The following is a 70,831-nucleotide window of genomic DNA, read 5'->3' on the forward strand; positions in this document are numbered from 1 at the left end:
ATGGAGCACCCAGCACTGTTTTGCAGATAGAATTTGTTCTAAATAGGTTGTGTTCATTACTTTTCACACTTAATTTGGTATTGCCTGGTCACTGTCATGAATGGGAGCATCCCTGCTCATGCTAGAATTTTTATCCTCTTCATTGTTAACCCAGAGAATGCTGAACCACCATTTCCCAAACAACCAGAGATTTCAGGCCATTCTCGCTTTTTCTGTCCCCATGATAAAGCATTTGCCACCTTCTGAGATACCCTGATCTCACTTAAGTCAAGGAGAATGTAAAGACAGCCTTCATGCTTAAGCTGGATGTTTATCATTTCATAGGATTAAAAGTAATAATCATGATGATACCAGAAGCAATGTGGTTATTCCGGGAAAGAGCTTATCCTTTAAATATAGAAACTGATGCTTTCATTTTGTCCTCAGCTCCTTCACTGAGCACTTATCTTATCTTACTCTAAAACCAGACCTTCCTAATCACATTTCCTTTCATCAAGTTCTGCTTGCATTGCTAAATACTGCCCCATCAAACTGAATTTAAATTGCAATGTTTCCCAAAACTTTAGAAGCACGACCATTTGCCTGCTAACTTCTGGCTATTTGTTCCCATTAAGTCAGATCGTGTGACACTATATCCCTTACAACTCTATACATAATCCATACATTCTACTGAATCAAAAATACCACTGGTTGGAAGACCCATCGCGTCTTATATCACTAACAAACACAAGCCCTTGCCAATCAACTATTGCCAGACTTTCTTACTACTTATAGTTTTTATTTAAAGGAGCTCTTCTAGACAAGGGTTTAGCAAACCATAGCCTATGGGTGAAACCCAACCTGCTGCCTGTTTCTGAAAATAAAATTTTATTGGAACACAGCCAGGCTCACCCACGAACCTCTTGTCTAAGGCCACCTGTGCAGCACCAGGACAAGAGAGACCTCAAAGCTGGTCTCCTGTTCTAGACTCATTTAGACATATTTCTTTACAAATTCTATTTCCCATTTTACACAGAGGATTGATGTCAATGAACTAAATTGTTTGTTCACACACGTGAAAGAAAACATGGAATTGTGGTCATTTCTCTAACAAGTATTTGCTTCACCAAATTCAAATTTTGCCCTGCTGATTTTTTTTCTGGGCCCTTTACATTTCCCTGTCAAATCACAGTGTACTCTTTTTGAAGATATGCTAACGAGGATCAGCGATATGGGCTGGGACCCACTGAGCAGTTACTCTGCCAGCCTCAACTGGATCACTCTTGGGTCAACAGTCATCTGACAGCTGCCAGATGGCCTCACTTACGTGTCTGACAGTTGGTGCTGTCCACTGGGGGCCCTGAACTTTCCTCCAACATCTCCTCTCGTCCCTTTCACACTTGACTGGGATTCTTCACGTGACGGTGGGCGTGTCACACTGGAGCAAGCCCCAGTATGAAACTGCTTGTCAAGCCTCTGCCTGCCTCTACTTTTCTGATGGCCCAATGGGTAAAGCAACTCATTGGTTAAGTCCAGAGTCAATGAGAGGGTACTTCATAAGGGTGTTGCTAACTGGGAAGTGAGATTTATTTGGGTCATAAATGTAATAATCTACTATAAAATCTGTTCCCCCTCCAAACACACAAAAAATAAAAATCCTACCCTTCTGCTCGTTGGGTAGGAAAATGATTAGAAAAAGAAATTCCAGCAAGGGGGGTTGAGTCTCTTTGGACACCTTGTGTTGGGATGGGGAGCATGAACGTAAGACCTCACCGTCGGTTCAAAGCAGAAGTAAACTAAAGCAGTAGGGAATTTTCCTAGGCCAGTGGTTCTCCAGGTACCTAAACCAGCAGCATCAGTGTCACATAGGAAACTTTCAGAAATGAATCTGTGTTTTCAACAAGACTTCTGGGTGATTCCTATGCAATCTGAAGTTTGAGAATCACTATTTCAGTAGCTCGCAGTCAGGGGCAATTTTGCTCCCTGTGCGGGGTGCGGGGTGGGGGACACATTTGGCAGTGTCTGGAGACATTTTTGTCAGAACTGGAAAGTAGGTGCTACCAGCATCTAGTGGGCAGAGGGCCAGGACAACGCACAAAATAATAATTCACCCACCCCAACCCCAAAGCATTATCCGGTCCAAAGTGTCAACAGGGCTTAGATGGAGAAACCTTGCACTGTGCTACAAGGCAGAGGAAACCCCTTTACAGGAGTGGCCACGCACCTGGCATGGACTAAATAAGTCCATCTTATCTAATGCAAGGATTATCATCTGTTTAGCACCCTCATAGCAGAACAGATCTCTAACTCCCTTTGTCCAGTCTGATCCACTTTCTGTCTGAGCAACAGATCTTTTGGGCCTTCAAATCAGATCAGTCCTAGGGGGTTGATTCAGGTATCCTTCCACGGTAAAGCAATGAAACAGGACACAATGCTTATCTTCAGGCCCAAACAAAATAAACTAAAAGGATATAAATGGCACAGTTAATATATGCATTGAAGTTTCAGAACTGGCTTTTATGCTGGCCCAATTCTGCTATCTCAGAAGCTCAACAGGATATTTTCATCAAGCAAATTTTTTTTCTTAGGACTCTTTCTACTCAGGTGGGGCAAATGAGTCCCCACTGTCTTCCATCATCACATCGAGCTCTCTAATAGAGAGCCCAAAGGTTAGGATATAGAGAAGTGAGATCAAACCCGTCTAGTTCTAATCTATGTTTCCTATACAAGATTGCATTGTCTGAGGATAGAATTTCTCTCCATTAGAGTTTAACGTTAGAGGGAAGCAGCAATACTACAATCAGATTGGGGCAGGCTTATTTCATATTAATAAACCTCTCCTCTTATGTCTCATAGTGTGCCCTGTTCTACTATGATAGCTCTGTAAACTTGTCTGGCACCTATTTAACATAATGCTACCAGGAACGGACATGCTGGTGAAGTTTATTTATATTACTTTCTCATGTCAATTGCATTTAAGTCCCTGGAAGTTTGCATTTACATAAAGAATGCAGTACATTCCTGGGAAGATGATTGTTTTTTCTGCAAAAATAAAACCAAAACACAATATAATCAACATGATAGGCAGCTTATTGAATACCTCACTTCACTTCGGGGTATCATCTGGGATTTTAGAGTGAATTGTATCCAGAGGTTGCCAGTGGCAATTCATGAGGGAGTCATAGAGTTCTTCACTTTTCACCATAAACTCCTTGTTTAATTCCTCAATATTCAAGTGAAGGTTTGGATCTGCAGAAATCAATAACACACAAAAGAAAGTCGAGTTTTAAAGGATACCTCTTAGAGATGGCTCAATGTGAGACATTTCAAAAAAAAAAAAGCATTAACAGGAAAGTATTACAGTTATTAAAAGTTAAATTTTTACAATTGTATGTTTCATTTCAGTAGGGTCTGAAACCAGAAATTTTAGCTAAAAATAATAGCAGGACTTCCAGACTCAATAAACATAACCTCTAGATAGTGGGAAAGATGGAGATGGTGGTAGAGATGGAGAAAGATTCAAGAGATGGTTTAGAGGTGATGTGGACAGTACTCAGAGAAGGATTCAAACTGTGGAGAAAGGAGGGTCAAGGATGTGCTGAAACACCTGTACAAATGCAGTGCCAATCCTGAGCCGCGATCAGGGACTCTATGACAGGGCTTTAAAAGGATACACATGTTGCTTTATCTGCTCAGTAATGAAACCACGCAAGTGAATATATTTTCTGTAAAAATTAACTCAGAAACAGAAGGGAACTTGGTCATCCTTTATGCAACCTGGGGTCCTATGATGCAGAGATGGTATTGCTATCAGGAAGGCATTAGACCTAGATTTTCATTCGAAAAGCTAGGTTGCCAGCTTTCTAGAGGTTTCCAATGCTTTCAAAGTCAATGACTTTTTAAACATAATCCTATTTCCCCTCTGTCTTTGCTCTGAATATAGCTAAAGAAGTTCTTTCTATGTAGAGCTGTGTTCCATGTTTCTTGATGAGTGAATAATGATACAGCTTTCACAATGTGACTGTGCGATTGTGAAAACCTTGTGTCTGATGCTCCTTTTATCTACCTTGTCAACAGATGAGTAAAACATACAGAATAAAGATGAATAATAGGGGGAACAAATGTTAAAATAAATTTAGTTTGAAATGCTAGTGATCAATGAAAGGGAGGGATAAGGGGTATGGTATGTGTAGTGTTTCTTTTTTTGTTTTCGCTTTCTTTTTCTGAATTGATGCAAATGTTCCAAGAAATGGTCATGATGATGAATACGCAACTATGTGATGATATTGTCAATTACTGATTATATATGTAGAACGGAATGATCAAAATAGGAATGTTTGCATTTATTTGTTTTTTTTTTGGTATTTAAAAAAATAAAATCAAAAAATTATATTAAAAAAGTTCTTTCTGTTTTCCTCTGAAATTCTTGCAAACCTTAGCTCCATGGGGACCATAACATGTTTCCCAATACTTACATGAGTTCATGCTACTCATTTCTACTTGATGCCCATATATCCTTCTAAAACTGAGGTCAGATAGCCTCTGGGCATTACATAAGTTTCACGAACTACTTGTCTACTTCTCTTCCTGGGAGTCAATTCTTTAGATCCTACTATCCTTTGGGACCCATCTTTTCTTTGAGCACTTCTGGTCATAAAATTAGATGTTTCTACTTTTTTCCCCCACAAACTTTCTGAAATTTTCTTTCCTGAAGGCATGTCCCACATTCATTTTCTTCACTGTTAAAGGATGTTGTTTGTCAAAGGGTCGTTGACTCTGAATGTTGGGGGGTGGGCTAAGGGGGCTGAGGGGATGGAAGGTAGTATCAGGACCACATGATGGTAAGCGCCCTCTTTTCTGTGGCCTAGAAAACAGGCACAGTGTGGCCAGCCAGAAGCTCCGGATTAGATGGTCTAGGCCTTCCAATAATGTGGCTCACCAGTATACCAGAAGCCAATAAAAAACAAACTAATCGCATTTTCCCTGTTGGCCCTCTAGACCTGTGCTACCCAGCACAGCAGCCATTGACCACATGTGCCTTCTGAACACCTGAAACGCGACTAGTCCTAATTGAGACATCATGTAACGTAAAATGCACATCAGATTTCCAAGACGTGGTAATAAAAAAAAAAGTAAACATTAATTTTTCTAAATCGATTACATGTTGAAATGATAATATTTTGGCTCTATTAAGTTTCATAAAATGTATTAGAATTAATTTCACCTGTTTCTTTTAATTCAGCTACTAGAAAATTTTCAACTACCTGTAAGGGTGAATTTGTGGCTTCCATTACATTACAGATCTATGATTAGCAACACTTGAATGGTCATCACAAGCCAGGCACTGTTAAAACACGCCAAAGCTGTTTAACAATATCAGTCTCCTATGGGGTAGGTTCCATCATCATCTCCATTTTACAGGTGGGGAAAACTGCACCCTGGGAGACTGTGTAGGTTTAATAGGCAGTTACATCGCCAGTAAATGGACTTTGCAAATCACCCCTTCCCCACCAGTCTGTATCTAGCAAGCACATTCTGATTGTATGTTTTCCTACGTCATTTTTAGAGAATGTCTGCATGACTGATGAGGGCAGGAAGAACCCACTTATACTTTAGCCAGAAGGAAATCCCCTTAGTGTTGAAATAGGTGTCCTTTATTCAGACTGAAGTCAAGGTACTACTAAAACCAGAACTGCCCGAAAGCATTTAAATATTTCTCTTAAACATCAATTTCACTTCATTTACATATTGGGCAACTACTACCCTATGAGACTCTAGATCAGTGTCTGGGGCTGCAAAGACTGATAACAGGGTCTCTTCTAACAAAGACCACTAGTGGATGGGTTTGTCTGGGACAGGGCATGTTGGAGGTGCTGGGATAGGAAGGCAGAGAGACACCAGCCAGAGAATTGTGTGATAAGAAACAGACACTGTTCTCTGTGTTTCTCCTCTATTTCCCTTTCCCATAAATTAAAAATATTAAAAAGAGCAAAATATTTTCTACTCTTCCTCAAACAAGACATTGAGAAAGAGGGTTCTCTTCTGTGCGGACAAACTTGGTTCTTTTCTAAACAGGTCAAGAACTACAGGAAGTGCCACCAACCCGGCACTGCAAAGGCCTCTCCATTTGCTCAGAAACTAACAACCCTGTAGGATGCTAGGAAGCCAAGGCCACAGAAATCACCTGGTCCTTTTCCCCTTGAAACACAAACTCAAAGCATAGTTAACTCTGAAGTCTACACATATGGACGAAAGAGACCTTGAAAATAAATTATTCTCTTCTTATTAGCTGTTTCCATAGAAGGAATTTCCAAAGATAGGACAAATTGCTGAAGAGAACAGCTTTAGCAATCTATGTTAGATATTTTCCAGTTGGACATCTCAGTTTCTAGCAAGTTGACTGAATGTGCAAATTGGAAATGAGGTGAAGTTTTGTTTTCGACCACCCCAGCACGAGGTTTACTTTACCTTCTAGGGGGTCTTCAACATGGTTTTCAGGCAGAGCTGTGGTTCCCTAAAACAAATAGCAATATTTTAAGAAAAAAATAAGTTTACCAGTAAAAGTTTAATATTACCAAATACTCTTTCAAAAATCTGGCTCTCAAAATAACACTGACCTCCTTTTAATTCAAATTTGCCATGAATTTTGATTAGAAGAATTTTTTTTTTCTTTAACATGGGCAGGCACCGGGAATCGAACCCGGGTCCTCTGGCATGGCAGGCAAGCATTCCTGCCTGCTGAGCCACCGTGGCCCACCCTGATTAGAAGAATTTTTAAATGATATAACACTCTAGTTACAAAATGGGTGAGTTGAGTCGACAGAAGATAAGTCACAAAATGGGAGCAAGGTGGACGAAGACCTCCCGGTCCCTGCAGCTTCCGAGAACAGTCAGTCTAGGGAGCCGAGCTAGGAGCCCAAGCCCTGGGACCCTGGGCATCCAGACTCCATAGGCCCTCAACTAGGTACCCAACTCTTCACACAGAGCACTGTTCCTCCTTCCGGATGACAATGTGCAAAGCCTCCATGAGCACATTTTTCTCAGGGCCTGGTACTCATACCCCCAGACCTGTGGCTCAGTTAAGGATCAGGAAGTAGGAAACTTAGGAAAATGCAGAACAAAACCATTGATCTTGTTCTTACATGATGAGAAAAGTAACTTCTAGAAGCACTCCAGGGATAAATCTTGGTTGGTAAACCCAGATTCAGTAGGCTTTGCTGGGGCAGTAGAGGCTTTATGATGCTTTCTCCAAACACCTGGTGGGAATCTGTCCTTGTTAAGGATGCACAGCTGGCTCCAGGAACCATCCCTTCCAGGAAGGCCTGAGAACTTAATTAAGCCTCCCCTGCTAATGAGAACAAGATTATGTTGGGAGTCAAAACTCCGTACTCTTTTTCAATCTATCTAGAAGGATGCCTGCTCTATACTCTGAAATATGTCCTGGTTTGGAAAATAAATTACATGGTTACTATAGATTTAATCACACCACCTGTATTTCTTTTGTTTAGAAACCGCTAGGCCAACCAGAATCTGTGCTTACATGAGGCCTTGCCTAAACTGCCCAGTCTGGGTGGCATCACATGTGTGTGTTGTGGTAGATGTGGTGCCTACATTACAGGGTGAGGAGAGCAGATACTGTGCTGAGATGGGGTGTTCTCTCAGGTGTGAGTTCATGCTGCTGGTTTTCCTTAAAGGGGGGCACAGCCACCAACGGCTTTCCCCTGCTAAGGTAGTTTGGGAAAGTTCTGTTGAGGGACCCCCAAGACCTGAAGCTCATTTTGAAGATGCCCACTTCCTATAATAGTAAACAAGTCACAATGTCAAAATTAAAACAGGGGGCCTAACCCCTTAGATCGAGGTGATAGGGGCTCAGGACAAGAGCATTCCACAGTGGAGGGAGAGGTAAAGAAAGCTATGGCATCCCGTAGAGGACACGCTTTATAGGAAGACAAAAATGAGGACACATGACTGAAACAGGCCACCCAGGGCTTCATCATGCAATTTTGTTGTCAATTTCCCAACTGGGAACAAAGTCATATTCACGGCCCATTGTGGGAGCCACAGCCACATATATGGCATTTTCATAGTTCTTGCATGAAAAAATGCTTGTTATAGTAATAATTTGACAAGAGAGTGGGATAAGATTCCCAGAATGTGCTAACAAAAATGGAGAGAAGGAGTGAAGGGATGGTAGGGAGAGTCAAAGGATGTTAATATCTGATTTTTTTTCAGGAGTGCAAAGAAATCAAATACATCCATTTCTGAAGTTGATAAAATACTCTTACATATACCCCTGTATTTAAAGATATGAAGTTAACCATTAGAAGACCGACAGACTCACAAGCAAAAAAAAAAAAGGAAGGGGTAAAAGCAAAAATCCAAAACCTCAGGCAATAAAGCAAAAGATGGAAAATAAAAACAAAGGGTCTGATGCAATATCTAGCCTATCTCTTAAGAGATACCCCAAACTGGTTTAAAATGGAAAGAAAAAGAGAAGACAAGAAACCCAACTACATATTTCATATAAGTGGCACACCTAATATAGGCTTAAAAATTTGAAAATGAAAGTTGGCAAAAAAAAGAAAGTCAAGGGTCTAGATGTTAAATCCAACTTTGGCGTTAAGGCAAAGATAATCACATAAAGCTGTCACTGTGCACATCTAGGAAACAAACTGGGGAAAAGAAGCCATAATATTTTGATGGCAAAGTACTAATTTCCCAAATATATAAATATCTTACACAGTCCAGCAAAAGGGGCACAACCCAATAGAAAAAAGTAGGCAAAGAACATCCACAAAATTACAGGCAGATAGCCAATAAGCATTTTAAAAGGTATTTGCCTTCAATAATAGTCAAATGCCTTTTCTCACCTATCAGACGGGGGCTGTTCATAGAGCGAAGATCACAGAGAAGCCAGCAAATCCACAACAGTGATGAAAAAGTATAACCTCATGCAAGCTTTTTCGTGAGTAATTTGGCAAGAGCTGTTTAAAATTTTAAATGTTAGAACCTTTAATCCAGCACTTCCAATTCCAGAAATTTATGCTTAGCAAAAACGTATTCAGACAAATGCTTAAGAATAAGTCAAAAGAAGTTTGTTAAAGCACTGGAACCATTTAAAATGGGATAATCAGTCAATATGGGATAAGCTCAATTGCAGCTTATTGAAAATATTTAAAGAACACTCTCTTGATGCAACCTGCAAAGCAGAAGGAGCAAACCAGTATGTGCCATATAGTCTAGTCTTGTCCTAAACACCCTCAGCTCACCAAAGAGAAACAAAGACTAGCCATACTGATTCAGCAACAGCATAGGGGAAAATTCCAGGGGACACAGTCCCACTTTAAGAGTGCTTTCTCCCAGGTGGGGAGGGATCGGGAAGAGGCAACGGGCAGGGGGCGGGGGAAGCTTCCCCTTATTTTATGCCAATTAAGAAAATGCATTATCTTAATAATCCAAATGTAAAAAAATTGTTTTAAAGTGTGTCACTGTTCACTGCTACAGCAAAACAAAACAAAACACCTGGCTTCCTGTTTAAGGTAAATACTTCATCAGCCTATAATTTTGCTCTTGGAAGAGAGTGAGAATTTACATTTGTTTGCAAAGTAAAATTTCTTACGGTATCAGCTTTGCTCTCTGGTAGTAAAATAGGGAGCAAAAAAAAAACCCTGAAGGTTGTGGGAATTTGAATGACAAGATTTGCCTGTATGAGAGAATGAAAATAAGGTTTTCCTAAAGGATACTCTAAAACACAGGATTCGTTGCCGCAAGGGGTACCTTAGACATAAAAAAGGTCTCAGCTGGGCGTCCAGGGATGTCTCGTGCAGAGAGAAGGCTGTGTCCACTCCCATCCTCTGAACGGCCATAGCTGGAGAGGGGGCAGCTGTCACAGGGGTAATCCCGGCGTGGCTTCATCCTAACAGCAGAAGGGACATGCCAGAATCATTTTCAAACCCCAGGACTTCTTGTTTGTTTCCCGGGAAAGATTCAAGTTAGGATGATTTTAGTTCAACTGTTTAAGTACACCTATTTTCAAAGCCATATCTTGTAAACTGCCAAAAATTACATAAGAAGCAATATACAAACGGCTGTTTTCATGTGAAGTAAGAAAAAAAAAAACCCACCTTTGCCAGTACCAGTAATAATTATTTTGTTGAGCTATGTCAAAACCTGCAAATATCTCCCATCTAGCCATTTATCCAGAAACTTTACAAATCGAGAACTGGAATCCAACAGTTTTTACATCCACGTCAAAAATTCCAGCTGCCCTGATAACGCTCAATCCTGGCAAATAACTTCCACCTTTGAGATACAAGTGATTACATTTAGGGGAAAGTCCTGCTAGGTATTTTCATGGCAATGGAGTTAACCTGTGGGTGGGGGGCAGGGATGCAAGAGGGTCAAATTCTCCACCCCACCACACCTATTAGTAAGGAAGAAGAAATCGAACCTTAAAATAAATGCCACAGCTTGATGTCCCCACCCAAACTCCTCTGCTGAGAACAGCTGAAAGAACAAACACCACTGAAGATGTTTTCCAATGTTCTGAAGGGCTGTTCAAAATCCCCTTCACATTGAAATCATTATTTTAGTCAAATGAAAAATCAACATGGGGAGTGGTAGGTACAACACAAACACACACTCAAGTTAATGAAGGTACAAACACATTTTAAAAGCAGTATTCTCTCATTTTTTCTTTTTTTAAGCACTATAGAGCAGTGCTTCTCAAACTTTAATGTGCATACAAGTTATCTGGGTTGTTGCTAAAGAGCAGATTATGATTCAGTGGATTTGGAGCCGAGCCTGAGATTCTGTATTTCTAGTCAGCTCCCACACACTTTAAGGATCAGGGCTACACAAAGTGTCAAGATTTAAGAGGATAACTTTTGAGTCTAAACAAGGGCATATAGAGTTTGGCCATTTCCCTGCAGTTTCTTTTAAAATAACGGTTTGCACTATTGCTAGCTGCCACCCAATACTCATTCTCTTTGGGATCAATAATAGGCCCCACTAAAAGACTGTATTTCCTTGCTCCCTACTTTGCAGCTAGATGTAGCCAGGTGGCCAAACTCTCTGACAAGTAAGATGTAAATAGAACTGTTATAAGGGGCTTCAGGAAGACTATGTGGGTAAAGGGAGTTTGCTTCCTGGAAAGAGGCCTTGCCCCAAACCTGGTGCTGAGAATACAGATGTGAGGGGTGAAATAACCCTGCAAATATACTCTGCAGCTATCTTGGACTAAGAGAAGTCCAAAGGAGAAGTCCATCTAGGAGGTCTCATACAAAAAGATATTGGATCCAAAAGATCTAGGTCCCTGGTGATTGTTGACTCCTCACACCAGCTCTAAACTATCTCCACACTTTTCAAGAAATAGTTTTTATTTTTTTCCCTTTTTTTTTGGCATGGGCAGACACCGGGAATCCAACCTGGGTCTCTGGCATAGCAGATGAGAAATCTGCCACTGAGCCACCATCACACCACCCAAAACAGTTCTTATTTAAGGCACTGTTGTTTTGTATGAAGTTAAATCCATTCTTGACTTCTATAACAGCTTAGACGTCAAATAAAACATTGCAATTAAGGGACTTACGAATTATCTTTCTGTAAAAACAGAGAGACTTCTTTTTCCTCTCGTTGTAGGACTGACGATGTTTTAGAAAGAAAACCGAAATTTTGGCTATGGATAGGTGAGAGATGAGGCTGTAGTTGGAAGGGAATGTTGATCTTTGAGAATCAGGTGGTAAGGGGGCTGGGAACGGAGAGGCCAAGGTATCATGTGGAAACCACCCAGGAAGGTAGATGACAGGAGCTGGAGCACAGAAGACCATTAGAAAAAATGCATAGGTGAGGGTGGGCATTCAAGGGCTTTGTAGAAGACAGTGGCAAAGAAGAATTTGCAAATATTCTTTCTCTCCCTAAAAGCCCCAACAGCACATTTCTTATACTGTACTTGGTATTATTCTCACGATGAAAATTTGTATTGGGGATGATTACTACCGGACTGTGTCTAGGAGGAAGTAAATCACTATCTCTGGTTCCTCTTGGCTTAAAGTGAAAAGGCAACCATAGCTGGGATATGCAACCACATGCAAATTCTGAACTTCTAAAGCTTAGCAAATCTGCTTCCTGTCTTGTTGAGAAAGAAGAGTCATTGAGCAGGAATAGTAGGTGCTCTTATTTCCAACAGGGATGAGTCTTTCCCACTCCCTTTAGCCCAGGATATCCGCCTTACCATGTGCTTCACTTTGCTAAAGCTGCCGGAATGCAATAAAAGTACAGAAATGGGTTGGCTTTCTCAATGGGAATTTATTAGGTTACAAACTTACAGTTCTAAGGCCATGAAATTATCCAGATTAAAACATCAAGAGGAAGCTATCTTCTCTGGGGAAAGGCTGCTGGCATGTGGGGTTCCTCTGTCACATGGGAAGGCACAATGTGATGTCTGCTCGTCTGTCTCTCCAAAATGTCTCTGGGCTTCTCTGGGTCCTTGCTTGTTTCTCCTGGGGCCTGTCAGTCTTTGAGCTCTATCCAAAATGTCTCTGCCTTTTATCATCGCAGAAAGGACTTCAGCAAAGGGATTAAGACCCACAATTGAATTCGGTGGGTCACATCTCCATGAAACAACCTAATCAAAAGGTCCCACCCAAGAATGGACTAAAAGAACATATTTCTGGGGTGTATAACAGTTTCAAACCAGCACAACACCGTACCTCAAAGAAAAACTGGCTGTTTTTTCTTTAGCAAAGCAAATAAAGCCAGACACTCAATAAATATTTGTTCAGCGAGTGAATAAACCAATGCATGGCTCAAGTGCAAAAAGCTTTTGAATCAATAATTTAAAAGGAAAAGAGAACAAAACAAAAAAGACCCTGTTGTGCTCTACAGTGTAGACTAATGAACTCTGAACAATTGGTTGTTTCTTGGCAACCATAGTTTCCACCAGGATAAGATTAAATAGCTTTTTAAATTGTGTTTAGAAAGAAAACAGAACTGAGGTTTTACAGGAAGTATGCTCAGTTCCAATTCAGTTAAATAGGTATATAATCTTGTAATGTGTTTTCCTTCAGACAATGAAAATCTGTGATCTGAGCAAATTAGGTAACCACTGCCATGGGAATGAATGAAATGAAATACTGATTCTTTCTTTATTGTTAAAAAGAATATTCAAGCCTTACACAATGTAAAAGCAGCTGCAAAAGCAGCTGCAGCCATTACTAAGCTAACTCTTGAAAAAGTTACTTTTCTGGACATATTTAAACATTTATAACCAAAGCTTGTTTCAAAGCATTTTATCCTTCATGAGTCACTTATCTCCTTGGACATTTAGTGTTCTTCTCCAAAATATGTACACAATTTTGCATGAACTTTCAGGGAGGAATCTCCCAGATTAAGAACATCTGAACAACATGTCTTTCTGCGCTCTATCGTTTCCACAAATTTTTAAGAGTATTAAAACACTTATGCTTATGTTGCTTACACTCTGGTTTTCATTCTAGACCCAATTATGTTCTGAAAGATTTCTAATTAAAGCAGACTTTTTCCCAAGCCATAAATTTCCTCTTCTCTGACAAGTGGCAAATATTTGAGCAGGTTTAAACGCAACATCCTAGTAATAGATGTTGAATATAATTACTCTGTTACAGGATTATGTTAAAACTAATTAAAAAAAAACATACTGAACTAGTGTAATAGTTCACAAATAGTGTTCAGATTTCCCTAGGGGAATGAGGCAGGGTGCCAGGAGCATTCTGGAAGTAACAGGATACACATGATTCTGAACCATCAGTTTTGGTCAAAGTTTTTTTATTTTTATTTTTAGGCAAGAGTATTATTTTTGCATTAAAATGAACAGAAAAGTCATGAAGTAAAATACAAAAAGCACATTTTTAAGAATAAAATATGAGATAAATTTCTTGCTTAATGCTTCTTTAGCTGATGGCAGGAGACACCCATTGCAAGAATTCACACTCCTGAGTGTGGTTCTTTGGTGGAAACAATTGAGAAGCAATAAACAGAAAATAATTTAAATAAGTAACAATAATTTATGACTTTCTGTAATTTAATGAAGATAACAATGCAGGAATTATAAAACAGTGAATCTGAATACAAGGGATTCCAAGAGACTGAAAATAAATGAAGATTTCAGGACTTGGGAAGTGACTGTTGATACGAAGTTGCCAAAGTTGGAAGGAGACAGGTCGTTTCTTGCGTTGCAATGACAACCAACCAATAATCTAAAGAGAAACCATTTTTACAACACCTAAACTGGCATCAATTAAAACAGACCCAAGTTAATACATACTGACAATTCAGAGCACAAAAGACAAAAGTTCTTAGCAGGAAAGGGTCTAAGTGCTTAAAACACTGTATTACAGTTCAAATGGGGGGTTGAAGATTCTACACCGAAGGAAGCCATCTAACTCCTGCTTGTCGAATTGATCTGGTATGGATTTATGAGAATTATATGATTTAACATTTATCCTATTGCGAAGCGTGCGCGAAATTGTAATTTCTAAATCTCTTGTCTTATGAAAACCTCATAAAAGAAAATCAGTATTAACGTTTGTTCTGCACCTAAACCGGGGAAGAATGGTGACACTGGAATAAACAAATTTTCCTTTGGAACGCTCATCAGTTATGACTGTGCCGCCCTACTCTTTCACCCTTCGCGCGAAGTGGCAAATATTTGAGCAGGCTTAAATGCAAGATGTGCCGCAACCCTACCAGCCTTAGAGCCACTACGATTCCTTGTGAGACGCTAGAACCAAGCTCAAAAGAAAGATGCTCAGGGCGGGATTATCTGCCAAAGCCCTGACTCCGCCCGCTCTGGTGACAGCGAAACCTAAATGTCAACCCTTCTTGTTCTGTTCGAGAAAATCTGAGATAAACGCTCGTTCTATTCCTTCACAAACCTAACTCTGGCCCAAATGCATCTCAGCCTACAAGAAAAGGACATTCACATTTAGTAATCAATCGCACACAACTACCAAGAATCGCAGCCGCCTCTCTCGCCCAGACCGGAAGTTACCCCGCGCCTTCCTTAGGACGTCACGGAAATGAAGGGCTTCCTTAGAGGATGCCCCGACCCACTTCCCTCAGACGCTCCTAGCCACAGCTTCCTAGAATATGCCTGTTTACCCTAATTTTTCTGTCGTTGCAACTGTACCCTCCTCTTCTGACTCTGCTCCTTCTTCTTCTCCTTTTGGAACGTCCGCCAGGTCTTCGAGCACTGAAGCTGTTCCCACAGATGCAGGCACCTAAAAGGCAGCCCCCTAATCATGACGTATAATTTGAGCGCCGACACAAGAAGGACCTTCCCCTTTGGGCTTCCGGTCCCGTCCCCTCCTCTAGCGGAGCGGTGCTCTCTGAAGAGGCACGTGTACTGCTGAATGGAGCTGGTAGCTGGTTGTTACGAGCAGGTACTTTTTGGGTTCGCTGTGCATCTGGAGCAAGAGGAGAGCGGCGGCCACCGGGTGAGCGCACGTGCAGAGGGGCCGCGGAAAGGGGGGCAAGGGAAGGTTAGGTGTGGTTCACGAAATCAGGCAGAGGTAAACATTTGGACGTGTGATGTTTTCCGTCTGATTTCTGTGGATTAATTGATGCGTCAGACTCAGGAAACTTAAGTGCAGAGTTAGCCTTTTAAAGCGTGAACTTAGCATCTCATAAAAATAAGATGTCTGTTGTTGTTGAGAAAATGTCCACAATGCACGAAGGAAGCTACACACGGTCAAATGAGTCGTAAATTGTGGATTTAAGCGTTAGTCCCATCGATTGACAGCCAGTTTAGGTATTCAGGATTTAATGAACTTAACAATTCGCGCATTCACTTGAGTTTATGGTCTGGAATTTTGCAAAATATTACCGGCGGATCAAGATAATCCTACATAAATAAAGTGACACCAGCTCGTTCAATATTTATTGAGCCCTTCCTGTGTGCTAGGCTGGAGAGTTGCAAATGTAGAAAAGTATAGCTCCTGCTAGACATGTCCCTTACCACGGGGAAGGCAAATGGAGAGAAATTGCAGTGAAAGGTAAGTATTTTGCTAGATGTATTAATAAGAAGGTTATGTACATTTCCAATGGTCAAACAAATAAGACTTTCCCAGGACAAGAAATCAGATCTCCTAACATTTCCTCCACAGACATTAGGTTATTTTTCTTTCCCCTAAGCAATCCTAGGTATCTTCTGAAAATCTATTTCACTGAGTACTTATTTATAAAAAAGTCAGGGTTTCAGGTTTGTATTAACCGGGAAATTGGAAGTATACAATTTAGTTAATTACAATTTTTTATTTTGTTTTTCTATTTTGGTTATTTATTTGTTTTGAGTCTTTGGCTGAAAGGTGGTATGCTTTGAATATTCAGAGATTATGCTATTGTTTGTGTTCACTTCGTAATAACTTTCTTACTATGTTCCAGATACCTACTGATCCTCCCAACAACCCTCTAAAGCAGATACATTATAACCATTTTATAGATGAACCTGAAGTTTAAGTAGGTTATATGACCTATTTACAGCCATGAAGCTAATAATTGGTACAGCTGCATCTCAAACTCCCAGGTGTCTCCAACACTAGAAGCTCCTAACCATTATCCAATACTGCTTCAACATCTAGTCCAGTTCAAGTCCTTCTTGTCCCGTTCCCATCACTGTTCCGGAGTCATGGTACCAAGCGTTGCCTTCGCATTTTCTTACATACCTTCCTTATTTCTCAGTGTTGTTTTTCGTTTGTTTTTTTAATCTACATTTCATGGTTTCTTCTCCATTTGTAGGAGCCTTTGGTAGTTTTCGCCAGTTGTGGAAGCATTATTCTCTGTTTCTAGAGAACTTTAATGTTTGTGACTGTGACTTTGGTTGTATGTTTTCCTCTTTAGCAAAAATGGACTCCTGTGGATGATTTCACTCACCATGCCCACACTGCCTCCTTGTCAGCAGTGGCTGTAAATAGTCGTTTTGTAGTCACTGGGAGCAAAGATGAAACAATTCACATTTATGACATGAAAAAGAAGATAGAGCATGGGGCTCTAGTTCATCACAACGGTAAGAAAGTTGTATCTTTTAAGATAGTATTGAGGTGTTACACTTTACAGTTTGACTAGTTAATCAAGTCATTAACTAGCTGTTAAGTAGCAGATTCTGTGCAAGGAGTTACGGAAATGAAAAAATGGTTCCTTGCCTTGACATTGTTCACAGTCTATATTGAAAGATAGAAAGGAAGCACTTAACTCAATCTGGGGGTGTTCACAGAAAGCTCCCTCTTCGAAAACTCATTTGAATTGAGGTTTAAAAGAGGGGCTTCAGGACGGGCCACAGTGCCTCAGCGGGCAGAGCTTTCACCTGCCATACTGGAGACTTGGGTTCGATTCCTGGTGCCTGCCCATGCAGAAGAAAAAAAGAAGAGAGAGAAGCATCAGTTATGAGCCCAGTGAAGTTTGCAAGGAGGTCGAAAGGACATTCTAGCACAGTAGTCGGCATGAGGAAGACAAGTAATATAATTACAACAATAGCTGATGTTATTCAGGAAGTAGCATTTACCCAGTTTTGTACCAGAAGGGTGTGATTTTATCTTCAGATTATAGAAGAGAAAATTTTATGTTCAAAGATATTACATTACTTGCTCAGGGTCACAGAATAGTGGAACTAGGACTTGAACCTAAGTTTAAGGTATATATTTTAAACCACTGGTATGTGGGGAGAACTGTAAGTAGTTCAGTATTAAAAGGTCAAAACTGAGGTTGAAATTGGCTAGAGAAGTTGATTGGGGCCAGATCATGGAGATCCTGAGAAGAGGAGGTTAGGGACTGAATGTGGAGGGAGGGAGTAGTGTGGGTTTGAGCAAAGTGCTGGTTGTTTGGTTATGGAGAGGTGTTGACTAAGAAAAGCAAAAGGACTGAAAAGAGGCTGTATAGTTGAAGTTGGAGGATATAGTTTAACATCAATTTTCAGAGTTTCTACAGCAATAAACTACAGAAATTACTATATTAAGAGAAAAGTTACTTGGTGAGTTACAATAGAAGGACTGAGGTACAGGGGAATTGTATATATTGATGAAAGTCGTTTTGTGTTGTCAGTCTAAAGAATATGGGGTATCAAGGGTGCAGAGATCACTGAAATTGAAGAGCAGATGGAATGTAAGAGAAGGAAATTATGAGAGTGCTGGAAAGATGTGAGGTTGTAATCAGATAATAGATTCTTAGAGTTTAAGGGTTCTAGCTTGAAGCATCTCTAGATGATAACGTTGTCAGGCTGTACACGTGGGGGACTGAAATACAGAGGTGGGAAAGGTCATGGCAATTGAGGAAATCAAGCACACTGATTGTCAACTTTTGGCTGGATTGTCCACACTGATGTTGAAGTTGCCTGTGTTAGTGACAGAATCAAGGGATGGAAAATCTGATGAGTCATGTATTTTTCTGAAAACTGAACAGTGTATGTTGTTTTTCTTGCATTGTCCCAGGGTAAGGAAAATGGGGGGTTTTAAGTGTATTAGAGAAGATAGAAAAGGAAAGAAAGATCTCAAAACGGAACAGACATATACTTGGTTTAGGGGAATTCAGCCAGGAAGGTGAGTTCCAATAATGAAAGGCAGATTAGATAGGTGCCCTTTTTCTTCCTCTTCTTTCTTTCATATAAAATCAGAAGTTCCGCACTAAGCATTGGTTCCTAGCAGCAAATTTATAGTGACGTATATCTCTTTCGTATTAGACAGTCCTTGTCTACTTTGATAAGTATCTTGCTCTTCAACAGAAGCTAAGCTTTGAGTGATACATTCCTTTTCCTCTCCCCTATCCCAGTTCGTACAATGAAGGCATCTCTTTGTCTTAGGCTTAGAGAAGGAATAAGTTAAACAAATCTGGTCTGTCCAAAATCATTTAGTTCAAGTGGTCAACAATAAGAAAAAGACTTACCTAGAGTGAGTTTGGATGGGAAGTGAATAAGTAAGGTTCCTTGTTTCTTCCATTCCCTGTATAAATCTTGTTTTTCCAACGATTGGTAATTGATAGTCCTTTTCCAGAGAGCAAGAAGAGGCATGGCAGAAGGAAGAGATGTGGGAAAACATTTCCAAAATAAGAAATAGAATAATAGGGAAAGAAGAAAACAGGCATGGATAGCTAAAACCCCCAATTTGAAAAGAAGATGATACCAAGTCCTCATTCTTAGGTTATGTGCTGGGTATAAAATTATTCATCAAAGATGCTTTGGCTCTTTCTATGTAAAGGGTACAGGAAAGGACTGACCAGGTAGTGTGTGGATGGGACACGAATCAGGGATTGACAAAATTATTCTGTAAAGGACCATGCAGGCTGTGTGGTCTCTGACACAACTATTCAGTTGCTATCATTGTCATGCGAAAGCTTCAAAGGCAGAATGAACAGGTGTTTGTTGTCTTCCGTGAAAACTTTATTCCAGGCTGGATTTGACCTGCAGGCTTTAGTTTACAGACTGTTAAAGTAGAGGTCGGTTATGCTGGGTGATACAAACTTCAGAGGTAAGGAAATTTTACTTGAGGGTAAAGATGTGATGGTATAAATCTGCTGCCTCACCCACTCCAGCCTTTTAGTATTTCATTAACACCTCTTCCAGTCTCAAGAGCTGTAGGGGAAATTTATATAATATCCAAGTTTCATTTTAGGCAGAGGGGAGTACAGTGTTTTGTAAAGAGATTGAAAAGATATAGGAGAGTTTGTTTACCATGGAAAGGAGATTTCAGAGGGCACGTGTGGTTGAAGAATATGAGTAACATTTTATAAGATACAGCTTTTGCAAAGTGACTGTGTGGTTGTGGAAAAAAAATTGTTCTAGTCAGTTCTTATGACAGTGAATGAAAAGTATGCAGAAGTTGAATTAGAATCAGCTCTGGAGTGATAATAAATGGATTGTGGATGATTGGGTAGCTAGCTCACTGTTCAAAAGATGAAAGTCATACAGTTCTATATCTGGGGTGTTGCTCAGTTTCATTTAACTTCCTGATCAAACTTACTAGCCATCTGTCTCCTAAATTTACCATTATGAGTACATAGACATTGAGCTTACTAGTTCAAATCAGTATCTACAACTAGAGAAAGTCTCAGCTGGAAATATTTGCATAGCCTTAAACTGTATGTTCTTATATTAAAAAAATAATAATTTCTTTAAGACTTTAAAATACATTTCAATAATACTGAAACATTGGATGTTTGACTTACCACAAGTATCACCTTCAAACCAGAAATAGAGTTGTTTGCAAAGTGGATATTAATTTTGCCTGTTTTGATTTTCTACAGGCACAATAACTTGCCTGAAATTCTATGGCAACAGGCACTTAATCAGTGGAGCAGAAGATGGGCTAATATGTGTCTGGGATGTAAAGAAATGGGAATGCCTCAAGTCTATAAAAGCTCACAAGTGAGTCTGGCTACCTCCTCCCCCTCAACTCGCTCGCATTGGTGTTCTCCATGTGTGTGTCAAGTTGGGAGCTAACTGTTGATTTTATTTTAGAGGACATGTGACTTTCCTCTCTGTCCACCCATCTGGCAAGTTGGCCCTGTCTGTGGGTACAGATAAGACATTAAGGTAAGTTGTTGATGTCCAAGATCATTTTTAATAAGTTGTAGTCTTTGGTCTCTAAGTAAAACACAGACTTCACTGATGGGGTATCTTTTGCTACAGTAGTTAGATACGTGTTTCTGTATTGTTCCACAGCTGCTGACCATTGAAAGATTATAATAGAAAAGAAAGTTGGAAGCTAGTGAACCTTTTTATAATGGACAATAAAAATAACAAGCTCTCCATACAAACATGCGCTAATTATTTACATGTTTGCTTTACAAGGGTTCACCTTCTGAAAGTGTAATAGATGTAGCATGTTAGAGTGGTATGGAAATGGAAGGAGCTCTAATTATGCTAGATAGTAAATATTTTAGACTTTACTATGGGAAACATGATAGGTCTTCTAGTCAAGTATTTAGTAAAATTGCCATTTCTTCTTCTATCTTTTTTTTACATGAGCAGGCACCGGGAATTGAACCCGGGTCCTCGGGCTTGGCAGGCAAGCATTCTTACCTGCTGAGCCACCGTGGCCCACCCGCCATTTCTTCTTTACTTCTTTCGCATAAGGCCTACTAACATACCTTTTATTTATTTATTTATTTATTTTGCACATGGGCAGGCACCGAGTCACGAACTCCGGTCTCTGGCATGGCAGGCAAAAACTCTGCTTGCTGAGCCATCATGGCCTGCCCTGGTACACTTTTTATACGCTTAGTAAAAGTTAATTGATGATCATGCAATAAGCCAGCTCCCTGTTTTGCAGAACATGGAATCTTGTGGAAGGAAGATCAGCATTCATAAAAAATATAAAACAAAGTGAGTACTTTTGTTTTGAAATGTATTTTATAATAACTTGATGGAATATGAACATATGCACATTCTTGTGTAAATATACATGTTCACATTTATTTTCCTGCATAACAGTGGTTACCTCTGAGAGTGAATCCTTTAGCTTATTTTGTTTTTCCATTTTAGATCTGTATTCTTGTGGCTCTGCCACCTGCTAGCTGCATGATCATAATTCTTTGAACCCAGTTTACTATCTATAAAATTTAACTCGTAAAATGTGTATCATAAGTTTATTAAGATTAAATAATATAATGTATGTGAAAATACACGGTATAAGTGTTAGCTATTTTTATTACTATTATCATTTTATTTTTTTATTTACAAATTGAAAAAATCTGGGGTTCTTTTCCTTTTAACTTATAGATGCTCACATAGTTGAATGGTCACCAGGAGGAGAGAAATACATAGTTGTTGTAATGAATACAATAGACATCTACCAACTTGATACTGCGTCCATTAGTGGCACCATCACAAATGAAAAGAGAATTTCTTCTGTTGCATTTCTTTCAGTAAGTAATCAGAAACCAGTAAACTTCACTACTCTTGTGAAGTTTAATGTACATAGTATTTACCAGAATTGCCAGTGACATTCTGAGTATTATTCTTTTTCTCTATTTTAGGAGTCTGTCCTTGCTGTGGCTGGAGATGAAGAAGTTGTAAGGTTTTTCGACTGTGATTCACTAACGTGCCTTTGTGAATTTAAAGCTCATGAAAACAGGTATTTTTAGCCAATATCTATGTGTCTATAGTCTCTTATATGTCTTATATGTCAATAAATGTTATGTATGTAATAGTTTTAAAAAGCAGGGTATTTTTTTTTTAATGAAAAATTGCAGAGATAGTTTAAACATACCTCCATATGATTTCTGAAGTCTAAGAGGATAGCGGAAAATGTTGTGTTCCTGGTCATAATAATGCAAAAGTGGTAAAATTTTGATCAAGACTAGTCATTTGCACAAAATACTTATTTTCCAGATAAGTCACCTGGATTTGGGACCTAAGGAAAGCATATTGAGTGAATTAAAAATTAAACAGTCTTGAGCTTTGTCACCAACCATTCTGGTCCTTCTGCTTTTGTATCTTGCCACCCTCCTCCCCCTTTCTTTGCTCTTTTTTTTTTCTATTACAAGAGAAGTGAAATGAACTCATTGAGTTTCTGTTGGTTGTCATTTGCTATGTTATATGTTTCACCTCTAGTGCCTCTTAATGCTTTTTGTATTTCTAGGGAGCAGATACTGAGTCTCCAAGTGAGTGACTAAATAATTTGACCAACACTACTCAACTCTTAGGTGATAGAGTTGGGAGCTAAACCCAGTTCTTTCTGACTTTATATACCTACTTTTCTCACTGTAATGTTTTAAAGAGGTGGTAATGTACAGAGTTAAGAGTTTAATGTGTTTCATCTGCATATTCATATATGTCTCAAAATAAGTCTTAGTTCTTGTTTTCTAAATTATAGTTAAGTGTTAAGAAGTCTGTCTTGGTAAATACTCAGATTACTGCAGTCAGGCTACTGGCTTGAAGCAGCGCCATTTCAAATATAGTAATAACACTGTATTTGGCCATTCATTCTTTCAACAAATATTCTTTGAGCATCCATCATGAAGTACAGTGATAGATATTTAACAATGAACAAAAGAAAAGATCTGGCCCTCTTATGGTTCTTACACTATAGTGGGGCTATAGTGCGTGATAAAAACAAGTGAACAGATCATTTTAATAGGAAGGAAATGGAAAGGTGTTATGCGTAAAGAATAACAAGGGTAATTTATTTAGATAGGTGGTCAGGGAAGGATGAGAAAGAGGCTAGTTCTAAAAGGAGCTGGGAGAGAGCTGAAAGCATAGAGGTCCTGAGGGAGGAGGGACCTTGCTGCTTTCTTGGAACAGACAGGAAAACTGTGTTGCTGGGGCTCAGCATAGGGGAGTCCAGCCAGGAGGGTCTAGATGGTTCATGGCCTTGTAGGCCATGGCCAGGAATTTATGTTTTCTACCAAGCACCTTTGTGGGTTTCATCTTTCATTTACTTCTTATTGTGGGAATATTTAAAGACAGACTAGTTTAAGGAACCCACAAATACCTACCACCCACCTTCATCAATTATTAGTTTGTGGCCAGTCTTTCATCCTTCTTCAGCCACTATTTACTCTCACTTGTGATTTTAAAGAGATCCCAAATTTTTGGGGCTTTAAGCCTGGGAAATAACATTATTTGATTTACAGTTTTGAAAGATTATTACAGTGCAAAACTGGAAGCAGGGATGCCAATTATGCTACCTCTCTAATCCAGAAGAAACGTGATAGTAGAGTTTTGGGGAGAAGAGAAATGGATGCAAAGGAAGAGGCCCCTGTTGACATTCTTAGACTTCTTTCTCCTATTGAACACCTAGTTTTTTAAGGGAAGGGACTTTGTTTTCTTCATCTTTGGATCCTTCGTGATTCTTTCATTATTTGTAGTTATCCATCATCATCTGTGTCCTGAGCCCCCAAGACCACCTCTGAGTTTGGTGATGCTCTAGGAAGACTCACAGAGCTCAGCATATAGTTGTACCCATGACTATGATATATTACAGCAAAAGGATACAAAGCAAAATGAGCAAAGGGGAAAAGTGCATGGGGCAAAATTTGGGGGAAACTGAGCTCAAGTTTCCAAGGGTCATCTCCCAGTGGTGCCACAGAGGATGTGCTCAATTCTCCCAGCAGTGAGTTGTGACAACATGTGCGAAGCTTTGTCTAGCAAGGAGGCGCATGAGAGATTCAGTACCCATGGTATTTATTGGAGGCCAGTCAGGTAGACACCCTCTGCCTACCCATTCCAAAGTTCCAGACTGTAGGAACTTTGAGGAAAGTTTGACTCTAGGAGGAAAGTAGGAGTTTCACACAACTAGTACTGTTTTTACAGTGTTCAGACATACTGAGTCTCTCTTATTAGTTAGGGTAGTGGGAACTCTTCCAACTCCAGGTTGCCACATGCTAGCCAAGTGCTAATCTTGTGAGCAGACCATTCAAAGGATAGCACTATCAGACCTGCTATATTAACTCTTTTCTGCACATCATCTTAACAGTTTATACTGGAGTTAGTGTAGATGAAATTTATCACCTGATTAACACCTAGAAAATGATGTACCATCCTCTGGGAATGTGGAGCACGGTTCTATGGCATTGAAGGGAAAAGCAAGAGACTACATAGAATTTTATAACAATATGACACTGTTTGAAAGAAAGGATCTTTTATGATATTAATACTTCTATCCTAGGGTAAAAGACATACTCAGTTTTGAAATTCCAAAGCATCATGTTATTGTTACAGCATCAAGTGATGGTTTCATCAAAATGTGGAAACTTAAGCAGGATAAGGTCAGTGTTTTAGCACAGTAGAAATACATGTTAATGCACGTCTTACTATTAGTATTACTTCTTTGAGTTAAATGAGGTGAAGTGTTCTTTTTAAAGGTCATAAATGTTTTTAAATGTTTTAAAATTTCTTCTTGGCATTATTAATATTAATGATTTTAAAATTAGGGCTCCACAGAATTGTTTCTGGGGTTAGTCTTTGTGAGTCTGAGCTTGCAGGGTCCCACATCCCTCTCTACTCTTTCAATCAGAAAAGCTCTACTTTCATCTCTTATATAGTGGGGTTATCAATAAGGTTTTCTTAGATAAGAATACTGCCATTGCTAAAAGAATTTGAAAACTTTTGATCCATATAATGGCACTAGCAGTCATTCGAAATGGGTAATTGGGAAACTGAACTCTCTTCTGTAGTCTCCTTGTACTCTCTTTCTCTGGGTTTATTATTGAGGTAGTTGAAGTCAGTAGTTTTCTGATAAACATAAATTCTGCCCATACAATTGGTTTAGTGCCTACTTTGTGCAAGGTTCTGGGTTAAACCTTAGAAATGAACAAGACATGGTCCCTGCTGATAATGAATTGACAACTTCTGAGTTCTTGTCATGATTTGGCTTTGTGGACAACATGGTCAAACCCTTCATGAATAAAGGTAAACATCATAAAGGAAGTGAATGAAATTATGAAGGAAGTAGACTTCTCTTAGAGTTATATTTTGCATGGTGGCCGCCACTGGAGCTAATTAATTAATCCAAAGATTATTTATTGAATGTAGAATTATAGAAAACACTATGGCAAGCCTTGCTTGCTGAAATATTCCTGATTTGCAAGGAGAACATCTCAAGTGAGTGATTTTCTCATATCTTCAAATCCAGACTCATTCCTAGCTATAGTGCTGGCCATAAACTGCTAAATTTGGTCCATTGAACCTTTTTTATATGCTTTCCATGAATCAGTAAAATCAGTTAGCCAAGTTTAGGTTAAGTTGTTCCATATAAACCTAAAAGACATTCTCTCTCTTCCCATTATGTATTTAATTTGCCTTTTTCTCTTTATGTTAAAGCTTATTTATATTGTTTATGTTGTAGACTAGAGGAGTTACAGTGTGTAGGACACTACAATAGCATATTTTATTTATGAACAATACTATGCTATCATCATGTTCAGTCTAGTAGTTTTTATGCCAGATCTCATTACAAAAATAGTGCAATAAAAATTATAAAGTTTTTGATTGTAGTTTAAGTTTATGAATTCAGTGTTTCTTGAAATAAGTAGACATTCAGTTGAAACTTTATAATTTTAATTTGACCTGGTTAGCTAGTTTACTATAGTGGGGAATTTAAGTTTGTTATTGTCTTAAGGTTGCACTGTATTTCTGTAAGTACCATAATTGAAGTAAAAGTTAAAAAGGAAAGGAATTGTGAAGTGATCCAGTCTATAATTACTCCTTCTTTTCCCAGTTTATAGGTTTTTTTGAATAATCTGGTTATAGGTATCCCATCAGCTCCTAGAAAGCTGTTAATACGTTATTAGTATATCTTTTAACCAATGATTTATTTTCAAAAATTTTATTCTAGTAACATATGTAAAGCAATATTTTACGCTCAAGAAAATACAGTGAGTTTTGAATTAAAGTAACTTGCTTATGGGTAAAGAAAAATAATTACTTAAAATTCTGCTATATTTTGTTGTAATTTTTTTTTCTTCTGTTTTAGAAAATTCCCCCTTCTTTACTCTGTGAAGTTAGTACTAAAGCCAGGCTGACGTGTCTTGGAGTATGGCTAGACAGAGTGACAGACAAGAAAGGAAGCCTTCCTCCAGCTGCAGAACCTTCTCCTGGTAAGTGAAGTTCATGTTAACTCTTGAGTGAAGTTTTCAGAAAACTTTACTTTTATTGTAAACCTATATATATTTCATTCAAATGTGAAAAACAATCTTAAAGTGCCGTGTCTCTTGTGTTTTAGTAAGTAAAGAAGAACAGTCCAAAATCAGCAAAAAGGAATCTGGAGAGGTAGCTCAGGAAGAAGAAAGGCAGTCAAAAGCTAACACAAAGAAATGTAGATGTGGTTTGACTGAAGACAGTGAACAGCCGACGAAAGGAAATAGCTTGGTGTCAGCCAAGAAGAGGAAAATGGGAGAAATATTGGAAAAGAAGAATAGGAAAAAGAAGAAACTGTAAATGATGCGCTGAATCCTAGATTTCTTCTAAGTGAAATCTTTTTAGAAAAAATCATTGTTTTCAGGTGTATTTAAATTATTATTTTTTCTGAGTAAAAGCAAGGAGTTTTTTCTTATGGAGAAAATGTACAGACTAAAAGTCACTTTCAAGTTTTTTTTGTTAAATAGTGGTAAAAAATATATAACGCTAATTATATATCATGATAAGATATATAGTATGTTAATGTGTACTATATAATTTTTACCGTTGTGTATAACAAATAGATATCTTTGCGTCTCAGAATTTTATAATTTAAGATCATGAACCTATTTTTTACCAAGGGTGGCTAGAAGAGCTGTTTTCCAGTTTTTCTCCTTACTATGGGGAGAATGGAAAAACTACCTTGCTTTAGCTTTTACAAACGGTTTTTGTAAATTTAATGCAAATTTTGTCATTTTGGTAGCAAAATGAAAGGTAAAAAAAACACTGAAATTGCCATTCACTTTGTAGGAGGAAATTGTAAAAGAAAATGGAGATCATCTAGTAAATAACCAAACTGTCTAAAATTTCAGTCTGTCCCTTTAACTTACTTCCAGCCTATAACAAAGTGAATATCCTTTTTCTTTTTTAATTAAACTTTTTGTTTTGAGATCGTTCTAGATTTCCCTGCAGTTGTAAAAAAAATGATAAAAAGATCCCATGTATCCTTTACTCAGTTCTTCTAGTGGTAATATCTTGGAAAGCTATAGTTCAGCATCACAACTAGAAGATTTGACATTGAGCCTTTCCATCTCAATGGATGCCGCAAATTGTCCCTTTTAAAAGGGCAATTTCCTCCTGCTACCCGCTTCTCCAACCCCTGACAATCACTAAGCCATTCTCCAGGTCTATAGTTTTGGCAATTTTATTAAATGGTATCATTAACCTTTTTTTCTATTCAATATAATTCACCAGAGATTGATCCCAGTTTTTGCATATATAAATAGTCCATTTCTTTTTCTTTCTGCATAGTATTCCTTAGTATGGCTGTACCATAATTTAACCTTTCATTGTTTAAGCAATCTTGAGTGGTTTCCAATTTAGGAGTTTTATTCCTAAAGCTAGAAACATTAGTGTACAGATTTTTGGGTAAACATAAATCTTCTCTGAGGCTGATGCCCAGTTCAATTGTTGGGTCAGATAGTAGTTGCACAATTTGCTTAAACACTGTCAACTTTTCCAGGTGGTATGTTTTTACTTTTCCACCAGCATTGTACGAGTGACCCAGTTTCTCCAAGAAAACTATCTGTGCTTGGAGATTTCTTTTTGGGGATTTTTTAAATTATGAATTAAATTTCCTTACTATTTACAGGGCTGTTCAAATTATCTATTTCATATTGATTGATTTGTAGTTTATGTTTTTCATGGAATAGGTCCATTTTGGATTGTCAAATTTGTGTGATAGAATTGTTCATAGTATTCCTTTATTATTTTGATGTGTCCAGGCCCTTGTATTATTACTGATATGGTAATTTATGCATCTCTCTTTTTTCCCTTGTCAGTCTTACTAGAGACTTGTCAATGTTGTTTTTCTTTTTAAAGAACCAGCTTTATTTCATTGATTTTCTCTGTTTTTCTGTTTTCAATTTCATTAATTTCTGCTCTCTTTTATTTCATTCTCTCTGTTTGCTTTGCATTTATTTTGCTTTTCTTTTTTCACGTTCTTGAGGTAGGAATTCAGATTATTGATTTGAGACTTTTCCTTTTTTCTATTGCATGTGTTTAGTGCTCTGAATTTCATCTCATCACTGCTTTAGCTGTATCCACCGTTTTTTATATAACAGTATTTGATTGAGATATAATGCACACACCATCCTATTCACCCATTTAAAGTGTATAGTTTAATAGTTTTTAGTATATTCACAGAATTATACAACCATCGCTACATCCATTTTAGAGATTTTTGTGGTAGGAGACAGTCTTAGCATGGCTTGCTGCCTTTCCGTAGGTCACACACATCCTGTACTCAGGACCTGGTATGTTAGCCTGGTGACATCAATACAATCCACTATAGGACAAAGGGAACTGTCAGTAGGTTCCTTCCCCTATTGTCCCAAGCATATGTAAATATTCACTGGAGACAGTCCTTCTCTGGGGGGGCATGTTTTATGACATACAGCTTGAACACTAGTGGTATATTTGTCCCTGGCAGGAAAGGCGTAGAGTACTCCATTGTAGCACACAACACAAGATCTGCATGTAGAACATTTCCTTGAGTTGGCCCTGGATTGAGACCCGATGGCTATGGGGAACTGACACCACTAGTGAAGCTGATCTTGCTCTGTAAGTAAATGTCTTTCCATTAGCCTGTGGGACTCATGCTTTTATTGGTGACCCTGACATTTCTATTGGAGTGAGTTGATATCTCTTTAGGTCAAAATTCTTAACATTCTGAAAAGAAACCCTGAAACCATTAGCAGTCACTACCTGTTTCCCCCCAACTTCCCAGTCCTAAGCAACAACAACTCTTTCTGTCTCTACAACTTTCTCTGTTTTGGACTTTAATGTGAATGGAATCCTAAAATATGGGACTGACTTATTTGATTTAGCATGTTTTCAAGGTTCACCCAGGTTGTACCATGTTTTATTGTTCTTTCATGTCACTGATTCTTTTCTCTGTTCCTTCCATTTTCCTGTTGAACCCATCCACTGAGCCTTTTATTTTTGTGATTGTATTTTTCACTTGTAAAGTTTCCATTTCATCTTTCTTGACTTTTCTGTTTCATTGCTGAGGCTTTGCTTTTTTTTTTTTTTTTTTTTTTCAGTTGTTCAAGTGTATTTATAATTGCTTGTTGAAGTATTTTTATTATGGCTGTTTTAAAGTATTTTTATTATGGCTCTTTTAAAGCCTTTCTCAGGTAATTCTAATACTTCTGCCATCCCATTGTTATCATCTTTTGGTTATGTTTTTATTTAATTTGAGATCTTCCTGAGTTTTGGTATGATGCGTGATTTTGATTGAAATCTGAATATTTTTGCATTGGGTTATAAGACCCTACTTCTTATTGAAACCTGTTTTAACTAACTTTCTCTGATGCTGTTTTGTGAGGGGAAGAGGGAGGGTGCTGTGCCACATTGTTACTAACAAATAGAGCTCTAAGTCCGGGTTCCCAACTTTGCCTTTCTCATCACTGCCTAGCAGAGGTGGAAGTTCCAGTTCCCCAACTGATTGATTTCCACTGATACTTCAGTGGGGGTGGGGGGGGGATGTCTTGTTATCATCCAGTGCTGATGAAAGTGTGGCTCCCTACTTGACTGTCTAACACTATCCTGGTGGTGTTGGGGTGTCTTACCATAGCCATGCAAGGTCATTCAACTTGACGAGTTAAAGAAATTGATCAGGGCATGCCTAGAGAAATGTCAGTCCCAGCGCAGTGGAGAGTTCCCTTTAGGTTGACCTTGATCCATTAATCCTTTCTAATGAATGTCTATTTCTCCAGTGTGTAGATAATTTCATATCCTAATTAGATGGCTTATGTTAACATGTGTCTTGATTTATTTGTTAAATAAATCTTTAACAAATAAATCAAGCTTCTTATTCAAAAATAAGCTTTGAAACTCTGTTTAATGAATTATTTTGTCACTCTTTGATCTTTTTAAAAAATTGAGTTTTCAAAATAGATTTGAAATTTGGGAATTTATAGTTTTGTGGGGTTTTTTTTGGGGGGGGGGGATTGTTTTTATCTGTATTGTGGCCAAAACTTCTTTTGAGAATTGGGGAATTGGCAGCTTTTGAATTTCTATCTTACTGCCTAATCTCTGATAGCAAACATGGGGTACAGAGCAGGTTGCCAAGTGATTAAGGGCAGGGACCTTAGAACTAGATGGCATGGGCTTGCATCTTGGTTTATTTACTTATGACTGTGCCTCAGTTTCCCTATCTATAGGAGAATAATAACCTCTTCCCACATTATAGAGGAGCATTGTGAGAATTAAACATGTCAATATGTATAAAGCCCTTCAAACAATGCTTGGCACATTGTCAGTGCTCAATAAATGCTGGCTATTCCTACTACTGTCATCTCAGTAATAATATATTTTGTCATTTACACAAAATAACAGCTCAACAGATGTCAGTTACCATGATGTCTTGAGATACCAAATGTTAGGAAACTTCAACAGCAGAAGGTGGCATAGGCAGAAATGAAAAGGATATAAAACTTATAAATAGTTTGATATCATCATAAAAGGTAAACCTGACTTTAAGAGGGGTTATATATAAACTTGTGGATTGTTTGGTAAGTTAACCTATAATGTAAGTTGGAATCTTGTAGTGCCAAAACCTTTGTAGTATTTCTAAGTGGTAACTTCTTTGTGATTTAATTGCACCTTGGAACCTTGACCTCTTTCCTGGTACATAAAAATTAGCTGTGCCTTCTGGTTCCAATTTATTTAGGGGATCCTTTAATTCCAGTCTTGCAGAATCTTGGAGTTCTCTGCCATTTGTCATATATATGGTGGAAAAGAGTGATGGTCTAACTGTAAAAGAGGTTCGGGTGAGAAAAATTTGGGGGCAGGTCTAATATCAGAGTTCAAGACTTAGAATGGAGGAAGTGAAAACCTAACGAATATCTCCTCTCCATTTTCCTATTGTACTGGCATAGCTTCTGAGCATTTGAAGATGGGAGAGAAAGTAAGTAGGAAAAGGAAAACACAGGAACAGGAAAGAAATGATCTTTTTTTTTTTTTTTTAATTTTTTTATTAATCAAAAAAAAGAAAAGAAATTAACACAACATTTAGAAATCATCCCATTCTACAAATGCACTCAGTAATTCTTAGTATCATCACATAGATGTATGATCATCATTTCTTAGTACATTTGCATCGATTTAGGAAAAGAACTAGCAAAACAGCAGAAAAAGATATAGAATGTTAATATAGAGAAGAGAATTAAAATAATAATACTAATAAAATATATATATATATAAAAAGGAAAAAGAAAAAAACAAAAACAAAAGATACAAACACACAAACAAACAAACAAAAAACCATATTTCAGGTGCAGCTTCATTCAGTGTTCCAACCTAGTTACATTACACTTAGGTATTATTGTGCTGTCCATTTTTGAGTTTTTGTATCTAGTCCTGTTGCACAGTCTGTATCCCTTCAGCTCCAATTACCCATTATCTTACCCTGTTTCTAACTCCTGCTGGTCTCTGTTACCAATGATATATTCCAAGCTGATTCTCGAATGTCGGTTCACATCAGTGGGACCTTACAGTATTTGTCCGTTAGTTTTGGGCTAGACTCACTCAGCATAATGTTCTCTAGGTCCATCCATGTTAGTACATGCTTCATAAGTTTAGTCTGTCTTAAAGCTGCATAATATTCCATCGTAGGTATACGCCACAGTTTGTTTAGCCACTCGTCTGTTGATGAACATTTTGGCTGTTTCCATCTCTTTGCAATTGTAGATAATGCTGCTATAAACACTGGTGTGCAAATGTCCGTCTGTGTCTTTGCCCTTAAGTCCCTTGAGTAGATACCTAGCAGTGGTATTGCTGGGTCGTAATCCATTCTGCCATTCTGTCTTTTGATTGGGAAATTCAGTCCATTAACTTTTAGTATTATTACTGTTTGGATAATATTTTCCTCTACCATTTTGCCTTTTGTATTATATATATCATATCTGACGTTCCTTCTTTCTACACTCTTCTCCATACCTCTCTCTTCTGTCTTTTCGTATCTGACTCTAGTGCTCCCTTTAGTATTTCTTGCAGAGCTGGTCTCTTGGTCACAAATTCTCTCAGTGACTTTTTGTCTATAAATGTTTTAATTTCTCCTTCATTTTTGAAGGACAATTTTGCTGGATATAGGAGTCTTGGTTGGCAGTTTTTCTCTTTTAGTAATTTAAATATATCATCCCACTGTCTTCTAGCTTCCATGGTTTCTGCTGAGAAATCTACACATAGTCTTATTGGGTTTCCCTTGTATGTGACAGATTGTTTTTCTTTTGCTGCTTTCAAGATCCTCTCTTTCTCTTTGACCTCTGACATTCTAACTAGTAAGTGTCTTGGAGAACGCCTATTTGGGTCTATTCTCTTTGGGGTGCGCTGCACTTCTTGGATCTGCAAATTTAGGTCTTTCATAAGAGTTGGGAAATTTTCAGTGATAATTTCTTCCATTAGTTTTTCTCCTCCTTTTCCCTTCTCTTCTCCTTCTGGGACACCCACAACACGTATATTTGTGCGCTTCATATTGTCATTCAGTTCCCTGATCCCCTGCTCAAGTTTTTCCATTCTTTTCCCTATAGTTTCTGTTTCTTTTTGGAATTCAGATGTTCCATCCTCCAGTTCACTAATTGTAGCTTCTGTCTCTTTAGATCTACCATTGTAGGTATCCATTGTTTTTTCCATTTTTTCTTCTTTGTCCTTCACTCCCATAAGTTCTGTGATTTGTTTTTTCAGATTTTCTATTTCTTCTTTTTGTTCAGTCCATGTCTTCTTCATGTCCTCCCTCAATTTATTGATTTGGTTTTTGAAGAGTTTTTCCATTTCTGTTCGTATATTCAGCATTAGTTGTCTCAGCTCCTGTATCTCATTTGAACTATTGGTTTGTTCCTTTGACTGGGCCATATCTTCAATTTTCCGAGCGTCATCCATTATTTTCTGCTGGTGTCTGGGCATTTGATCAGATTTCCCTGGGTGTGGGACCCAGCTGGTTGAAAGGTTTTTCTGTGAAATCTCTGGGCTCTATTTTTCTTTTCCTGCCCAGTAGGTGGCGCTCGTGGCGCTCGTCTGTCTGCACCGCAGTCGGCCCGGGAAACCGCGCGTGGAGGCGGGGGTCGCTGGCCTCTGCGGCTTGGGAGAGTGCCGGTCCTAATTGCCCAGCTGGCCCGAAACGCCCAGCATGACGGGAGGGCCCCGCTATCCAACGTTCCCAGTCAGACCGGGGAGCCACGTGCGTGGAGGGGACCCCAGTCGCCAGCCGCCCCAGCCGGGAAAACGCCGCCCCTCGGGTATCTCACCACAGCAGATTCTCCCTGCCCGTTCAGCTGTTCCAGAATGGGGTACACTGTCTTTTTGGTCTCTGTCGTGACTCCGGGAGCTGTTTCGTATTGTTTCTGTTTCTTTAGTTGCTTTTCTGGAGGAGGAACTAAGACCCGCGCCTCTTACTAAGCCGCCATCTTCTCCGGAAGTCCCAAAATGATCCTTTTTAATACATCAGTTATGTGCTGCCTATTTCTTCCATGGCCTTACTTCACATTTTTTTGGTTTTTGAGGGATCTTGGCAAATCTGGGTAGCTTTAGAAATAAGTCAGTGTGCTTTGTATCACAGAATCATAGGCTGCCTGAGCTAGAAGGGGCTCTAGAGGTCATCCATTCTGGGCCTGTACTTTTGCAGACGAGAAAGCAGATTGAAAGTTACACGGCAAGTCACACATAGCAGAATTGATCCTAAGTCAGGCCTCCTATTTAACACTCAGCACTGTTTTTTTTTAGTCCATGCTTCTTGTTTTTGTTGGTCTCATGTAGAATTTTTTTAAATGTTTCAGATAAAGTACGTGATATATGATACCAATTTCTGAGTAAGGTTTCAGTATTAATGGTCTCTACTAACATTTTGACTTTTTTTTTTTTTTTTTTGCTTGGGTAGGCACCAGGAATCAAATCCGGGTGTCTAGCATGGTAGGTGAGAACTCTGTCTTGAGCCACCATGGTCTGCCCTGACTTTCATTTTTTAAAAAGTGACTTTAGTGTTTATATTTTAAAGGTCATCTGGTGGCAGCATGTTCTCTTTCTTTTTCCTGGGTTCCATTGACTTCCGGATTCTGGCTGTTCCCTATGGCTTCCTTTCCATGCCCAGTTGCCTTTACTTACAAGAACTTCAGCCCTATTGGATTAAGGCCTGCTCTCTTTCAGTTTAGGCCCATCTTAACTAATAACATCTTCAAAGGCCCTATTATAAATGGATTCATGGCATGTGAGAGATATGATTATCACCAACACCTTCAAATCTAAGATCTGGGCTTTGAACTGTCAGGAATCCTACCATTTTCTAATTATTATCTATCCTAAACTCCAAGCCAGAGAGTACATTTACATGTCTGAATATGCAATTATGAATTTGGAAGCTTTAATAATTATTTTTAAGAAAATCTTAGATGTTAACTTTAACTTTCTTATTACATTCAAATGCAGTTTGAGTGTCAAAGATAAGAAGTGTTTGGAAATGGCAAAAACCCTTTTTGTCTTCCCAATTACTACTTTTTTTGGTTGAAAATTTAAAAAATTTTCTGAACTTTTGTATACAAAAAAATTTTAGTTACACATTTTATACATTTTTCAAAGTTTTAAAGAAAGCATGTGTCATTCCCTTTTAGTGTCCTATGTTATTTTTTAATTAGGTCTGAATGTAATAGACAAGTATTTATTCAAAGCCTCTGGGATTTTACCATGGGAAAAAAAAATCTGTAATTCCATAGGCAAAAGTAATCAGTAAAAATTCTAAGATCTCCTTGAAAATAGAGCTCCAATTCTATAAATAGTGTTCCTAGAGATGGTCTAATAGAGTTCAAATGGATCTTGCTTAAAGTAATCAGGTATCCTGTTATGATTTTAATGCACCTTATCTCTAAATTACTTTAGTTCTTCCTATCTCTTTACAAGATATCTCCATTGCATGGCCTTCCCTCCCTACACTTTCTAGATGTGTGTTGCATCATTAGTCTAATGAAACCAGCTGCCTCTCTTTTTACAGTAGCAGCAGGAGGGGCAGAACTAGGTAGAACTACTGATCACTCTGAAAAATGTCAGCCTATCACTCACCTCGCAAGCTACTGGCATGTGCAAAATCTAGTCACTGAATGTCTATTTTTCTTTTCTGCCTAAATGCCTTTACTAGAAATTGTGTTTTGTTCCAGAATAAGAATGTTTGCTGGTCCAAGTGGCCAAGATTGCATCATGAAACATGAGTTTTGAAAAAGGCAGTTTTTATTTTAAAGTGGCATTAAAAGAAAAGGTTGGAATGTACATTTGCGTTTGAGAATAATCAGTTCTATTAAAAGAAATGACTACATTTGGAAACCTAAGTTAAACCCTTTTAAGATATGTGAAGTATAGATAAGTAGTTAGTAAGCAAAGAGTTTTAAACATAGGCAGAATATATAAGGTAGGTTAAGTAAAGATAAATAGTAAATAACAGCGTGTGTTAAACATAGAAAAGAATAGAAAGTACTTAACTATTTCTAGGTACTAAATATATATATATATTTTTTTACATGGGCAGGCACCGGGAATCGAACCCGGGTCCTCTGGCATGGCAGGCAAGCGTCCTTGCCTGCTGAGCCACCGTGGCCTGCCCTCTAGGTACTAAATATTTGATATGAGACAGTGAACATTTACAATACACAAAACACACATGAGGACTCAAAGTCATGGGGCCTTAATTAGGGCACTCACTCTGTCCTCATGTGTCCTCATCTGAAACACAAGAAAACCCAAACTACAGCCACTGGTCAGACTTGCACCTGCTTCTCTCTGATAGAAGTGTATGTCCTTGGTTCAGGGCACCCTGCTTCGGTGGGCCTCCTTGCTCAGACCTTTGGTCTTTGTTATCATACCACTGGCTGGAAGGCCGATGCTGGAGAAGGAGAGAGTGATAGAAACAGGGAGAACATGAGCATTGTGGAATCCAGGATTTAGGTCGTGTGGTTCCTGCTCACACCCTATCCTAATAGTGTTCATTTATCCCATTTCTTTCTCCTTGCTTTGTCTGTGTTTTAAATTGATTTAATTAATCATGTGATTTGGGCATTTTAATTTGGTCTGGGAGCCTTTCTGTTTAGTGATCTTTGGGGAAGCTTGCCAGGTAGCGTAGTTGGAGACCACTGCATTTCCCACATGGCAAGAGTTAATATCGAAATACATAATTTTGGCAGATTTCAGTTTGATTTTGTTTTCTTTTTCCTCCTAGGAATATGTAGTCTGGGTATCGTCTCACTCATCTATGTTTTGAAGTATCTAATCTGATATTTGTGTGTATTCGAATTTTCATCACAAATTTACTTCCCAATATTTGGAATGTGCATATGCGTATACCTCCCCCCTCCATTCCTTTATCCAACAGCGATATACTGAACGTTCACCATGTGCCAGGCATTAGTCTAGATTTGGTGGGACAGGGGAAGGGCTGAAAGGAAAACATGATCCTACCTAAACACTGTAAATATATATATTCATGTAATGGGCTGGGCCAGTCAGGGCTGCTTGACTGATGACTTCAGGAAAAGATGAGATCCAATTTTTGGACAAGGAGAAGAAGGTTATTCCTGGCAGAGGGAACACAGTGATATGTAAGTATAAGAATGATTTAGTTGTAAGAGTCAAAAAGCAATTGTGGGTATCTTAAACTCCAACAGAAGGCACTGGGGTGAATTCGTTAGAAGGACAAAGCCCAGGATCAAGAAGGGAACCAGATTTCAGAAAGGAATCAGGCATAGCCAGGGTAATTCACTCTTCCATTCAGTGCATGCTTGTCGACTTAGTGCGTATTATGTGCCAGGCACTGTTCCAGGTGCTAGGTACTCATCACTTTCATGGAACCCACACACTAGAGTGAGAACTAGACTATCCAATTAGTAGGTTATACAGCAAATTGGGGAATAAGTGCCACGAAGTAAAATAAAGCCATGAAAGGGAAGGTAATGAGTTGCAGTTTTAAGTAAGATGATCAGGGAAGCTTCACCAAGAAGGTGACATTTGAATGAAGACTAAAGAAGGCAAGGAAATGAGCTGGGCTATTTTCTGGGGATTGTGTTCCAGGTAGATGACGCAGCATATGCAAGTTAATGAAAACAAGGAGGTTGGAGAAGCATAAGCAAGGGAAAGGAGAAGGAAATGAGGTCAGGCAGAGGGGCCAGGTCTTTTCAAGGGCTTTGTAAGCCACTGTAGGAAACAAAAAGAGCCATCAGAGGGTTTTGAGCAGAGGGATAGCCATCAGACTTGTAGAGAGAATGTGCTGGTTGCTGGGTTGAGGACAGATGAAAGGAGTTTGGGCAATTCTGCCATTTACAAAACTCTGTGACTTTGTACCAGTTAGGTAGCTTCTCTCTGCCTCAGTTTCCTCCATGTATAAAAGCAGGAGATAATACTTTCCACAAAGGTTGTTATTAAGATTGAATGAATTAAAATATGTAAAGTAGTGTTTATATGGGAATAGAAGAAGCAGATACCTCAAAGAGTGTCTGGAATATAGTAAACATGTTTTTGCTATAATAAACAAATTTTTGCTAAAATTATTTTCAACATCTGAGGTTCTGGAAGCATGTGGCAGATGGGGTGGACTGAGAAAATAGGTGATCTTTTTTTTTTCGAATCCTTTTTTTATTAATTAAAAAAATTAACACAACATTTAGAAATCATTCCATTCTACATATACAATCAGTAATTCTTAATATCACATAGATGCATATTCATCGTTTCTTAGTATATTTGCATCGATTTAGAAAAAAAAATAGTAAGACAACAGAAAAAGAAGTAAAACGATAATAGAAAAAAATAAAAATAAAATGAAAAAAAAAAAACTAGACCTCAGATGCAGCTTCATTCAGTGTTTTAACCTAATTACATTACAATTAGGTAGTATTGTGCTGTCCATTTCTGAGTTTTTGTATCCAGTCTTGTTGCACAGTCTGTATCCCTTCAGCTCCAATTACCCATTATCTTACCCTGTTTCAAACTCCTGGTCTCTGTTACCAATGACATATTCCAAGTTTATTCTCGAATGTCGGTTCATATCAGTGGGACCATACAGTATTTGTCCTTTAGTTTTTGGCTAGTCTCACTCAGCATAATGTTATCTAGGTCCGAGGTGATCTTTTTTGTACTCTTTTATGTTTATTTCCTGGAGAGATGTTTTTTGAGTGGATGATGTTACCTTTAAATGAAAAGTAAACAATATGCCTCAAGACCTAGAAATTGGTATTCTTGTGGATACCGAAAGTTCATTAACTGAATTCAAACATTGCAACTTTGGGATTTATGTATTTTTTTCTATGAGCCTGTTAATTTGCAAAGTCAACCCAAAAGGGACAAAACAATCCTCAAGTCTCAAAGTGCTATTTCTTCTTACATGATCTCTTCTGTTGTGGCAGATGGACTCTACTGCTGTTGTTTGTGTGTGTGTGTGTGTGTGTGTGTGTGTGTGTGTGTGTGTGTGTGTGTGTATCCAGCAGACACAGTCCTGGCCCAAGCCCTCTCTCTGAAATAGGCCCCAGTTATCAGAGACTAAAAACTTAAGTGTCCCTCACACAGCCTTGATCACACTTCACTGATAGGTTTGTGGTTCAGAGGTCTCTGAACCACAATTCTGGGAGTTCAGTTAAGAGCTGCACTGTCTCATCTAAGATGTTAATTCCAGCTAGATATAAAACTACACAATTTATTTACACTGAGACAAATTGAAATAGAGCAGAAACCAATTTATTTTATGACTTATTTTGAGGGGACTGCACACACCAAAGAGCCATGTGTTTTGGTTGAGGGATTACACTACAAGAGGCAGTAGTGACCCATTAAGATTGTAGGCCTTCTCCCTATTCAAAAAAAGAAAGAAAAAAAGTATAGGTCTTGAAGTCAGACAGACCTTATTTCAAGTAACTGTTCTGCCAACGACTAATATAGACAATGTACTTAATCTCTGACGTTCAATTTCTTTAAGTCTAAGGGGGTGGGGGGCTGTCATGTGGCTATAACTAAAGTTTGAAGCACGCACCTGTCTAGGTAGGAATGAGTCTCCAAATCCATTCCCAGTTGGTTAAGACATACCATTGTTTAGAAGTGTTTTCAATTAAATTGGTAGGATTCTGCATGCTTGTTTGGGTAGGTAATGCTGCAAAGGAAATTTTTCGAGCAGTATGTTCGGTCTGCAGTTTTTTTTCATTCAAGATCGTGTTTGTGAGATTTAAACATGTTGATACTTCTAGAGGTGAAGGAGAAGAACAAGTTAAGTATGACATTCCAATTTTAGTGTGAACAACTGAATGAATTATGGTGCAGGAAACGCAGGGAAGAGCAGCAATTGTGAAGTGGCAGTGGGGATCATGTCACGTCCTGGACACTGGGGCATCCACACAGGTCACTGATCGTTGTGTTTAACCTATTCCTCTCCCTTAAAATGCTTCTCTAGTCACCCCACTTCCTATAACAAAAACACGGAAATGAACCACGTTTCCCCGCCTATGACCAATCAATTCTCCGCAGGTTGAAAGTCATCCCTTCCAATGGTAAGCAAACAGAGCTGTCGGACTGGAAGGGCGGGCCTCCCGGGTAAAGCCCGCCTAGCTCGTGCCTGGTACCCGGACTGACAAAGCACGAGCGGCCCTCCCCTTCTCTCTCAGTGATCCGCTATTTAAGGGGACGTCGGGATCCAGCCTCAGACGCCCTCCTGCCGCACAGGTGACCGCCACCTCCGCCGAGTCCGGCTCACATGGCCTCTCGTAGGCCAGCTCAAACTCTGGGTTTCCAGGTTTTTGCCTCGGAGAGAATCGAGACGCGCCGAACACCCTTCGGCCCACTCTGCGCCGCCAACCCCAACTACGCGTTCCCACGCCCCGGTGCGCCCCACGCGCCAGGCGCCAAGCCACGCCCCAGTGCGCAAGGTGGGCGAGCCGCCCCGCCCTCACGCCCAGCACGCACGGTGCGCGCGCTGCCTCGCCCCCATGCCCCAGCACGCACGGTGCGCGGGCCGCCACGCCCCCACGCCCCAGCACGCACGGTGCGCACGCTGCCTCGCCCCGCCCTCACGCCCCACCCGGGTACGCAGTCCTGCGGCGACGTTTCCGGCGGGCCTGCGTCTCCCGGCTCCGAGGACTCCGCATCCTTGCGGGTTTGCGCTGACTCTTCGGAAAGCGGTTGGGTGCCTGAGGATTACTTAGGAAGCTCTACTGCCGCCCGCTTTTGTGCCCTGATCAGGTGTCGTGTAGGCCGAGTTTTACGTGCTTTTCTAGGCTCGCCGTTTTCCGCTTTCTTTAAAACAGTTTGTGAACTCTGCGGCACCTTGAGCCTCTGAGGCAACACAAGCGCTGTAATGATTGGTTTCTTGGAGATTTATTGATTTATGACATTTCGATTTAATGACTCCGGGCACGAGCCCAGTCCTCCTCCCTTCTTTTATAGAAACGTAGTCATTTTTTAAACGAAACAAATGAGGGGTAAAGATCGTGTATTGCTTTCAGTCTTACTAGGGTCGCAAGATATAAACTGCATTTCTTCTAGCGAAACAGGAATTGCCTTGTCAGGGACTTAGTGGCCCATGTAATTACGACTTGGGTTTTTGTATATTTGATCTTCCTCTCCGCCTAGTCTAGCAAGAGCTGTGAATTAGATGCAAAAAATAAATGACCGTCTAAAAGTTTTACAGACATTGAGTATTGAAAAAACTTGATTCTTGGGGCAGCCAGAGTTGGGGGGAGGGGGTGGATTTGCTTTCTGATTTAATGACTTTGGCTAACTGATGAAAAGGTTGGCTTCTCACTTTGCAGAGCTGGACAAATCTTGCTTAGTTTCTTATGGCTGTATACTACTATAAAAATGGTTGATGTCTTCAACTTTAATTGTCTGTAATCACTTTTACATGTTATGTGACTTAATGCCTAGGACATCCCCAGGAAATTGGTACTATTTTTGTCCCCATGGTACAAAGAAGGAATCTTGGGTTGGATAACTTACCCAGGACCCCCTGACTACTAAGCAGTGAAGCTTAGACCCACTGCTTAATGACTACTGGAGAGCTGTGCCTTTTTAACTATCTCTGATGCCCCCCCCCCCCGCCCCCGCAGCTGTAGTCTCCTGACTGGACAGAGCAAAAAAGAGAACAATGCAGAAGGAGCCCAGTCCACTGTAAGTACACAGCAGGTGGGAATGGAATGGCCAGGAGTTTCTCAAAACCACAGTTCATTTCCGTTTCTGAAAAGGACCCTCAGTGCATGATGCTGGGGGCAGTTTGGGGTATGGGAGGAACACTGGACTTAATAGTCCAGAGACCTCGGGTTAAATCCCAGCTCTGCACTGACTAATTGTTTGACTCTAGGCAAGTCATCTAATCTCTATAGGCTTTATTTTCCTCATTTTACAGTGAGAGGATTGTTCTGAAATGATAGCCTTTTAGTCCCATGATAAGATCTCTACGGGTTGTTTTTAAACATGGTGGACCCTAATTTCTTACTCTTGTGTTTTCAGAGTGCCTTTACATTGGTTTGGTTTTGGCTATGCAGCACTGGTTGCTTCTGGTGGGATCATTGGCTATATAAAAGCAGGTATGGTTTTGTAGTTTCTTGTAGCCTCTTAAAATCCTCATGTTGTTCCCAGTGAAGAGTGAGTCTTCAGGTTCCCTGAGAAGCAATCTTGTCAGGTTGGCTTTAAGCGTTCTAGCTTGAGTTCGAGTTTGTTGTCAGTCCCATTGCTTCTCCTGCGTTTGCCTTTTGGTTATCTGCCAGAGCTAAGCCAGGCTTGCTTCCAGTCAAATCTTTTGTCTTTGCCTCTTTATCTAAAGCAGCTGGGTAGGGGTGGTAGTAGGTTTTTATTTATCATTGACTACCACACATTATCCTTGACCACACAGTGCCATCTCTGAGCGCTTCCAGCAGCAGGAAGCCTCTAATCTTCACATACTCATGTTTTGAAGTCACTTTTGGGTGGGGTGTGTCAGTTAAGGTGTCTGTATCCCCTTCCTTGCCTGCATCATCTCCACCCCAATACACACACACTAGAATTCTTCTCCAACTTTTTTTTTTTAGCTAACTGATCCTATTTGCCTTTCCTTTCATGATTCACTCAAGGTTCCACCCACAGGCATTTGCAGTCCTTACTGGCTTCATTAGGCCTGATTGGGTGCTCTTCATTTCTCCTTAGATGAAAGTGACTTGTCTATTAGAGAAGAAAGGAATAAGTGGTATTGTTCTGACTTCTCTGTTAAAATAACAAACTCCCCATTTACCTACTTGGGAACTGTGCTGAGGGAGGTTCTGTTTGTTTTTTTCTATTGTGGAGAAGGAGGGTTTGGTGGATTCTGTTAATGAAATGTTTCTCACGTTACAATTCATATGTGTTTGCTTTCTTCTAGGTAGCGTCCCATCCCTGGCTGCTGGGCTTTTCTTTGGGAGTTTAGCAGGCGTGGGTGCTTATCAGCTGTCTCAGGATCCAAGAAACATTTGGGTTTTCCTAGGTATGTCTGCTTCAGTGTCTCCTCTACTGCAGTTATATCTCCATATACTCTTTACCAAAAGGCCCTGGTTTGGTGGGATGTGGCAGATTATTCACACTGAAAACAGTCTGGCTACTTCTGCAGAGTTCTAGGGGAAGTTTTTAAATAAGGGGAATTTGTAGGGAGATTTTTGTTTATCGTTTATGTACAGATTATGGCAGGTTTGCGTACTTCATGAGTTTAGAGTTACCCATTGAAATTAGTATTTAAACTTGTACAAGGGAGGTATTTGTTAAACATTGTGGTTGCCCACTGAAAACTGCTTGAACATAAAATATATCTGGGTTAGCTTTGCATCGATATTACATTTTCCCAATTTGAAAATCATTTATTAACTCTTTAACAATAATGTAAAAGCATAAGACAGGCCTTGTCTTCAAGGAGCTTTCAAATTAATTGGGGAGATAAGATGTGAACATTAAAAACAACTCTGGTACTATGGAAAGTGCCCTGGTTGCAGCCGAGACACAGAGTTCAGGGGAAGGGAAGATTATGTCTTATCAGAATGGCTTTCAGCTTGTTTTTATTGAGCTTCATCCTGTGTCAGACACTGCTAGGAGTCTGGATACCTCCCTTCCCACAAACTCACAGTGTGAAAATAGATAGTTCTGGCCTCTACAAGGGTGGTAAAGGGAACAAGCATCTTAACACAGTGGTTTGTATAAGTCAGCATTGGGTCAGGGAGTGAGGTCAACAGTGGGGGATTTGGGGTGTGCTGCTGAGTAAGTGTCCAGGGTTCAGCTTTGCCTAACAGCTCCCTCTCTCATGCTCCAGAATGATCTTCAGGCCTCTGGTTTTTGTTTTTTTCCCCCCACGTCTGACCCTACCTCTCTGCTCTCAGTGGTTATTTGACCTACCTCCTATTTAAGAAAAACCATGAAAGTATTGGATGGGCCTTATTTTGATGCCATCAATCACCACACCTTCCCATATCCTGTTTATCTCCTCTCCAAAACTATCCCTCCACCTTTGCTTTGATGCTCTTCTCTCCCAGGAGTGTTTTACTGTCAGTTATCCCATCTCTTGTATCCCCCCTTTCACATGAATCCCTCCCATTGATTGCCAAATGTGCTCATGTCTCATTTTTTTTTAAAAAGGACCTCTTTTGACCCCATTTCCTTCTCCAGCTACTTCCCTTTTTCTTCTTCGTGAACTTCTTTTTAAAAAAAATCTTAACTACCCTTTTTGTCTGTGAAAATAGCTCTTACTACATTGCCATTGACCACTGACCTGTGTTTCTCAAAATCCATTTTACGTTTTTCAGTCCTCATTTTTCTTGTCCTGCTAGCTGTACCCAGCACGGTTGACTGATCATTTTCCACTCCCCTAGTTTTCCTTTTATCATCTCATTCTCCTGTGTAGAATTCATCTTTCTTTCTGGCCATTTAATAAAGACTTTCTTAAACTTTGACCTTTTTATCTTTTTATTTTCTTTATGCTTTTGTTTTTGATAATGTCATTGAAGTCCATAGCTTTAATTACCACTATACACATATTACCTCTCCTCCAAGCTTTATTCTTATATATAGTTGCTCACTTGATATCTTTGAGATGTTTTAAAGCTCCCAACATCCTTATGCACCAGGCTGATCTCACAGTTTCACACACCTCTGTTCTTTGATGTTCTACGTCCATTCAGGTCTTGATTGCTGTCTTCCCCCAGTCTTGGAGTCTAACGCATCAGCAAATCCTGTCAACATTGCCTTCAGTACATATCCTAAATCCCCTCCAGGTTTATCTTGTTTTCTGGGCTCCACCTGCCTTTCAATTCCTTGAACGTATAATACTTCCTCTTACCATGGCCTCTGTATATACTATTTCATCCTCTTAAAATGTGCTTCCCCCTTTAGCCGATCTCAGCTCAATCATTTCCTTAGTAGATCCTTTCATTATCTCCCTGAATACCTTGGAGTTCCCTATTAAGTTATTTTCATATCACTGATTTTATCCATAGCACATTTTTCATTAGCGTTATCTTTTACGGTGTGTTCCTTCAGACTTTAAGCAGTATATTGACAGAGGCTGTTTCTGATGACAAGTTATTCTCTCCAGCACCCAGTATGGTGCTTGGCATATAGGGGGCATTTTAGTAGATATTTAGTAGGTAGATGAACTAGTGTCTGCAGGGTATGAATAAAACGGTGGCAACTTTGGAGGAAATTGTAGGCTAAGGTGTGCATCTTGCAGTGGAATAGTTGTGGGAAATGAGGCTGGAAAGGCAGATTGGGCCTGGCTGGCATGGGACTTACATTCCAGTGTTTGCACGTACCCCAAAGGATGTGGGCAGTCTGGAGATGGTCCCCGCGCCAGTGTATGGGATTGTACCTGATCCTTGGTGGCAGTGCTTTGGCTCTTCTTTTGGTTTCCCTGCATATAAGATGCGAGAATTTATAATTATTTTTTAAAATATTTTTCATTAGCTACCTCTGGAACTTTGGCTGGCATTATGGGAATGAGATTCTACCACTCTGGAAAATTTATGCCTGCTGGCTTAATTGCAGGTGCCAGGTACTTTTACATTCTGTTGCTATTTTTTTGTTTGTTTTGTTTTTAACAATTTGCAGTTTAGTTTATTGCCCAAGATACTTTATACATTCAAAAATTTACTTGCTTCAGTGTATCTGATGCTGGATAGCAACTGAAATTATTTAGTTTATACTCACATAGGAAAGGCTGCAAAAACAGTAACTGACAGTGTCAGAATTAGATAAGTTTATTAATTCACTGTGGAAATGGTTTTGTTTTCTTATTTGCTCTCTGTTCCATCCTGGCTCCTCCCTACAGTTGCAGAAGTTTCAGTACAAAGTGGGTTCCATATTTCTCCCTTTCATAGGTATCCTTTTTCACAAAATGTTCAAAGGAAATTTTGATTGAATCCTGTTTTCTAATGAACTTTGGCCTTAAAACCCAAATCAAATTGTTTGTAGTTTTTAAATGTAAGAAAGATGCCAAGAAGGCAGGGGAAATTTTTAAATCTGCTTCAGAAAAAGGTTACTTACCTGATATTGATTGTAGATGTGCTGTCAAGCATAATATTTTATACTTAAACAGAAGTGACAGTGTAGGCCACAACTAAGAGCAGTGAAATGGGAGGCTGCAGATCTGGATTCTAGTTCTGACTTACCATTGTTAGATGACTGTGGGAATCCCTGATCTCTTTAGCCTTCAGTCTTGATCACTTCAAACTTTAGCAGTTGATTATCAAATCCGGCCCACTCATAGCTCAGTGAGGAGCTGCCCTTGTTTCCCTTCAGTGCCTCCAGGTATGGAAGCTTCATCTCTGAATATTCTCCCTTAGGACTTGGGAGAATATTCAGAGATGAAGCTTCCATACCTCCCTCTGCAAGAATATTCTCCCTCTTCTTGCAGTTGTGAGGAACCTGCTGAATCCTAGTCCCTTAAAAAAGGAATCTGAGTACCTATTCTTTTGCCTGACCTTTTTGTTTCTGTGTTTCTTTTGAACAGTTTGCTGATGGTCGCCAAACTTGGAATTAGTATGTTCAATAGACCCCATCAATCATAGTCATGTCTCATCTTGGACTCATAATGAAGAATTAAACATCTCCAGACTACCAGTATTTTTAATGTATTTAGAGAAATAAGTGCAGCATTTTTGCACATTCTGACATTTTACTAAAAACAAAACAAAAAATTGACCCTGAACTTTATGGAGAAAAAATAATCAATCGTCATCATTACAGTCCTACAGAGATGACAATATATATTAACGCAAGAGATTATTATTATTATTATATCCCGTACAATTTGATTCTTGTATATTGATGTTAGCTCTTTCTGTAACTATGGGTAAAATCTCCTTGGGGTGAAATGTTAGGAGTCAGTATTGGGGACTTGCATACCCTATGCCTCACTCAGATGAAGAGTGAAAAAAAATCTCTTATGAGATTTAGGATATCTGTTTTGCAAAGACTTAGAGCAAAGACCTTCATATGTTAAATGAAATATCAATGAAAATAAAATTTTACTTTTATGAGTATATTTTATATGGTATCTTCATTGCCAGAGTTGTCTAAAACATGAACTGTGGATAGTAGGAAGATAGAGGGACACAGGAATATTTTGTTAATATTTAGGAATTGTTCTTCCATGAAAAAAAAGGCATTTCATTCACACACTATACAATCCGCCCAAAGTGTACAGTTGATGGCGCTCAACATAGACTTGTACATTTGTCACCACCATTAATTTTAAAACATTTTCATTGCTCCAAAAAGAAAAATCCCATATACCGCATACCTTCCTGTTTTAGTTTTTAAGCTGCTGGAATGCAATCTACCAGAGACAGAATGGCTTTTTTTTTTAATTACTTTACATATGGTAGGTTTATTATAAAATTACTAAAACAATACTACTTAAGTTACAACACAGAGCATCAGAAATGCAAATTAGTGTGAAGAAAAGCTGTCCAAGAGTTAAGTTAACCCTTTCCGTTGTTTTGCATTTATTTTGTTAGTTCACCAAATAGATATCCCCACTCCTCAACCACTATCATCTGCCTAATTTTTTCTCTCTCCTTCTCTCTCTCTGAAGGTATATATTGTTTCTTTCCAAGTCACTCAAATATAATCAAATGATCCAATATTTAGTAGCAGATAAAGACAGCAAATGGAAATAATATGCAGAGAACAATAAATCTCTAGAAAAAGAAAGGAAGTACCTATTGAAATCCCACTGACTGTCAATAAGATTTGTGTACATCCTTCCCATGAGCCTTCAGAAAAATTACTTTTCCTCACAATTTTGCTGGCAGTTTGTTATACTCTAGATTTTCTTTAACATACGGATTGCAAATTGGCAGTTATTTATGCTCAAGTAAATAAAACTCCATTAAATTTTGCCCACTTTATTTGTGATTACTCTTCCTTTATATGGGGATATGAGTTTTCCCCAAAGTCGGAGTGTATGGCTGTGTTTCGTTCTATCTCCTAACTAATCCTATCCACATGTCTTCTCATTAGAATGCAGTATATGTCATGTTTTTCTTATTAAAATATTTATTAAGCATTATGACTCCATAGAGCTTGGCATATATTCTAAAAACACTTAATTGAACACCAGCTTCTCCCTGTGAACCTGTTATCCTTGACAAGTTATAGGGAGAAGCATTTATGCCCTCCAGTAAATCACTTCCACAGTACACTAAATGCAACTCCTGTGGTCTGAAAGAAACAGTGCACATCTTCAAATTCCTAAATCAGGCCCCCAAGAGTGAATGGCTCACTGGGAAGTCTCTGTTGATAATGTGAACTGTCTGAATTTGTATTTTCCCTCTAATTCCTACCACAAGGAATTCAAGAGTGGAATGAAACATGTTCATAAGAACATAGCACAACTGCATGGTAAACTCCATGCCTAACAGAGATGCAAAGGAAATAAACTACATTGTTACAATATCAAATTTGCTTAGCTCAATTATTTACATGATATGATAAATTCAAAAACTCAGAACATAAAAACACTTACAAATGTAAAGTCCCTATTTTGAGGATAATTCTTACTTTGCAATTGCATGTTTTAGTTCTTGGAAAACTGGTTTGGATGAGTTATTTACCTTTACTATCCCATATTGACCATATATATTGTCTTATTCAGAATATTGTGCTTGTGCCTTAGCAAAACTCCATGGAAAGCACTTATGAGTTAGTATAAAGGATGTACGAAATAGAAGACAGTATTTTTGCAAGTAAAGAATTCTTTTCTTTAAATTGAATAGAAAACTACGTGGCTATGGCTCGAGGCAGCTCATCCAGGTCTCTGGTATCTTCGATTTCGCTTCTTCATTTCCTGCATGTGCTTCCACTTTGGGCTGCCCTTGTTGCACGGCCTCCGCTTTTCCCTGTGCCACATCTGTTCACAGTACTGGTCCAGGCTGATGTTAGGGCTGCTGAGGATTTGGATGTGGTCTTTGTATCTCACCCGTGACTCAGCCAGCAGATCCTTGACCTGCCCTTCCTCGTGCTCTGCCCTCTGGGTATTTTCCATCTGTTCATTCTCAGTGATGTTCAGAGTCAGCTTCACGATGGTGTGGATGAAAGTGTGCTCCTGTGCTTTGCAGTAATATATCCCAGGGTCCTTTCTCTGCAAGCTGCAAGTCAGTAACCCATGTTCCGTTTTGATGATCCTTTCATCGGGTTTCAACTCCTCTTGATGTTCATCTCCTGACTGCTGGATATACCACTTAATAGATGCTTGTTGAGATTTAGGTATACATTCCAGAAAGGTTGAATTCAATTCAGTGCCAAAAATCATCTATTCATCAACAGTCTCCTGACTAATAGTGTCTTCTGTGTCCCAGCACTGGGTGATTGGGTCTCCGTACTTTACATCTTGGCATCTAGCTCGCCTTTTTGAAGTAGGTGCATATCAAGAACGTGCATTTCCATCCCAGGCACAGTAGGGGTCTCTGGCAAGGCAACAGCCTGCACAAGCTTTCCCATAAGTGTTCCATCTGTGCAAGGAGAGTTGAACCAATCCATCTCAGGTAGCAATGTACAATTGTTGCTGCTTCAAAGACAACTCCATGTTCAAAATGACTGATGAGTACTTGAAAATCTGCAACTCCTCCAGCACTACCTCTTCCATATTCCACTTTTCCTTTGAAATGCTGACAACTCTTAAGACTGTCCCAATGTCTGTGCCAAGAAACATGACATCATACCGCCCGTCTTCTGTGATGACGTGGTCCACCACCACCTGCGTCAGTCTGTAATCCACGTCCATGCGCTTGAGTGTCAGTTCTCCTGCTACCAGGTACACCACCTTGTACATCACAGGGTGCTGCGTTATGAAACTGATGACATCATCTGGAAAATCCCGGGTGGATTTAATCAATGGGTCATAGGTTTTGCTTGGGCATATGCCAGGTCGGGGATAAGGAATTCTTCCTTTGTACTGCGCCCAGCGATGGTCTGCACTTTCCTGATGAGCATATGGACCATTAAAAACTGCTCTGATGTCAGCCATGCTGTACACACCAACAGCAGAGCCTTTGAAGATGGAGCTTGTTGTCGTAAACACTCCATGTACTACAGGATTTCTTTTATCTCCTGTAGGGAGTAAGTAAATATCTTGAAGCTCATCAAAATGAATGTCTGCCCCATCCTTTCCAGGAATTGAGCATATCAGTCTGGCTTTAAGAAAAGTTATCCATTTGTTTATCAGGCTGCACTGTCCTCCTACATCATTCTCACAAACTCTTCAACTCGAGAAAGTATGGTCTTATCAGAAGTACTGCCTTCTTGAGATGATTCGCAGAAGAATAAATGTATTTTATCATCATCCGGATTATAGGTGTCTGGTATGGGGAAAGTTCCAATAAATTTTGCTCCATTGAGCCAGTAGCGCTCAGAAATGTCAGTTCTGATGTAGTGGTGGTCACGAGTAGGCCCGAGGGACCGCGTGAACGCAGCATCTTTGCCAAGGAAATCAGAAGCTGCTCTAGAGTAGAGGTACTCATCAAACTTCTTTGTCCTGTTATTTGTGTAAAGTACATGTCCATGTTTTATCATTTCACAAGAGACACAGAGAAAGACAGCGGAAGGAGGAGGAGGAGGGAAAAGCAAGAGGGTATAGGCAGGAAAGGAAGAAGAGAAGGGAAGAAAAGAGAGGAGGAGGAAAGGGAGAAGGAGGAGAGAAAGGAATTTCACACAGGAGAGGCAGGAGGGGGGAGTAGAGAGGTAGAGGAGGATGAAGGGGAGGCAATGGAAGGAAAGAGGAAAAGGGGAGAATGGCTTTTAAAAAAGGAATTTATTAAGTTGCAAGTTTACAGTTCTGAGACTGTGAAAATGTCCAAATTAAGCATTCAGAGAAAGATGCCGTAACTCCAAAGAAAGGGCTGATGAAATTAAGGGTTTCTTTCTCAGCTGGGAGGACACATGGCAGTGTCTGCTAGCTTTCTCTCCTCATTTCATTAGGCTTCCCCAAGGGCATTTTTCTTCTGCATCTCCAGAGTTCTCTAGCACATGGCATTAAAGCTTTCCAAAGGTTCCCTCTTAAAGGGCTCCAGTAAACAACCCCACCTTGAACAGGAAGAGACACATCTCCAAGGAAACCATCTAATCAGAAGTTACCACCCACAATTGGGTGGGTCACATCTCCATGGAAACAATAAAAAAGATCCCACCCAGCAATATTGAATGAGGATTAATGGTTTTTCTGGGGTACACGACAGTTTCAAAGTGGCACACTCCCCCCCCCCATTATTAATACTTAGCCTGATGTGGTACCTTTGTTAAAATTGATGAGAGAATGTTGAAATACTGCTGTTAATTGTTGTCCATAGTTTGCATTCTGCATTTCTTCCCATGTATCAACCTATTATTAACACCCTATAATAGTGTCATATATTTGTTCTTATATTTGTGCTATAAACCACATTAATCATCAAAAACAGGGTTCACTGTGTTTTATAGTCCTGTATGTCATCCTCTAGCTTTCCTTCTAGCGACATACATGACTGTAAACTTCCCCTTTCAAACACAATCTCACACACACACATTTCAGTGCTGTTAGGTACAGACATGATAATATGCTATAATCACCTTTATCCATTTCCAAATATTTACAGTCCGCCCTATTAAAAGTTCTGCACAAATTCAGCATCAGCTCCCCATTCTTTACCCTCATTCTAGGTAACCTGTATTTTAGATATTAGTTAACTCCATGAGTTTGGTCATTATAATCAGTTCATAAGTGAGGTCATACGTTTTTATCCTTTTGTGCTTGGCTTATTTCACTCCATGTAATGTCCACCAGGTTCATCCATGTTGTCGCATGCATCAGGACTTTGTTCTTGTATCTGAATAATTTCCCATTGTATGTGTATATAACATTTTGTTTATTCATCCAACTTGATGGACACTGGGTTGCTTCCGTCTTGGCCATTGTGAATAATGCTGCTGTGAACATCTGTGTACAAATTTCTGTTGCATCCCTGCATTCAATTCATCTGAGTATATATCCAGTGGCAAGATTGCCAGCAGTTCTATACTTAGCTTCCAGAGGAATCACCCAACTGTCATCCACAGCAGCTGTACCATTCTACATTCCCACCAGCAGCGTTCATATTTCTCCACATCCTGTCCAACACTTGTAGTTTTCTGCTTTTGTAATTTTTCTAGTTTCCTAGTTGTTGGAATGTGATATACCAGAAATGGAATGACTTTTTTGTTTGTTTGTTTTTTAGCAAGTGCAGTCTCTGGGAATCAAACCCGGGTCTCCTGCATTGCAGGCGAGAATTTTACAACTGAGCTACCCTTGCCACTGCCCTAGGAATGACTTTTCAAAAGGGGAATTTAAGTTGCAAGTTTGCAGTTCTAAGCCTGAGAAAATGTCCAAATTAAAGCAAGTCTGCAGAAATGTCCAAATTAAGATACCAACAAGAGGTTACCTTCCCTCAATAAAGGCAGATAAAGTTCAGGGTTTGAGTTTCAACTAGAAAGGCACATGGCAAACATGGAGATGTCTGCTATCTTTCTCTCTAGGCTTCTTGTTTCATGAAGCTCCCTCAGGGGCGATTTCTTTCCTCATTTCCAAAGATCTCTGGCTGCATGGGCCCTCCTGGTCCTCGTGGCTCTGTTACTCTCTCCAAAATGGTTTCTCTTTTAAAGAATTCCAGTAAACTAAGCAAGACCTACCTGGACTGGGTAGAGTCACATCTCCCTTTAATCAAAGGTTAATACCCACAATTAGGTGTGCCACATTTCTGTGGAGATAATCTAATCAAGTTTTCGACCTATAGTGCTTAGTAGGGATTAAAAGGAATGGCTGCCTCCACAAGATGGATCAGGATTAAAACATGGCTTTTCTAGGGTACATAATCATATCGAACCAACACAGTAATAGTGGCCATTATAGTAGGTGTGAAATATTTTGGTTTCTCGTTGTGGTTTTGATTTATATTTCTCTAGTAGCTCATGAAGTCGATCATCTTTTTATATGCTTTTTCAAATGCCATTTGCATTTCCTCTTTGGAAAAATGCCTATTCAGGTCTTTTGCCCATTTTTAAAATTGGGGTGTGTGCTTTTTTATCATTGGATTGTAGGATTTCTTTATATATTCTGCATATTAAACCCTTATTGGATATGTAATGTCCAGGTATTTCCTCCCATTGAGTAAGCTGCCTTTTCACTTTCTTGACTAAGCTCATTGAAGCGTAGTACTATTCAGTTTTGAGGAGGTCCCATTTATCTATTTTTTCTTTCATTGCTTGTATTGTGGGTGTGAGGTCTAAGAAACCACCACCTACCATAAAATCTTAAAGATGTTTCCCTACATTTTCTTCTAGGAGTTTTATGCTCCTGTCACTTATATTTAGGTCTTTGGTCCATTTTGAATTAATTTTTGTATATGATGTGAGGAGATGTCATCTCTGGTTCTTTTGGATATGGATATTCAGTTCTCCCAGAACCATTTGTTGAAGAAATTGTTCTGTCCCAATTGAGTGGACCTGATAGCCTTGTCAAAATGCAATTGACTATAGCTGTCAGGGTCTATTTCTGAACTCTAGCTTAGATTCCATTGACCAATGTTTCTATCTTTTTGCCAGTACCGTGCTGTTTTGGCCGTTGTAGATTTATAAAGGCAGAAAGTGAGTCTTCCCACGTCATTTTTCTTTTTTCAAGATGTTTTTGGCTATTCGGGGCTCATTACCCTCCCAAATAAATTTGATAATTCTTTTTTCCAGTTCTGTAAAATAGGCTGTTGGAATTTTGATCAGGATTGCATTGCATCTGTAAATCTATTTGGGTAGAACTGACATTTTTAATGATATTAGGTCTTCCAGTCCATGAACAAGGAAGTTTTTTCTTGATTTCCTCCTCAAATTGCTCATTACTAGTATGTAGAAACACTACTGATTTTTGCATGTTGATCTTGTATCCTGCTACTTTGCTAAACTTGTTTATTAGCTCTAGTGGCTTTGTTGAAGATATTTTTGGACTTTGTAAATTTAGAATCATATAATCTGCAACTACTGAAAGTTTTACTTCTTCCTTTCCAATTTGGATGCCTTTTTTTCTCACTTAATTGCTCTAAGTAAAATTTCTAGCACAATGTTGAATGCCAGTGTTGATAGTGGGCATCCTTGTCTTGTTCCAGATCTTAGAGGGAAAGCTTTCAGTCTTTCACCATTGAAAACTTTGTTAGCTCTGGATTTTTCGTATATCCCCTTTATCAAATTGAGGAAGTTTCCTTCTATTCCTGTCTTTCAAAGTGTTTTATCAAGAAAGGATGCTGGATTTTGTCAAATCCTTTTCTGCATCAATTGAGATAATCGTGTTTTTTTCCCTTTTTTTTTTTTTGGTGCATGGTCTGGGAATTGAACCTGGGTCTCCTGCATAGAAGGCAAGCATTTTACCACTGAACCACCCATGCCCTCTCACTTTGATTTGTTAATGTGGTATATTACATTAATTGATTTCCTTGTGTTGAATCACTCTTGCATATCTCGGATAAAACCTGCTTGATCATGGTTCTAATTCTTTTAATCTGCTGTTAGGTTTAGTTTGCAAGTGTTTTGTTGAGGATTTTTGCATCTATATTCATTAGAGAAAGTGGTCTATAATTTTCTTTTCTTGTAGTATCTTTATCTGGCTTTGGTATTAGGGTGATTTTGGCTTCATAGAATGAGTTAGATAGTTGTTCTAATTTTCTAGCTACCAGAATGTGGAATAACTATACCAGAAATGGAGCAACTTCTTTTTTTATTAATTAAAGAAAAAAAAAAGAAATTAACACAACATTTAGAAATCATTCCATTCTACATATGCAATCAGTAATTCTTAACATCATCACATAGATGCATGATCATCATTTCTTAGTACATTTGCATCGATTTAGGAAAAGAACTAGCAAAACAACAGAAAAAGATATAGAATGTTAATATAGAGAAAAAAAATAATAATAGTAAAAAAAAGGAAAAAGAAAAAAAAAGACAAACAAACAGACAGACAAAAAAAAAACCTATTACTCAGATGCAGCTTCATTCAGTGTTTTAACATGATTACTTTACAATTAGGTATTATTGTGCTGTCCATTTTTGAGTTTTTATATCTAGTCCTGTTGCACAGTCTGTATCCCTTCAGCTCCAATTACCCATTATCTTACCCTGTTTCTAACTCCTGCTGGACTCTGTTACCAATGACATATTCCAAGTTTATTCTCGAATGTCGGTTCACATCAGTGGGACCATACAGTATTTGTCCTTTAGTTTTTGGCTAGACTCACTCAGCGTAATGTTCTCTAGGCCCATCCATGTTATTACATGCTTCATAAGTTTATTCTGTCTTAAAGCTGCATAATATTCCATCGTATGTACATACCACACTTTGTTTAGCCACTCGTCTGTTGATGGACATTTTGGCTGTTTCCATCTCTTTGCAATTGTAAATAATGCTGCTATAAACATTGGTGTGCAAATGTCCGTTTGTGTCTTTGCCCTTAAGTCCTTTGAGTAGATACCTAGCAATGGTATTGCTGGGTCATATGGCAATTCTATATTCAGCTTTTTGAGGAACCGCCAAACTGCCTTCCACAGTGGTTGCACCATTTGACATTCCCACCAACAGTGGATAAGTGTGCCTCTTTCTCCGCATCCTCTCCAGCACTTGTCATTTTCTGTTTTGTTGATAATGGCCATTCTGGTGGGTATGAGATGATATTTCACTGTGGTTTCGATTTGCATTTCTCTCATGGCCAGGGACATTGAGCATCTCTTCATGTGCCTTTTGGTCATTTGTATTTCCTCTTCTGAGAGGTGTCTGCTCAAGTCTTTTTCCCATTTTGTAATTGGGTTGGCTGTCTTTTTGTTGTTGAGTTGAACAATCTCTTTATAAATTCTGGATACTAGACCTTTATCTGATCTGTCATTTCCAAATATTGCCTCCCATTGCGTAGGCTGTCTTTCTACTTTCTTGATGAAGTTCTTTGATGCACAAAAGTGTTTAATTTTGAGGAGCTCCCATTTATTTATTTCCTTCTTCAGTGCTCTTGCTTTAGGTTTAAGGTCCATAAAACCGCCTCCAATTGTAAGTTTCATAACATATCTCCCTACATTTTCCTCTAACTGTTTTATGGTCTTAGACCTAATGTTTAGATCTTTGATCCATTTTGAGTTAATTTTTGTATAGGGTGTGAGACATGGGTCTTCTTTCATTCTTTTGCATATGGATATCCAGTTCTCTAGGCACCATTTATTGAAGAGACTGTTCTGTCCCAGGTGAGTTGGCTTGACTGCCTTATCAAAGATCAAATGTCCATAGATGAGAGGGTCTATATCTGAGCACTCTATTCGATTCCATTGGTCGATATATCTATCTTTATGCCAATACCATGCTGTTTTGACCACTGTGGCTTCATAATATGCTTTAAAGTCAGGCAGCATGAGACCTCCAGCTTTGTTTTTTTTCCTCAAGATGTTTTTAGCAATTCGGGGCACCCTGCCCTTCCAGATAAATTTGCTTATTGGTTTTTCTATTTCTGAAAAATAAGTTGTTGGGATTTTGATTGGTATTGCATTGAATCTGTAAATCAATTTAGGTAGGATTGACATCTTAACTATATTTAGTCTTCCAATCCATGAACACGGTATGCCCTTCCATCTATTTAGGTCTTCTGTGATTTCTTTTAACAGTTTCTTGTAGTTTTCTTTGTATAGGTCTTTTGTCTCTTTAGTTAAATTTATTCCTAGGTATTTTATTCTTTTAGTTGCAATTGTAAATGGGATTCGTTTCTTGATTTCCCCCTCAGCTTGTTCATTGCTAGTGTATAGAAATGCTACAGATTTTTGAATGTTGATCTTGTAACCTGCTACTTTGCTGTATTCATTTATTAGCTCTAGTAGTTTTGCTGTGGATTTTTCTGGGTTTTCAACGTATAGTATCAAATCGTCTGCAAACAGTGATAGTTTTACTTCTTCCTTTCCAATTTTGATGCCTTGTATTTCTTTTTCTTGTCTAATTGCTCTGGCTAGAACCTCCAACACAATGTTGAATAATAGTGGTGATAATGGACATCCTTGTCTTGGTCCTGATCTTAGGGGTAAAGTTTTCAGTTTTTCCCCATTGAGGATGATATTAGCTGTGGGTTTTCCATATATTCCCTTTATCATTTTAAGGAAGTTCCCTTGTATTCCTATCCTTTGAAGTGTTTTCAACAGGAAAGGATGTTGAATCTTGTCAAATGCCTTCTCTGCATCAATTGAGATGATCATGTGATTTTTCTGCTTTGATTTGTTGATATGGTGTATTACATTAATTGATTTTCTTATGTTGAACCATCCTTGCATACCTGGGATGAATCCTACTTGGTCATGATGTATAATTCTTTTAATGTGTTGTTGGATACGATATGCTAGAATTTTATTGAGGATTTTTGCATCTATATTCATTAGAGAGATTGGTCTGTAGTCTTCTTTTTTTGTAATATCTTTGCCTGGTTTTGGTATGAGGGTGATGTTGGCTTCATAGAATGAATTAGGTAGTTTTCCCTCCACTTCAATTTTTTGGAAGAGTTTGAGGAGAGTTGGTACTAATTCTTTCTGGAATGTTTGATAGAATTCACATGTGAAGCCGTCTGGTCCTGGACTTTTCTTTTTAGGAAGCTTTTGAATGACTGATTCAATTTCTTTACTTGTGATTTGTTTGTTGAGGTCATCTATTTCTTCTTGAATCAAAGTTGGTTGTTCATGTCTTTCCAGGAACCCGTCCATTTCATCTAAATTGTTGTATTTATTAGCGTAAAGTTGTTCATAGTATCCTGTTATTACCTCCTTTATTTCTGTGAGGTCAGTAGTTATGTCTCCTCTTCCATTTCTAATCTTATTTGTTTGCATCCTCTCTCTTCTTCTTTTTGTCAATCTTGCTAAGGGCCCATCAATCTTATTGATTTTCTCATAGAACCAACTTCTGATCTTATTGATTTTCTCTATTGTTTTCATGTTTTCAATTTTATTTATTTCTGCTCTAATCTTTGTTATTTCTTTCCTTTTGCTTGCTTTGGGATTAGTTTGCTGTTCTCCAGTTCTTCCAAGTGGAAAGTTAATTCCTGAATTTTTGCCTTTTCTTCTTTTCTGATATAGGCATTTAGGGCAATAAATTTCCCTGTTAGCACTGCCTTTGCTGCGTCCCATAAGTTTTGATATGTTGTGTTTTCATTTTCATTCGCCTAAAGGTATTTACTAATTTCTCCTGTAATTTCTTCCTCGACCCACTCGTTGTTTAAGAGTGTGTTGTTGAGCCTCCACGTATTTGTGAATTTTCTGGCACTCCGCCTATTATTGATTTCCAACTTCATTCCTTTATGATCCGAGAAAGTGTTGTGTATTATTTCAATCTTTTTAAATTTGTTAAGACTTGCTTTGTGACCCAGCATATGGTCTATCTTTGAGAATGATCCATGAGCACTTGAGAAAAAAGTGTATCCTGCTGTTGTGGAATGTAATGTCCTATAAATATCTGTTAAGTCTAGCTCATTTATAGTAATATTCAGATTCTCTATTTCTTTATTGATCCTCTGTCTAGATGTTCTGTCCATTGATGAGAGTGGTGAATTGAAGTCTCCAACTATTATGGTATATGTATCTATTTCCCTTTTCAGTGTTTGCAGTGTATTCCTCATGTATTTTGGGGCATTCCGGTTCAGTGCATAAATATTTATGATTGTTATGTCTTCTTGTTTAATTGACCCTTTTATTAGTAGATAGTGTCCTTCTTTGTCTCTTTTAACTGTTTTACATTTGAAGTCTAATTTGCTGGATATTAGTATAGCCACTCCTGCTCTTTTCTGGTTGTTATTTGCATGAAATATCTTTTCCCAACCTTTCACTATCAACCTATGTTTATCTTTGGGTCTAAGATGTGTTTCCTGTAGACAGCATATAGAAGGATCCTGTTTTTTAATCCATTCTGCCAGTCTATGTCTTTTGATTGGGGAATTCAGTCCATTAACATTTAGTGTTATTACTGTTTGGATAATATTTTCCTCTACCATTTTGCCTTTTGTATTATGTACATCATATCTGATTTTCCTTCTTTCTACACTCTTCTCCATACCTCTCTCTTCTGTCTTTTCGTATCTGACTCTAGTGCTCCCTTTAGTATTTCTTGCAGAGCTGGTCTCTTGGTCACAAATTCTCTCAGTGACTTTTTGTCTGAGAATGTTTTAATTTCTCCCTCATTTTGAAGGACAATTTTTCTGGATATAGACGTCTTGGTTGGCAGTTTTTCTCTTTTAGTAATTTAAATATATCATCCCACTGTCTTCTAGCTTCCATGGTTTCTGCTGAGAAATCTACACACAGTCTTATTGGGTTTCCCTTGTATGTGATGGATTGTTTTTCTCTTGTTGCTTTCAAGATCCTCTCTTTCTCTTTGACCTCTGACATTCTAACTAGTAAGTGTCTTGGAGAACGCCTATTTGGGTCTATTCTCTTTGGGGTGTGCTGCACTTCTTGGATCTGTAATTTTAGGTCTTCATAAGAGTTGGGAAATTTTCAGTGATAATTTCTTCCATTAGTTTTTCTCCTCCTTTTCCCTTCTCTTCTCCTTCTGGGACACCCACAACACGTATATTTGTGCGGTTCCTATTGTCCTTCAGTTCCCTGATCCCCTGTTCAAATTTTTCCATTCTTTTCCCGATAGTTTCTGTTTGTTTTTGGAATTCAGATGTTCCATCCTCCAAATCACTAATTCTATCTTCTGTCTCTTTAAATCTGTCATTGTAGGTATCCATTGTTTTTTCCATCTTTTCTACTTTGTCCTTCACTTCCATAAGTTCTGTGATTTGTTTTTTCAGTTTTTCTATTTCTTCTTTTTGTTCAGCCCATGTCTTCTTCATGTCCTCCCTCAATTTATCTATTTCGTTTTTGAAGAGGTTTTCCATTTCTGTTTGTATATTCAGCATTAGTTGTCTCAGCTCCTGTATCTCATTTGAGCTATTGGTTTGTTCCTTTGACTGGGCCATATTTTCAATTTTCTGAGCGTGATCCGTTATCTTCTGCTGGCGTCTGGGCATTTAATCAGATTTCCTTGGGTGTTGGACCCAACAGGTTGAAAGATTTTTCTGTGAAATCTCTGGGTTCTGTTTTTCTTATCCTGCCAAGTAGGTGGCGCTTGTGACACTCGTTTGTGTGCGGGTCCCACCAGTAAAAGGTGCTGTGGGTCCTTTAACTTTGGAAAACTCTCGCCGTGGGGGAGGTTCGCCAGCCGAAGTGGCTTGGAAGAGTGCCAATCCGAATCTCCAAGTTGGCCCGGGGATCTGAACGCAGGGAGGGTCACTGGCTGCCGCAGCCCGGGAGAGCGCCCGTCCGAATCTCCTAGCCTGCCCGGGGCGCCAAGCGTGGCGGGAGGGCGCCAGCCGCCATGGCCTAGGGGAGTGCACCGTTCCCAGCCAGACCGGGAAGCCACGTGTTTGGAAGGGACCCCGGTCACCGTTCTCCGCAGCCTGGGGATCTCCGATCCAATTCTCCCTGCTGGTCTGGGGGGCCGCGCGTGGGGGGGGGTGCCAGCTGCTGCGGCTTGAGGGGACCGCCTGTCCAATTCTCCCAGCCGGCCCGGGAAGGAGGGAGGGAGGGACTCCGGCCACCTGCCGCCCAACCCGGGGAAGCCCGCGCCCCTCGGCGATTTCACCGGAGCGGGTTCTCCCAGCCAGTCAGCCGTTCCAAAATTGGGTACGCTGTCTTCTTGATCTCTGTCGTGGCTCCAGTAGCTGTTCTGTATCGTTTCTACTCCCCTAGTAGCTGTTCTGGAGGAGGAACTAAGACCCGCGCGTCTTACTAAGCCGCCATCTTCTCCGGAAGTCCGTGGAGCAGCTTTTAAAAGGGGAACTTTATTAAGTTGCTAGTTCACAGTTCTAAGGCCATGAAAATGTCCAAATTAAAGCAAGTCTATAGAAATGTCCAAATTAAGGCACCAACAAGAGATTACTGTCACTCAAGAAAGGTCAATGAAGTTCATGGTTTCTTTCTCAATTGGAAAACATACATGGCAAACATGGCAATGTCTGCTCTCCAGGCTTTTTGTTTCATGAAACTCTCCCCGGGGTGTTTTCCTTCTCCATCTCCAGAAGTCTTCGTGGGCTCTGTCTCTCTCAGAATCTCAAGTCTTTTCCTTGAGATTCTGGAAAAGAATCTGGAAGGAAAAAATGCTTCCTCTTTTAAAGGATTCTAGTAAAGTAATCAAGACCAACCTGGAATGGGTGGAGTTAGTTCTCCCTCTACTCAAAAGTTCATATCCACAATTTGGTGAGTCCTATCTCTGTGGAGGTAACCTAATCAACTTTCCAACCTACATTATTGAATAGGGATTAAGAGAAATGTTGCTCCCACAATATTGGATTAGAATTAAAACATGACTTTTCTGGGGTACATAAATCCTTTCAAACTGGCACAGTAGTGTTCTGTTCTCTTTACAGTTTAAGGGTTTGAGCTTAACTCTTGGTATTTGTTCTTCTTGGAATGATTGGTAGAATTCACCTGTGAAGCTGTCTACTCCTGGGCTTTTCATTGTTGGGAAGTTTTTTGTTTTGTTTTGTCTTTTTTTTTGCATGGGCAGACAGTGGGAATCAAACCCAGGTCTCCAGCATGGCAGGCAAGAACTCTGCCACTGAGCCACTGAGACCCAGCCTGTTGGAAAGTTTTTGATGAATGATTCAGTCTCTTTACTTGTAATTGTTTTATTGAGATCTTCAATCTCTTCGAGAATCAGTGTAGATTATTCGTGTGTTCTTAGGAATTTGTCCATTTCATCTAAATTGTCTAATTTGTTGGCATACAATTGTTCATAGTATCCTTTTAGATTCCTTTTTATTTCTGTGGGGTCAGGAATAATGCCTCCCCCTTCCCCACTCATTTCTTTCTTTCTTTTTTTTTAATTTTTTTTTATTAATTATAAAAAAATAACAGCAAACAAACAAAACAAGATATCATTCCATTCTACATATATAATCAGTAATTCTTAATATCATCACATAGTTGCATATTCATCATTTCTTAGAACACTTGCATTGATTTAGAAAAAGAAATAAAAAGACAACAGAAAAAGAAATAAAACTATAATAGAGAAAAAAAAGTTATACATACCCCTTTACCCCTCGCTTTCATTTACCACTAGCATTTCAAACTAAATTTATTTTAACATTTATTCCCCCTATTATTTTTTTTTATTCCATATCTTCTACTCTTTTGTTGATATGGTAGATAAAAGGAGCATCGGACACAAGGTTTTCACATTCACAAAGTCACATTGTGAAAGCTATATCATTGTTCAGTCATCATCAAGAAACATGGCTACTGGAACACAGCTCTACATTTTCAGGCAGTTCCCTCCAGCCTCTCCACTACATCTTGAACAACAAGGTGATATCTACTTAATGCATAAGAATAACCTCCAGGATAACCTCTCAACTCTGTTTGGAATCTCTCAGCCATTGATACTTAGTCTCATTTCACTCTTCCCCCTTTTGGTTGAGAAGGTTCCCTCAATCCCTTGATGTTAATTCTCAGCTCATTCTAGGGTTTTTCTCAGTCCCTTGATGCTGAGTCTCAGCTCATTCCAGGATCTCTGTCCCACGTTGCCAGGAAGGTCCACACCCCTGGGAGTCATGTCCCACGCAGAGAGGGGGAGGGTGGTGAGACTGCTCGTCATGTTGGCTGGAGAGAGAGGCCACATCTGAACAACAAAAGAAGCTCTTTTGGGGGTGACTCTTAGGCCTAAATTTTAAGTAGACTTGACCTATCCTTTGTGGGGTTAAGTTTCATATGAACAAACCCCAAGTCTGGAGCCTCAGCATGTAGCTTTGATTGTCCACACTGCTTGTGAGAATATCAAGAATTTGACTTGGGGAAGTTGAATTTTTCCCCACTCTCACCATTCTCTGAAGAGGGCTTGCAAATATTTTTCCACTCACTGATCAAATCACTCTGGGATTCATTGGGGCATCACTCTGGACAAACCAACAAAATTTCATGTCCTACCTGAGATTCCAAGTACTTATGATGTTCAATCAAACTATCTACATAAGTTATATTAGGAAACGCTCCAGTCAAAATATAAATTTTGTAACAAATAAACATTTTTTGCTTTAGTCTCACACATAAGGTGACATTTTAAAATATTAATTACCATCTATTTTCTGTACCCTGCAATAATGGCATTCCTTTACTCTTCCTCATGCAAGAACGCTTTTAAAATTTGTACATTGTACATTTCACTATTGTTACACACTCTAGGCATTCCTAGATTGTACCATCTCAATCTTTAACATCTATCTTTCTTTCTGATTTCATTTATGTCCCCAGCCCTCATCCCTCTATCATTCTCACATGCAGCTTCATTCAGTGTTTTAACATAATTATATTACAGTTAGGTAGTATTGTGCTGTCCATTTCTGAGCTTTTGTATCCAGTCCTGTTGCACAGCCTGTATCCCTTCAGCTACAATTACACAATATCTTACCCTATTTCTATCTCCTGATGGTCTCTGTTACCAATGACATATTCCAAGTTTTTTCACTAATGTCAGTTCATATCAGTGAGACCATACAGTATTTGTCCTTTAGTTTTTGGCTAGGCTCACTCAGCATAATGTTCTCAAGGTCCATCCATGTTGTTACATACTTCATAAGTTTATTCTGTCTTAAAGCTGCATAATATTCCATCGTGTGTATATACCACAGTTTGTTTAGCCACTCGTCTGTTGATGGACATTTTGGCTATTTCCATCTCTTTGCAATTGTAAATAATGCTGCTATAAACATTGGTTTGCAAATGTTCATTTGTGTCTTTGCCCTTATGTCCTCTGAGTAGATACCTAGCAATGGTATTGCAGGGTCATATGTCAATTCTATATTCAGCTTTTTGAGGAACCACCAAACTGCCTTCCACAGTGGTTGCACCATTTGACATTCCCACCAACAGTGAATAGGTGTGCCTCTTTCTCCACATCCTCTCCAGCACTTGTCATTTTCTGTTTTGTTGATAATCGCCATTCTGGTGAGTGTGAGATGATATCTCATTGTGGTTTTGATTTGCATTTCTCTCATGGCCAGGGACATTGAGCATCTCTTCATGTGCCTTTTGGTCATTTGTATTTCCTCTTCTGAGAGGTGTCTGTTCAAGTCTTTTTCCCATTTTGTAATTGGATTGCTGTCTTTTTGTTGTTGAGTTGAACAATCTCTTTATAAATTCTGAATACTAGACCTTTATCTGATATGTCGTTTCCAAATATTGTCTCCCATTGTGTAGGCTGTCTTTCTACTTTCTTGATGAAGTTCTTTGATGCACAAAAGTGTTTAATTTTGAGGAGCTCCCATTTATTTATTTCTTACTTCAGTGCTCTTGCTTTAGGTGTAAGGTCTATAAAGCTGCCTAAAATTATAAGATTTATAAGCTATCTCCCTACATTTCCTGTTTTATGGTCTTAGACCTCATGTTTAGATCTTTGATCCATTTTGAGTTAACTTTTGTATAGGGTGTGAGATATGGGTCCTCTTTCATTCTTTTGCATATGGATATCCAGTTCTCTAGGCACCATTTATTGAAGAGACTGTTCTGTCCCAGGTGAGTTGGCTTGACTGCCTTATCAAAGATCAAATGTCCATAGATGAGAGGGTCTATATCTGAGCACTCTATTCGATTCCATTGGTCAATATATCTATCTTTATGCCAATACCATGCTGTTTTGACCACTGTGGCTTCATAATATGCCTTAAAGTCAGGCAGCGTGAGACCTCCAGCTTTGTTTTTTTTCCTCAAGATACTTTTAGCAATTTGGGGCACCCTGCCCTTCCAGATACATTTCCTTATTGGTTTTTCTATTTCTGAAAAGTAAGTTGTTGGGATTTTGATTGGTATTGCATTGAATCTATAAATCAATTTAGGTAGAATTGACATCTTAACTATATTTAGTCTTCTAATCCATGAACACGGTATGCCCTTCCATCTATTTAGGTCTTCTGTGATTTCTTTTAACAGTTTCTTGTAGTTTTCTTTGTATAGGTCTTTTGTCTCTTTAGTTAAATTTATTCCTAAGTATTTTATTTTTTTAGTTGCAATTGTAAATGGAATTCGTTTCTTGATTTCCCCCTCAGATTGTTCATTACTAGTGTATAGAAACACTACAGATTTTTGAATGTTGATCTTGTACCTGCCACTTTGCTGTATTCATTTATTAGCTCTAGTAGTTTTGCTGTGGATTTTTCAGGGTTTCTGACATATAGTATCATATCATCTGCAAACAGTGATAGTTTTACTTCTTCCTTTCCAATTTTGATGACTTGTATTTCTTTTTCTTGTCTAATTGCTCTGGCTAAAACTTCCAACACAATGTTGAATAACAGTGGTGATAGTGGACATCCTTGTCTTGGTCCTGATCTTAGGGGTAAAGTTTTCAGTTTTTCCCCATTGAGGATGATATTAGCTGTGGGTTTTTCATATATTCCCTTTATCATTTTAAGGAAGTTCCCTTGTATTCCTATCCTTTGAAGTGTTTTCAACAGGAAAGGATGTTGAATCTTGTCAAATGCCTTCTCTGCATCAATTGAGATGATCATGTGATTTTTCTGCTTTGATTTGTTGATATGGTGTATTACATTAATTGATTTTCTTATGTTGAACCATCCTTGCATACCTGGGATGAATCCTACTTGGTCATGATGTATAATTCTTTTAATGTGCTGCTGGATTCGATTTGCTAGAATTTTGTTGAGGATTTTTGCATCTATATTCATTAGAGAGATTGGTCTGTAGTTTTCTTTTTTTGTAATATCTTTGCCTGGTTTTGGTATGAGGGTGATGTTGGCTTCATAGAATGAAAATGGTAGCTTTCCCTCCACTTCAATTTTTTTTTGAAGAGTTTGATCAGGGTTGCTACTAATTCTTTCTGGAATGTTTGATAGAATTCACATGTGAAGCCGTCTGGTCCTGGACTTTTCTTTTTGGGAAGCTTTTGAATGACTGATTCAATTTCTTTACTTGTGATTTGTTTGTTGAGGTCATCTATTTCTTCTTGAGTCAAAGTTGGTTGTTCATGCCTCTCTAGGAACTTGTCCATTTCATCTACATTGTTGTATTTATTAGCATAAAGTTGTTCATAGTATCCTGTTATTACCTCCTTTATTTCTGTGAGGTCGGTGATTATGTCTCCTCTTCCATTTCTGATCTTATTTATTTGCATCCTCTCTCTTCTTTTTGTCAATCTTGCTAAGGGCCCATCAATCTTCTTGATTTTCTCATAGAACCAACTTCTGGTCTTATTGATTTTCTCTATTGTTTTCATGTTCTCAATTTCATTTCTTTCTGCTCTAATCTTTGTTATTTCTTTCCTTTTGCTTGCTTTGGGGTCAGTTTGCTGTTCTTTCTCCAGTTCTTCCAAGTGGACAGTTAATTCCCGAATTTTTGCCCTTTCTTCTTTTTTGATATAGGCATTTAGGGCAATAAATTTCTCTCTTAGCACTGCCTTTCCTGTTTCCCATAAGTTTTGATATGTTGTGTTTTCATTTTCATTTGCCTCAAGATATTTATTTATTTCTCTTGTAATTTCTTCCTTGACCCTCTGGTTGTTTAAGAGTGTGTTGTTTAGCCTCCACGTATTTGTGAATTTTCTGGCACTGTGCCTATTATTGATTTCCAACTTCATTCCTTTATGATCTGAGAAAGTGTTGTGTATAATTTCAATCTTTTTAAATTTGTTGAGACTTGCTCTGTGACCCAGCATATGGTCTATCTTTGAGAGTGATCCATGAGCACTTGAGAAAAAGGTGTAGCCTGCTGTTGTGGGGTGTAATGTCCTATAAATGTCTGTTAGTTAAGTCTAGCTCATTTATTATAATATTCAAATTCTCTGTTTCTTTATTGATCCTCTGTTTACATGTTCTGTTCATTGATGGGAGTGGGGAACTGAAGTCTCCAACTATTATAGTAGATGTGTCTATTTCCCTTTTCAGTGTTTGCAGTGTTTGCCTCATGTATTTTGGGGCATTCTGGTTCAGTGCATAAATATTTATGATTGTTATGTCTTCATGTTGAATTGTTCCTTTTATTAGTAGATAGTATCCTTCTTTGTCTCTTTTAACTGTTTTACATTTGAAGTCTAATTTGTTGGATATTAGTATAGCTACTCCTGCTCTTTTCTGGTTGTTATTTGCATGGAATATCTTTTCCAAACCTTTCACTTTCAACCTATGTTTATCTTTGGATCTAAGATGTGTTTCCTTTAGACAGCATATAGAAGGATCCTGTTTTTTAATCCATTCTGCCAGTCTATGTCTTTTGATTGGGGAATTCAGTCCATTAACATTTAGTGTTATTACTGTATGGGTAGTACTTTCTTCTACCATTTTGCTTTTTGTATTTTATATGTCATATCTAATTTTCCTTCTTTCTACACTCTTCTCCACACCTCTCTCTTCTGTCTTTTCGTATCAGTCTCTAGTGCTCCCTTTAGTATTTCTTGCAGAGCTGGTCTCTTTGTCACAAATTCTCTCAGTGATTTTTTGTCTGAAAATGTTTTAATTTCTCCCTCATTTTTGAAGGACAGTTTTTCTGGGTATAGAATTCTTGGTTGGCAGTTTTTCTCTTTTAGTAATTTAAATATATCATCCCACTGTCTTCTCGCCTCCATGGTTTCTGCTGAGAAATCTACACATAGTCTTATTGGGTTTCCCTTGTATGTGATGGATTGCTTTTCTCTTGCTGCTTTCAAGATCCTCTCTTTCTCTTTGACCTCTGACATTCTAACTAGTAAGTGTCTTGGAGAACGTCTATTTGAATCAATTCTCTTTGGGGTGTGCTGCACTTCTTGGATCTGTAATTTTAGGTCTTTCATAAGAGTTGGGAAATTTTCAGTGATAATTTCTTCCATTAGTTTTTCTCCTCCTTTTCCCTTCTCTTCTCCTTCTGGGACACCCACAACATGTATATTTGTGCACTTCATATTATCATTCAATTCCATGAGTCCCTGCTCATATTTTTCCATTCTTTTCCCTATAGTTTCTGTTTCTTTTTGGATTTCAGATGTTCCATCCTCCAGTTCACTAATCCTAACCTCTGTCTTTTGAAATCTACCATTGTAGGTTTCCATTGTTTTTTTCATCTCTTCTACTGTATCTTTCATTCCCATAAGTTCTGTGATTTGTTTTTTCAGACTTTCCATTTCTTCTTTTTGTTCATTCCTTGCCTTCTTCATATCCTCCCTCAGTTCATTGATTTGGTTTTTGATGAGATTTTCCATGTCTGTTCGTTTATTCTGAATTAATTGTTACAGCTCCTGTATCTCATTTGAACTATTGGTTTGTTCCTTTGATTGGGCCATATCTTCAGTTTTCCTGTTGTGATTTGTTATTTTTTGCTAGCGTCTAGACATTTAATTACCTTAATTAGTTTATTCTGGAGATTGCTTTCACTTATCTTACCTAGGGTTTTCTTGCTAGATGAGTTTGTTGTTCATCTGTTCTTTGACCTTCACTTCAGCTTTTTCTATACCTCTAACTTAGGTTTTGTTTAATAGAGGATAATTTTTCAGTTCTTATTTTCTTGTTTCTTGCCCTGCTTGTATGGTGCCTTTTCCCTCCCCACCCTTAGGAGGGTCTACATAGGTAATATAGACTCCAGCTAGGTTTTCCCGGACTAAACTGGCCTCCTATCAAGGGGAAGGAGTCACCTGCATCAGTTTTCCCTGAGGGTGAGACCCAGCAGGTTGAAAGACTTTCCTATGAAGTCTCTGGGCTCTGTTTTTCTTATCCTGCCCAGTATGTGGTGCTTGTTTGCCCGCGGGTCCCACCAGCAAAAGATGTTGTGGCACCTTTAAGTTTGGAAGGCTCTCCCTGCTGGAGGCGTGGTGGAGACAGAGGAGAGGTTGTAGGCTTGTTTTAATGGCTTCAAATTGCCAAGCCCTGGGTTCTGAATTCCTTGAGAGAGGGATTCCACCTGAGTTGGGCTTCACCCCTCCCCTGGGGAAGGCACAGGTGGGAGACAGCCCTGAAAGCAGTCTGTCTCTGCCTATGCCTGGGGCAGTTGCAGCCTGAGTAGTCCCACCGCTGAATCCAGAGGCAGCCAAGCCTCTGTAGAGACAGCCGCAAAAACCTCCATTTCGTCTCCTTTCCTCTTTTTTGGTTAGCCCAATAAGTGACCTCCGCCTTGACCAGGTTCACCTGATTGGGAGCCTATTTTTAGTAGTCAGAATTTGTTAATTAATGCCACAATTGGTGTTTGGTTAGACTCAGTCCCTGCTACTGTTAGAATGTCTTTCCTTTCCCTCTGGGAAGCTGCCTGTGGGGGAGGGGCACCAGGAGCCAGCCTCTGCGACTTGGGGAACTCACGGTTCTTGGGGGCTCACAGCCGGTCCAGCTGGTCCAGACTCGGGTACGCTGTGTGTCCGGTCACTGTCATGGCTCTGGGAGCTGTTCTGCACTGTTTCTGTTTATTTAGTAGTTGTTCTGGAGGATGAACTAAAACGCGCACCTTGCTAAGCCATCTTGGCCCCTCCTGATCTCATTGTCCCACTCATTTCTTTCTTACTTTATTTACATCTTTTTTTGTTTCTTTTTTTCAGTCTAGCTAAGGGTTTGTCAGTTTTTCTGATCTTCTTAAAGAACCAAGTTTTGGTTTTACTTCCAATTCTATTTATTTCTGTCCTAGTCTTTGTTATTTTTTTCCCTCTACTTGGTTTGAGATTAGTTTGCTATTCTTTTTCTTTTTTCAGGTGTGCAGTCAGGTGTGTGATTTTAGCTCTTCTTTTTTCTAATTCAATTTTATTTACATTCACACACCCACCATACAACCTGTCCAAAGAATGTAATTAGTGGCTCACATTATCATCACATAACTGAGCGTTCGTTATTGCAATCAATTTTACAATATTTTTATTATTCCAGGGGAAAAAATAAAAATAAAATAACCCAAGAAAGCCCAAAACATGCCAAACCCTGTTGTGATACATTTGTTCCTATTGATGAAAGAATATTAAGATATTACTGTACATAGTTTGCAGTAGGTGCATTTTCCCCACATATTACACTCTGTTATTAACTCCTCCTAATAGCTTTGTACATTCTAGTTCTTGGAATAAATGTTTTATATTTGTACTGTTAATTTCAGTCATCATCCACCACAATATTTATTGAGTTATACAGTCCCATGTTTTAACCTCTGTTTAGGGCTATAAAATTTCCCTCTCAGCACTGCCCTCATTTCATCTCATAAGTTTTAATGTGTTGTGTTCTCATTTTCATTCATCTCAAGATATGTACTGATTTATCTTGTAATTCCTTCTTTGATCAGCTAATTATTTAAGAATGTATTGTTTACACAACATATATTTGTGAATTTTCCAGTTCTCCACCTGTTCGATGACAGCTTCATTCCATTATGGTCAGAGAAAGTGTTGTCTATAATTTTACTCCTTTAAAATTTATTGATACTTGTTTTATTATCCTACATGGTGATCAGTCCTGGAAAATGATCCATGAACACTTCGGAATGTATATCCTGCTTTTTAGGGAGTGCATTGTTCTTTATATATCTATTAGGTCTCATTCATTTATCAGATTATTCAAGTTCTCTGTTACCTTATTGATCCTGTGTCTAGAGTTGTATCTATTGTTTAGTGTATGAAGCCTCTAACCATTACTATAGAGGCATTTATTTCTCCCTTCAGTTTTGCCAGTGTTTGCCTTGTGTATTTTGGGGCACCATGGTTAGGTATGTAAATATTTA

General features: G+C 38.9%; 3 protein-coding genes, 1 long non-coding RNA gene and 1 pseudogene across 7 annotated transcripts; 2 read left to right on the forward strand and 3 right to left on the reverse strand.

The window, feature by feature from the left end:
- Nucleotides 1-2,540: 2,540 nt before the first annotated feature.
- Nucleotides 2,541-15,235, reverse strand: C25H6orf52 (chromosome 25 C6orf52 homolog). Its single transcript, XM_077143651.1, has 4 exons — nt 15,118-15,235; nt 9,757-9,895; nt 6,448-6,493; nt 2,541-3,228 (listed from the first exon to the last, which is right to left on the reverse strand). Exons 2-4 carry the CDS (start codon nt 9,892-9,894, stop codon nt 3,086-3,088), a joined length of 327 nt encoding a protein of 108 aa, XP_076999766.1. The 5' UTR covers nt 9,895; nt 15,118-15,235; the 3' UTR covers nt 2,541-3,085.
- A 41-nt stretch (nt 15,236-15,276) lies between these two features.
- Nucleotides 15,277-27,784, forward strand: PAK1IP1 (PAK1 interacting protein 1). Its single transcript, XM_077143650.1, has 10 exons — nt 15,277-15,452; nt 16,855-17,020; nt 20,245-20,365; nt 20,459-20,533; nt 21,273-21,325; nt 21,722-21,867; nt 21,979-22,076; nt 24,612-24,711; nt 26,418-26,541; nt 26,667-27,784. The coding sequence occupies exons 1-10, from the start codon at nt 15,369-15,371 to the stop codon at nt 26,879-26,881; spliced, it is 1,182 nt and encodes a 393-aa protein (XP_076999765.1). The 5' UTR covers nt 15,277-15,368; the 3' UTR covers nt 26,882-27,784.
- An 11,560-nt stretch (nt 27,785-39,344) lies between these two features.
- Nucleotides 39,345-40,476, reverse strand: LOC143669180 (uncharacterized). Its single transcript, XR_013168766.1, has 3 exons — nt 40,329-40,476; nt 39,615-39,821; nt 39,345-39,435 (listed from the first exon to the last, which is right to left on the reverse strand). It is a non-coding gene; the product is annotated as an uncharacterized LOC143669180 (long non-coding RNA).
- On the forward strand, nt 40,198-51,061 carry TMEM14C (transmembrane protein 14C). Of its 4 annotated transcripts, none has more exons than XM_077143784.1 (6): nt 40,198-40,297; nt 41,680-41,740; nt 42,080-42,156; nt 42,963-43,064; nt 45,524-45,611; nt 46,569-51,060. In XM_077143784.1, exons 2-6 carry the CDS (start codon nt 41,718-41,720, stop codon nt 46,624-46,626), a joined length of 348 nt encoding a protein of 115 aa, XP_076999899.1. In that variant the 5' UTR covers nt 40,198-40,297; nt 41,680-41,717; the 3' UTR covers nt 46,627-51,060. The 4 variants fall into 4 exon arrangements, with proteins under 4 accessions (XP_076999899.1, XP_076999898.1, XP_076999897.1 ...); XM_077143783.1 differs by lacking the exon at nt 40,198-40,297 and adding an exon at nt 40,617-40,820 and having other exon boundaries at nt 46,569-51,059; XM_077143782.1 differs by lacking the exon at nt 40,198-40,297 and adding an exon at nt 40,621-40,813 and having other exon boundaries at nt 46,569-48,948.
- Nucleotides 48,769-50,632, reverse strand: LOC143668774 (semaphorin-3D pseudogene; annotated as a pseudogene).
- Nucleotides 51,062-70,831: the final 19,770 nt, after the last annotated feature.

The sequence above is a fragment of the Tamandua tetradactyla genome, chromosome 25 (genome assembly GCF_023851605.1).
Source record: "Tamandua tetradactyla isolate mTamTet1 chromosome 25, mTamTet1.pri, whole genome shotgun sequence".
NCBI classification, from domain to species: Eukaryota; Metazoa; Chordata; class Mammalia; order Pilosa; family Myrmecophagidae; genus Tamandua; species Tamandua tetradactyla.

Coding starts and splice junctions, on each gene's coding strand:
- TMEM14C (XM_077143784.1), top strand. CDS start 41,718: ATGCAGAAGGAGCCCAGTCCACT. Junction 41,741..42,079: donor CAGAAGGAGCCCAGTCCACT/GTAAGTACACAG, acceptor TTGTGTTTTCAG/AGTGCCTTTACATTGGTTTG. Junction 45,612..46,568: donor GGCTTAATTGCAGGTGCCAG/GTACTTTTACAT, acceptor TCTTTTGAACAG/TTTGCTGATGGTCGCCAAAC.
- C25H6orf52 (XM_077143651.1), bottom strand. CDS start 9,894: ATGAAGCCACGCCGGGATTACCCCTGTGACAGCTGCCCCCTCTCCAGC. Junction 6,494..9,756: donor AGACCTTTTTTATGTCTAAG/GTACCCCTTGCG, acceptor TATTTGTTTTAG/GGAACCACAGCTCTGCCTGA. Junction 3,229..6,447: donor TGTTGAAGACCCCCTAGAAG/GTAAAGTAAACC, acceptor TGATTTCTGCAG/ATCCAAACCTTCACTTGAAT.
- PAK1IP1 (XM_077143650.1), top strand. CDS start 15,369: ATGGAGCTGGTAGCTGGTTGTTACGAGCAGGTACTTTTTGGGTTCGCT. Junction 15,453..16,854: donor AGGAGAGCGGCGGCCACCGG/GTGAGCGCACGT, acceptor TTTCCTCTTTAG/CAAAAATGGACTCCTGTGGA. Junction 20,366..20,458: donor AAGTCTATAAAAGCTCACAA/GTGAGTCTGGCT, acceptor ATTTTATTTTAG/AGGACATGTGACTTTCCTCT.